General features: G+C 43.6%; 1 protein-coding gene and 1 long non-coding RNA gene across 2 annotated transcripts; one reads left to right on the top strand and one right to left on the bottom strand.

Annotated features, from left to right (window-relative positions):
* Positions 1 to 18,099: 18,099 nt before the first annotated feature.
* Positions 18,100 to 19,798, top strand: LOC147627862 (large ribosomal subunit protein eL21x/eL21w-like). The gene is made up of 2 exons (XM_086814838.1): positions 18,100 to 18,413; positions 19,332 to 19,798. Exons 1-2 carry the CDS (start codon positions 18,177 to 18,179, stop codon positions 19,587 to 19,589), a joined length of 495 nt encoding a protein of 164 aa, XP_086670964.1. The 5' UTR covers positions 18,100 to 18,176; the 3' UTR covers positions 19,590 to 19,798.
* Positions 19,799 to 34,861: 15,063 nt separating this feature from the next.
* On the bottom strand, positions 34,862 to 69,362 carry LOC147627861 (uncharacterized). The gene is made up of 2 exons (XR_015268342.1): positions 69,044 to 69,362; positions 34,862 to 35,281 (listed from the first exon to the last, which is right to left on the bottom strand). It is a non-coding gene; the product is annotated as an uncharacterized LOC147627861 (long non-coding RNA).
* Positions 69,363 to 72,089: the final 2,727 nt, after the last annotated feature.

Here is a 72,089-nt window from a genome sequence, read left to right as displayed (position 1 = left end):
TCCCACACATTTGCAGAGAAGCCTTGCTTCGAGGCTCCACAATTTTATCTTGGGAAACTATAAGATTCCTCCTCGGGCTGAATATTGATTAAGCCTCTACTTCAATCCCTTGTAATCATTCTATGTTTCTGAATACAAGAAAATATTATTTTTCCTTGTTTTGCCTAGTGAGATAAAAAATTCTAGAGAGTGGTAAATTAATATTGAGATATTTTTAGATAAATAAATTCTACAAATATCAAAAAAATGTTTCCCTGAAATAGAAAATCAAAATAGATTTTCCAAGATGCAATTGGAATTAATAAAAATTGATTTAGAAGATAGCCTAAGGATCAAGATTTTTGAGTTTTTTTTATTATGGTCCAATTAAGGTTCCTATGGACCAATAAGATTAATCCAAGTGTTGGGAAAAGATAAATCCAAAGAATAAAAGAAAATACCCAAAAATGAGTAAATGCCCACATAAGATGAAGAGTTGACTAAGTACTAGGTTTATTAGTTAAAAATTATGAAGTATTAATTAAAAAAAGAGATCTTTTAAAGTAATCATTCATTTTTGACACATGGGTAAGGAAAAGGGGGCCCTTCAAGGAGGTGCCTATTTCACATGTGTGAATGAGTTTTTAACTAAAAAATAATAGGATATTTTTATCTCTCCTCTCTCCTGGATCAAACCAAATCAAAAAGGGAGCCAAATTGGTCCAAATCTTGTCCAAATTCAGCCAAACTGAAGTTGGAAAATTCTAGAAGTCAGTTGGACTCAGCTAGTGGCCTCCCTCACCTATAAATAGACCCTCATTCCTTTGTATTCTCATCGGTAAACTAAACTATGCCGGTATTACTCTAAGTTAAGCTTATTTTCTATTATCCTCTAAAACCCTCTACAAATTCAAGAGATTGGAGCTTCTCTCTCTCTCTTCAATCTTCCTTGGAGACTCCAACAACATACCAAACCAATTGATTGGTTTTGGGCCTCTATTGTGATCAAAGAATCAAGTAATTTAGGAGGTAAAGTGTGGATTATTGTCTTCTTTTTCTTAAATCTCTAAATGTTTCGCTTCTCAACCCCTCTCAAGCTTGAGAAGCATTAATTTGAATGGCTTTTGAATCCTATTGAAGTTCTTTAATGTATTGTAATGAAGAAACACATAAATTTCTATTTATGCTTAATTTATAATGGTTTTTAAGCATTAAGAATGGTCATTCCTATGACCTATTCTCAATTCAAATGAAGCTTCTCATGAAGCATTTCTGTAATCTAAAAGTAATTTCTATGCTTGTCTAATTGGAGGCCAAAATAATGGCCTTTTAATACTTTTATGCTATTTAATTTATGGTAAAATTAAGAATCAATCTATAATTGGATAATGATCCAATTAGTGGTTATTCTAATCACATAAATAATACTAAACTTTATTCTTTCAAACTTATTGAGAATTATCAGTAATAGCAGCAGAGCTATGGTAAAATTTTTGAAAAATAAACACATAAATCATTTTCATTTATATTATGAAAAGAGAACTTCCTACCATATTCTAGGATTAATCATCCTAGATAAATTGAATGATTCTCATTATAATCATGGAAAATTGATTTTTATGTTTATGCATGAATAGTTAATTACAAAAAAGAGAAATTTCTACTAATCCATTTTTATGTTAAAAGAGTAATCTCCATGACAATGGAAATCCATGTACTCCAATGAAGTAAGAGAAAAGTTGTGATGCTAAAATAATACATATTTTATTTAAAAATTAAAGAAGGATTTTCGTTAAATTTATCTTTTTGCATAGATAAATTTTAAATGATGAAAGAGGAATTCCCACTATATTGGAATCCAAATATTTAAATGAGGAAAGTGTAATTCCTATTGTAAAGGAATTAATGAAGATTTTTATTTAAAGTTTTAAGAGAAAATTTAGTTAAATTTATCTTTTTGCATAGATAAATTTTAAATGATGAAAGAGGAATTCCCACTATATTGGAATCCAAATATTTAAATGAGGAAAGTGTAATTCCTAGTGTAAAATAATTAATTAAGATTTTTATTTAAATTTTAAGAGAAAATTTAGTTCGAGTTACTAAATCCAAAGAATAGACTACCGAAATTAATCTAGTTTTTCCTTGACCAAACTCACCAAGAATTTAGTTGGACAAATGGACAAAATGATGGGTAGATTACCCTCATGAGAGATCAAGGATCCTCATTATGAAACTGAGAATTTTGGAAAAAGGGTTGTCGGAACCGATCTCAAACTGGAATTTTACTTGCATTGGAACCTCTGTTTCACGCTAGAATGCTGGAGGAAGCATTTGGCTTATGTTTTTCTAAGAGGAGGTTCCTTGGAACAGTCGGCGGGGAGTCGTCAAGGGACGTTGCTCACGGCAAAGCCTGCCGAGGTCTTGACCAGTCTCGGTACGGTTAAAATGGTGCGCTTCCAGTACAATGGGCGAGGACCGACGAAGCGGTCCCTAAGTGAAGTGCTAGGACACCTAAGGAGGATCCTAGAGGGTTCTGACCAGGCGATGCTAGCTGGTCTTCAACGGAGAGTTCAGAGGATACATTTTTGTAATACAATGGACTCAAAATTTTGGAAAAATGATGATAAGAAAGATTATGATTTCTATTGAAGGATTGTTTTTAAAGCCAGTCGAATATGTTATAAATGGCAGTTTCATATTGGGTGTGTACGTGGTATTATGCCTACTTTGATTTTTGCATGAATCGTCGGCTAGGGGGCCTGGGAACTCTTTTCCTTGGTACCTGGGCAAAAACCCAACCAAATCTTATAAAGGAATCCCACCACGGGTGGTTGGCTAACCCATGGGCCGGATGGGTGGATCAGAGGATTCCTGAGAAACAACTAGATACGATTAGTTATGTTATTTAGTTTTAAATCCTGAGAAGACCTTGTTCTGTGGGAGGGGATCATCGGCTGTGCCTCCTAAATGAGGAAAAAAGCGATGATTCCATGGACCAAGTGCAAGTCTCTGACCATGTGACTTCAGGTTTGGTCAGATTAGTTTATCTAGTTAAGACTTGACTCATTAGAGTAATTTCCCCGTTAGAAGATTTTTCCCAATTGGCGGAATCGCCCGTGCCTTCCGGGCGAGGGGAGTCTTCCGGAGTCGGTCGACCGCCCGGGCTAGCCTCTCGTCCCGGACATCCACGAGCGAGGCCCCGAGTGTGTGGACCCTGCCCTGCGCAGGAGGCCAACGCTGCTTCCGCCATCGACAGAAGCCCCGAAGCGAGCGAGGGACCTCACAGAAACACACAGTTGGAAGAACCACACAGTTGGAAGAACCATTTGGAAGAACCATAACCAAGGGTGAGAGGCATGGAACAACCCCAAGAAAGCGAGCCCACTCCATCTCTAGATCCTAGAGCGGAAGAAGGGCAAAGTGAAAGCCGACAAACCTAGACATAACCACCAGTCCGTAGAGTCGTGCCTGTTTTAGGTATAGCTGATTAGTATAGGGCTCAAAGATCGGTACAAAACCCAGGGCCAGGTCCACCATCTCAAGGACCAAAAACGTTGCATAAAAGGGAAAGGGTCTACCCATGCCCTTCACATCAACCCAATCCACCTGTATATCAGTAGTACCCACCACAAGGAGTTATCATGGGTACCACATGGGACCACAAGGGGTACATGCTAACCCACCTATCAGACAAGGGCCTCCAATGGTATATTACTCTCCTAGCCCCGCTCCTCCACCAACCCTTCCTCAAACTGCTCCTACTTCAGCCATGGCATGCCTGACACCAGAAATGTTGAGATTGGCCATGGAAATAGGGAGGGAGTGGCTGCAGGTATCACACCTCCAACACCAGTACAACTTGCACCTGCACCAAGATTAGAGTGGAATAAACCCGTTAACATCTCAAAGCTTATCACATTTGGAAATGTTTAATCAAATTTGTGAAGCCTTCGGCCATGTAGAGGATCAAGTCAAGATGAGTGCCTTCGGCCTCAACCTTGATGGAAAAGCTAGCCAATGGTTTAGGTCCTTGAAACAGACAAAAAAGCCACCTTTGAAGCTTTGAAAGAACCCTTCAAGGTATGTTATTCTCGCCAAGGTACCAGATGCAGCCCAGTTGAGGAGCTACATAATGTAAGACAAAAGGAAGGAGAAACCATCAGCAACTAAATCAATAAAGTTTGGTATCTCCACTCGTGCTGCAATGCCAAAGACAAGTTCTCTAAACGAAAGGTTAATAGGGAGATTTCTAGAGGGTCTTGATGACGTGACCTTACACAACTTATTGTATGCCTTGGGCCATAACTCCTTTGAGCAATGCTGCAAGAGTGCTATGGATTTTGAGGATAACTTCAAGGGAACACGTTCCTGAGAACTTCATGAGGGCACATAAGAAGCCTCTTTTAAGACCACCAGCACAAAGCCTGATGGGAAAAGCAAGGAGTCCATGTCAAGACAAATGTAGAGCAATTGGCCGCTTACATTAATGTAGTAAATGACCCAACAATGGAGAGCCCCGGCCAAGGTGAGGATTGGGGAGGTCAAACCCATCTTTATCCAGAGAGGGATCTTGTATGGTGCCATGTCTGTCGAGCTAACCATACTGGCATGGAGTGTCCACACCTGAGACCCTGCCCAAGCCTCTATTGTACATATTGTGTAAAATGGGACAATCATAAGGTTTTCAACTACTAGCTTCAGAAAGATGCTCTAGCTCGAGCTCTACCTTAAGCCTTGCCAGTCAACCCTAGGCAACCCTAGGCAACCACTGGCTTTGCCAACACTAGCGCTTCATAACCCACCTCAACCTGGCCTAGAATTGGCCCAAAAAGGAATCCTTAAGGTGCTAGAAATTCCCTTACCACCCCCAATTCTTCCACCTCAACCCCCGTCTCACTAAGAGTTGCATTAGCTCATCAACTAACCTTGGCAGAAATCTTTGAAGATGGGAATGAGGGAAAATTTCCAAAAGTTCCTATTTATGAGATCCAAGAGCCTACAAGCCCACCCTCTCAAACCTTAAGTCACTATGTTATGGAGGGAGACCAAATGGACCCGGTGTACTTTTAGCAGCTCCCATGCTGTGGGCTAGAGATATGAATAGGATGGTTAAAAGACCACCCATATAGTGCTATGACTGTGCGGGACCTCACCGACTGGCTGAGTATCCCAACACGAAAGGGATGGCAAGTACCTTTGCAGTTGCTCTCGCCCTGACTCCCATGTGTGTTGGGTGTGGTATTGATCACATTTATAAGGATTGTCCACTAAGACCTGGAGCAACACGAAGGGCTCATGAAGAAAATCCGAGCACCAACCTTAACTTGAGCATTAGAGATAGTTTCATCAGAGCAATCCTACTTAACACTATAACTAGGCTACAGAATAGGCAAAGGGCCGCAACTCACGCTACAGTGGAGGCATCAACCTCACGAGACCAAGGCCAAGCTAATGCCCTTGAACAAGCACGAGCAACTAGGCACTCAAGAAAGAAAACCATAAAGATCGACAAGGGTGAGAGTTGAGTGGTTATCAAAAGTGGTTAAGAAGATGGCACGACAACTCATATAAAAACTTCTTCATTTTGAAGAAGAAGACTTGCTACACTCTACCAGCCGAGCCAAAGAACCTATTGACATGCACCAACTACCGAAAAAGGTCACTAAATATCCTAACCCTATAGAGGAAAAAGAGAGACTCTTGGTAGCCTAAGAGTTGGTCAGGGAATGCCAAGCACAAATAGAAGATGAGCCTCCTACATCCTATCTTGAACCATGCCCGTTGGTCTCAAATCTAAGACCTATGGGAAAGACGCTCAAGTATATCCTGGAGAGCTTCCAAACTAGCCACCCCCACAAAGGCTAACAGATGCAGCTGCTTCCACTAGAGTAGCTACCCCTAGCAAGGAAACATGGTGGCCAAATATCTAAGAAACCTAGGGGATGACCATCTTAGGAGGGAACGAGCACAGAAGAACCTCCCCTTCTGTTCTTATAATTATTTCCCTCTCTGAAATAGAAGAAAGATCTTGTTCTACCCTGTTTTGTCCTAGAGAGAGAAAATGTCTAGAGAGAGAATCCAAAATTGAGATATCTTTGGATATAAAAATCCTTCTAGTGTCTAAAATGGATTCCTTGAAAGAGAAGTTCAAAATGAACTTTCCAATGTGCATTAGGAATTAATTAAAAATGGTATAAGGTTAATGCTTTTATGCTACTTAATTTATGAAAAACTTAGGAATCAAGTCCATAATTGGATATTGATCCTAATGATAGTTATTCTATCATATTGTATTATTAAAACTTTATGCTTTCAAAATTATTAAAAATTATCATTAATAGCACGGAGCTATGGTAAAAATTTTAAAAAATTAACACAAATCATTTTCGTACATAATATGAAAAGAGGACTTCCTACCATATTCTAGGATTAATAATCCTAGATTAATTGAATAATCCGTTGAGGACCAGCAAGGTCAATCAACCAGATCCATGCCCGGTTTCAGAAAACAACTCTAACTCCTTGTTCCATTATCTTCCTCGACGCACGTGTGGGTATCTTCAGTGACCTAGCGCGCGAGCACCGTAAGGTCAACACCCTCTAGGATCCTTTGTAGGTCACCTAGCGCTTCACTCATAGGCCGCTTCCTTGGTTCCTCATCCACGGTACTGGAAGCTCACCATTTAAATCGAACCGAGGCTAGTCATCAAGACCTCGGCTGTCCTTGTTGCTACGCGAGACGTCCTCCGTTGGCTCTCCGCCAGTTGTTGCAACTTTATCAGTTAGGTCCCCCCACGAGCTCATTCACAAGACGGTCAAAATACTTCCCCAGCATTCTTGACATAAAGCAGTCATTTAAAAATAGGTCATAAATACAGTTTCTATAACGAACTCTCGTCTTTCCACATTGTTCCACATCAATCCACATTACTTAATCCATATTCATTTCATATGTATTCCCATTCTCATCACATCATTTTCCATCTCTGGTCAAGACCTCGGCTGTCCTTGCTATGCGAGACATCCTCCGTTGACTCTTCGTCGTCAGTTGTTTCAACTTTATCAGTTAGGTCTCCACGACCTCATTCACAAGACGGTCAAAATGCTTCCCCAGCATTCTTGACATAAAACAGTCATTTAAAAATAGGTAATAAATACAGTTTCTATAACGAACTCTCGTCTTTCCACATTGTTCCACATCAATCCACATTACTTAATCCACATTCATTTCATATGTATTCCCATTCTCATCACATCATTTTTCATCTCATCACATCTTTCTTCATTTATCCTCATCAGATCTCATCCACTCGCATCTACCCATATCCACATCTCATGACATCATATTCATTCACATCACATATCATCCATTCACATCTATCCCAATTTACATCACATCTCATTCATTCACATCTTGATTCACATGACATCACATCTCATTCATTCACATCCTGATTCACATGACATCACATCTTATTTATTCACATCACGATTCACATCACATCACATCTATTCACGTCTATCACATTCATTCTCATCACCATCCCATCCCATACATTCTATCCACATTACATCACATCACATCTATCCACATCATGTCTCATTCATACACATCTCATCTCATTCATCCACATCCATCCAATCGTTCACATGTACGACTACCCACATCTATCCATACACGTCCACATCCACATCCATTCTTTCACATACACATCCATATCCATTCTTTCACATACACATCCACATCCATTCTTTCACATACACATCCATATCCATTCTTTCACATACACATCCACATCCCTTCTTTCGCATACACATCCACATCCATTCTTTTACATACACATCCACATTCATTCTTTCATATACACATCCACATCCCTTTATATCACATCACATTCTTTCATATACACATCACATCACATTCTTTCGCATACACATCCACATCCATTCTTTCACATACACATCCACATCCACATCCACATACACATACACATGCACATCTATTCTTTCACATACACATCCACATCCACATCCATGTACTTCTCATCAAACCCTTTCACATATCCTCTCATCTCATTCTCATCTCATCATTCACATCCATTTACTTCACATCTCATCCTCATTCATTTTTATCACACCACATCCTGTCACATCCCATCCACATCTTATCGCATCCTATTTACATCTTATCACATTCATTCAAATCCTATCGCATCCCATTTACATCTTATCACATCCATTTACATCTTATCGCATCTTATTTTCATCTTATCACATCCTATTCCCATTTAGTAGTTTTTACTACTTTGATACCGATAATGGGACTTTTTCTAAATTTCTGCCAATTGCTTGGCCTAGATAAAGGTTCTTTTTCTTGACGACTATTTCCATATTCTTTCTCAATTTATCAAATGAATTATATTCAATATTCCTCTTTTGGAATAGAAGAATTCATGGGATTTACAAAAATCAATCCTACCTATATTTCCACTTTTGATAAATAATCATAAATTGAATTATATTAAAAATTTCTCTTTTTCTCATTTAATTTCTTGGACCTCAAATATCATGGGAATTTCTCTTTTTGCATTTGATTATTTGCATTCCAATATCATGGGAATTCTTCTTTTATCATCAAATATTCCTCTTTTATCATCAAATATTTTTCATAAAATAAATTCATCAAAAATAAAATATCCATTAATTCAATATGCTAGGAATTTCTCTTTTCCCATCTAAATGATTGAATTCCAAATGTCATAGGAATTCCTCTTTTACCATTTAAATATAATTACTATAATTTTCTCATTTCTTAATTATTTAACACATAAACTTAAAAATTAGTTTTCCATTGAATGTGACAAAAACCATTCTTTTAATCTAGGATATTCAATCCTAGAATATGATAGGAAGTTCTCTTTTCACGTTATGCATAAGAATGAATTATGCATCAATTTCTTAAAAATTTTGCCATAGCTCCGCTCTGCTATTACTGGCAATTTTTAATTTTTATGAAAAGAATAAGACATAGTAAAATAATTATAATAGTATAACTATCTTTTAGCATTAAATCCAATTTATGGATTTATCCCATATTATTATCATATTTTTCAAGCATATAAGTATAAAAACCATTTTCTTAAACCTCTAGCTTCACAAGCCTAGAGTTTGATTTGTTGTGAATAAAGAATTTCTCCATGACAAGCATTAATTGAATATAGAATAGGTCATAGGAATGACCATTCTTTGGGGGAGAGAGAGATATACTTAAAAAAAAACATTTTAATTTAAGCATAAATAAAAACTTTATGTGTTCACTAAAATCCATTAGAGAGCTTCAATTGCATTAAAGAGCCATTCAATTGAATACTTCTCAAGCTTGAGAGGGGTTGAGAAGTGAGAAACATTTAGAGATTAAGAAAAAGACCATAAATCACACTTTACCTCTTATTTTGCTTGATTCTTTAGTCATCCAAGGAGAGGCCCCTAACCAATCAATTGGTTTAGTATGTTGATGAAGACTCCAAAGAAGGTTGAAGAGAGAGAGAAACTCCATTCTCTCCAAATTGTAGAGGATTTTTAGAGGATAATAGAAAATATCATTATTTCAGTATAATACTGGCATGGTATAGTTCACATATATTTTTACAAAGGGCTAAGGATCTATTTATAGGTGAGGGAGGTCTCTAACCAAGTCCAACTAGTTTCTAGAATTTTCCAGGTTTAGTTTGGCTGAATTTGGATAAGATTTGGACTAGTTTGGCTCCCTTTTTGATTTGGTTTGATCCAGGAGAGAGGAGAAATAAAAATATCTTATTATTTTTTAGTTTAAAACTCCTCCACACATGTGAAATAGGTGCCTCCTTGAAGAGCCCTCTTCTCCTTACCAAGGTGTCAAAAATGTATCATTATACCCAAAATATCTCATTATTTTAGTAATATTCATAGTTTTTTACTAATAAACCTTGTTCTTAGTCAACTCTTCATCTTATGTGGGTATTTACTCATTTTTGGGTATTTTTCTTTTATAAACTAGATTTATCTCCTCCCCACACTTGGATTGATCCTATTGGCTAGGAACCTTAATTGGACCATAATCCAAAAATTTCTGAAAATCTAGACCCTTAGGCTAAGGTCCTTTATACCTATTTTCAATTAATTCCAATTGCACATTGGAAAGTTCTTTTTGAATTTTTGTTTCAAGGGAAACCATTTTAGACACCAGGAGGATTTTTATATCCAAAAATATCTCAATTTTGGATTACCTCCCTCTAGACATTTTCTCTCTCCAAGCTAAAATAGGGTAAAACAGGATCTTTCTTTTATTTCAGAGAGGGGAATAATTATAAGATCAGAAGGGGAGGTTCTTACACCTATACACCTCAAAAGCTGGAGGGAGGAATCTTATAATAAAAAACAAAACAAACCCAAATTAAACAACCAACCGATGGATTTACACTCCAACCGGGCTAATCAAGAACACTAGAAAATGAATAGAGTGGAGGACCCTAAGCCAAATGCATTCCTTGGTAGTGGTGCCAAAGATTTTAAGGATAACATGCTACCTTGCACACAAGAGATAAAGAGAAGAGAAGAGAGAAGCATGAAAGGGTCGAGTCTGGAGAGTTGAACTTAGCCAACCTGAAGAGGGTTAACTCCTCGATGTGAAGGTGCTAGGGGCTCACTCCGCCTCTTGTTGTGTCACCCAAGAAGATATCCAATGGTGGCTAGGTAGAGAGAAAGAAGGAAGGGAGCTATGGAGAGCTCAACCTTCACCTCATGCAACAAGCATGCAAAAGGGACTTGCTAGATGGCAAAGAGAGAGTAGAGAAGATGAGAAAGGAGAACATTACCATCCCTAATTACATGCACTGACAATCAAACATGCAAGCAAGCAAGAACACAACCTAACATGCATCCACAAGCTTAAATGAGAGAGAGAGAGAGAGAAGAGGCAAGCTCAAATGAGACAAATGGGATTGTCCCTTTTCATATTCCATAAAATGACATATACAAGAGCTCATAGTTACAATGTTCGGTCGCCCATTTATAATTGGGGGCCCAAAACTAGTCTTCCTAGTTTCTCTAGCTCTATGTACAACTATTTCTCATGATCGGTTTTACACAAGCTTTAAGCTCGATCATCTCATGTCTCTTATACAATAAGCGTATTGCGCGGTTACAAATGATAAATTACAAAGAGTGTAGCCATGCAAAAGGTAATGTTAATTGAAGTGGTTAACAACCTTGTATATCCCCCTTCCTTTGCTTGCAGCACGGCATGGGCTTCCTTTACCAGCTATGTATATTGCTCTTATTTCTTCTTGGTGTATGCCACTTCCTCTATTGTAGTTGTACCTGGCTTGTTCTAATCTTTCCTTGAGCTCCTCGTTCTCTTTGGTGGTACAGACTATGGTCTTATTGATGAATCTATTATTGCTCTCCAATATCTACAGCCTTGCCGCTTGTTCCTCGATTGCCTTTAAGCTTTTGAGGATCACTTCTCTGTGTGTGGCATCCGCTATGGCCATTTTCTCCTTAAGCACTTTCACCTGGTCAGTAGACTCCTGGACTTGTTTCCATAGTGTAGCATTTCTATCATGCTGTGCATGGTAAGCAAGTGACTTCTCCATGCCCTTTGCCCTTGGGTCCAAAGAGCTACACTTGTGGAAGTCCCATGCTTGATGGGAAGACTAGCCAAATGATGTGGTTTTGCAATAATGCCATCATGCATACATGGGCTGTGGATAAGAACATTAACTATCCCCCACACAATGTGTCTACTATATGGCCAGTGGGCTAAAGAAGGGACAAATCTGACAGTTGAGGAGGTCAACGCATTGGTGCGTTTTCAGGCTATAACTTACAGAGTAAGCTATTAGGAAGGGAGCAACAAACTCCTATGAGCTCAAGTCAACCATAAATGCCTAGAGAAGAGACAAACATATTCACAAATGATATCTCACGAGATGGCCATCGCACAAGATACAGAACATGCATTTCAGAAGAAGCTACAAAAAGGATCAAGAAAGCACTAGATATTAATGCACAAGTTACACAAGTGCAGGTGTTTCAATGATCTAAACATGAGGCTTTCACCGAGCTTTCACTATTGAGACATTTGGAGAAGGTTCTCATGTGGGAAGTTATGATGTGCACATAAAAATACATCCATCATGCTTGGGAAGGGTCAAGAATCACAAACCCTACTTAGCATGCAAGCATTTGTACTTTGTATACATGGGGTAATGGGATTGAGCCAAAATGAAAATATGTTTATCCAGCAACCAATTTTGATAGAAAGGGAGGTAACCGAATGTCTACATAGAGAACGAACTTACCCTAAATTTGTTTAGTGGATAACTCATGTTCCTAATTTAACTTCAGAGACGTATGGAAAGTGCAAAAATGTTTTGGGGTATCATTTTATTGGAGTAATTTTATTTTGCTATTGAGAGAGAGAGAGAGAGAGAGAGAGAGAGAGAGAGAGAGAGAGAGAGAGAGAGAGAGCCCCATTATTTAAAAACTGCACACCATATTTGGGAAACTGCTTGCTTGAATTTGCTCGCTAAAAGAAATCCCTCAAGAAATGGCATCTTCCCGCCTGCAAGACCCCACCCACCACCATTCAGTGCTAATAGAAAGCTTAACCGCACCAATTATCCTCTCTGGAAGTTCAAGATTAGGGTTATTATATCCTCTTATGAGCTTTGGGACACCATTGGTGTTGATGTTCACCTGTCATCACCACCAATACTGGATGCAGACGGCAACCTTGTACCACCTATTGACCTTGCCTAGGCTTGGAGATCAAGGGATTCAGATGCTCTATGTGTTATCCATGAGCATGGAAGACATGATGACCATGGTTCATCATGCCTCCACCACAGCTATAAAGCATGGATTTTGTAGAGCCAATACAAGACCACAAATCCCTCAAGGATTCATAATCTTAAAAATCAACTTTAACAAGAGAAGCAGAATAATGAAGGTGAAATATTTCTCACTAGAATCAAAGATCTCCATGACCAGATGGTTGTAAATTAGCATGAGTGTGCTCTCCCTAGATTCTCTCGTGTTACTATCCAAAGGTATTACCACCTAAGTATGATAATTTTGTTACATCTTTGAATGTCAGTGTCAGGCCTACTCCTCTCACATTCGAGGAGTTTAACTCATTACTTCAAGATGAGGAGATGAGGATGCAGAGTCTGCTAATATGAAGAAGAAGGGTAAGGATTCTAACTCTTTAAATCATAAGAAAAAGGTTTAATGCTTTTACTGTAGCAAGAAATGGCATATAGCCAAAGAATGCATGAAAAAGCAAGAAGATGCCAAGAATGGCACTTTAAAGACCAAGGGAGAATCTAATCATGCTGTAAAAATAGAGCTATTTGTTGCCTTCGAAGAAGTGTCCAGTTAGACAACTAATATTGTAGCACATGACGATTCTTGGATCATCAACAATGGGCTTCTAGGCACATGATGACCAGTCGTAAAGGATTGGTATTCCTCCCTAAAGCCTATGGGAGATGACATCATGGTGGCAATAGGCAATGATACAAAGTGCCAAATAAAAGGTTGAGATACTATTTCACTTATGTCTAAAGATGGTGTAAAAAAATTCTTTCAATTGTTCTTTCGGCTCCATATATACATATAGAGAAACCTCCTTTTTGTCTTGGCCATCATGGACCGTGACTTGTGGGTTCACTTCAATAACTGGTGCAATCATTCTTGATGGAGGTGAGATAAGGTCATTGCAAGGAGAATTTGAAAGAACAACTTATATGAGCTTTCGGTGTTTGCAGTCTAGGTCGACTTGAGTAGCAATAAACTTTGGCTTGAGAGATATGGACATCTCAATATGCATACATGCACAAAAAGGTAAGCTAGTTGAGCATTTGTCACTAATTTTTGACAATGTGAAGCTTGCATGATGGGTAAGCAGCACCACCAAAAACCCTTGCACAAGAGGCTAGTTTTAGGGCCAAAGCTCCTCTTCAGCTTGTACATGTTAATCTCCATGGAAAGATGAGTACAATTGCACTTAGAGGTTCTTTCTATATTTTTGCATTGATAGATGATTATAGTAGGAAGGTTTGGGTGTATTATCTTAAGGAAAAGTCTTAGGCATTTAAAAAGTTCAAGGAATGGCTTACATTGGTTGAAACTGAGATGATAACAAAATTGGTGTAATTTAGAAATATTGAGGAGGAGAATTCATGTTTAATGAATTCTTGGGTTTATGCAAAGAAAGAGGCATAAAGCAGCAGGTTCACTACTGCTCACACTCCGCAGCAAATGGTGTTGTAGAGCACAAGAATCGTGCTATTTTGTTGAGATGGCAAAGGAGTATGCTTATTGGCAGGAATCTACCTAAATCCTTAAGCGCGCTGACTGTGTACATTCTTAATAGGAGCGCAACAAAGTGTTGAAAGCATGGATCGAGCTCTCCTAAACAACTTCCTAATAAACAGGACATTTACCTAATCATAAACTTCTTACAACTAATGACAACACTGATCTAAGGTGGATAAAAATGAACAAGACTCATTGTGATGAGTGTGTGCTAATTAAGTTTAGACTCAAGTTCAGCTAGGTTACATGATAGAAACATGTACTCACAAAAAGACTTGGGATGTTGTGCTTGTATTCCAATGCTTCAAATGTCCTCCTTTTATATGAGGAAAGTACAACAAAGCTATGATAGCTCATGTGGGATAAATTGGCTAGGTGACTTGGCACTCTAGCATCACTCATTTCAACACCCCCCCCTTGATGCTAGATTGGGTACAATTTTTAGGCTTTCACTCTTCCTCTCTCTCCCCTTGTGCTAGGCTGCTTTGGCCTTTATGCCACTTTGGCTATAAATTTCAACTTGAGTACATCATATGGACTCAGAGGCTGCTTTGGCCTTTATGCTACTTTGAGTACATCATATGGGCTCAGAGGCTCATTACATTACACTTTTTGTAGAGACAAGAGGGGTGAAAAAAATACAATGGTTCTAACTATTACAACTAGTGAGATGAAAGAAGAGGACAAGACTTCCTAAGTCTGATTTTGGGAGTGCATAAATAATGTCATGGTGACACATGGATTCGAAAAGGTAGACTTCTTTGGTTTCATGATAGATGAAGCCTAAGAAATTTGGAATGCCATTAGAGAAGTCTACAATAAAGGACAAGAAATGAAAGGTTGGGAACGCTCATGTTTGTTCTTTCTCTAGAAGAGTGCGTCTTCATTTGGGGCAGCTTTGACCTCGATATAGTTTGCCTGCTTAATCTTCTTCTTTGAATTTACTGATGTGTTGTGCCATGGTCTCTGTCTCCTTCTTGTCGAGCTTGTAGAACTGCATGAGAAGGTTGATCTTTGAGCTCTTTGAGTCGGTGCCGAAAATCTTGTGAGTTCCTGCCATGCCAAGTTGGCATCCTTGATGCCAGCAATGTGACTAATCATATCATCACCAAGATTTTGAGCGATGAGGCCCAATGCTTTGTTTATGCACACTGACGCTTGCATACTCATTTGGTTTTTTTAACCTTAGATTTTTTTAATTTTTTTTTTCACCTTATCTTTTGGTCAAAGACCGCGTGGCGGTATGATGACCATCCCTCAACTTGCCGCTTCGAAGTTTTTACCTAGACGGCGCTTGCAAGAGCGGCCTTGCTGCAAGTTTGAACAAAGGCCACATCGTTACCAAGCGCGAGCTTCCTGCATGCCCATCTTCGACAAAGGGGAAGCTTAGGGCCAAGAAGAAGCGCGAGGAGATGTTCTCTGCGCTGCGCACAGTGAGGTCTGGTTCTTCTTCTTGGTAGCAATGCTGCTGAAGCCTATCCACCTCTTTTAGCTCTTTCCTATAGGGGTTAGACCCACCTCCTCTCGGTGGTGGTGGCCTAGGCACATGGTGCGTCTTTCCTCTCTTCTTGCTGCTTCGGCCACCTAAGGCATGGCCCTTCTTCTCTTTCTCCTTGCTTTGCACTGTGGCCAAGGACAAGGCCCACCTTTCCCCTATTTCTCCTCTCCACGCTCTACAAGAGGCTGGCTCTCCTTCCTTTTTCCTTGCTTACAGGCACTAGGGACATAAGGCCTTTTCTTCCTTTGCTCTCCCTACTCAAGCGCAAGGCAGAGGCTTCGCCTCTCGACTTGAGGTGGGTTGTGAGCTGCGGATAGCCGGCATGAGTTACATGGGATGCAGATTAGATAGGGAATAGTGAGCAATTAGGGAAGAAATTAAGGGTAATTAAACTAATGCATTTGGAGATGAGGCACATAATAAGCTATGTGTGTGAGGGGAATAAATAAGTCATCAGAGAGCTGATGAAATGTGCTAAAATTTAACTCAATGAATTAAGAAAATGATGTAGAAATGTAACGATATTGAAAGCATGGATCGAGCTCTCCTAAACAACTTCCTAATAACAAGACATTTACCTAATCATAAATTAATTTTACAATTAATGGCAACACTAATCTAAGGTGGATAAAAATGAATAAGACTCATTGTGATGGGTGGGTGTTAATTAAGGTTTGACTCAAGTTTAGTTAGGTTACATGATGGAAACATGTACTCATAAAAAGACTTGATTGATGCGCTTGTATTCCAACGCTTCAAATGTTCTCCTTTTATATGAGGAAAGTACAACAAAGCTATGATAGCTCGTGTGGGATAAATTGGCTAGGTGACTTGGCACTCTAGCATCACTCATTTTAACACAAAGGCCGTCAAAGGGATGATTCCATTATAGGCCTACTTGCATATGAAACATTCATCTACACACTTGAAAGTCTTTGGGCGTGAATGCTATATACATGTTCCAAATGCTCAAGGGACCAAATTGGATGCCAAAAGCTAGAAATGCATATTCTTGGGTTACATCATAGAGCAGAAGAGACATCGGCTCTATGACTCTTAGGCAAAAAAGATCATAATGAGCCATGATGTGGTATTCTAGGAACAACCACTTCCGATGGAGGAGGAGCTTCCTTCTTCAACAAGGAGTGTTGAAACACAAGGGGATCCAAAGTGATGGCAGCCACGTAAGCAGAATATGACTCCATCAAACCGCACTTGAGACCTTGTGCATCGTCCCCTCCAAGGCGTAAGCGAATTGCACTAAGTGCGTTTACAAAGTAAAATATAGATCTGATGATACTTTGGAAAAGTACAAGGCATGGTGGTTGCCAAAGATTTTACACACGTAGAAGGTTTTGACTATCAAGAATTTAAATCTCATTCAAAGCCTTTGCATACTTGCCACCCACCATGAGCCATAACTTGCTAACTTGCTAACTTGGTATTTACCGTTTTCACTGGCCATAATAATCCTCATGTCGAAAGGTAAACGTTGTGTTGAGTGGGGCTAAGCTTAACACTTTCAAGGATTGCATGAGAAGAAAAACATAGATTGACACGTGCATATGCACCTTACTTTGAATCTATTGCTTTAGCATTTAGGGAGGCAAATTGTCCTAAAGCATGTCTAAATCCCTGTCACCAAAGTTCAAATCTTTAAAGAAAGAATTATGAAACATGGTCAATTGTCTCCATCCCTAATGGGGACAAGGGACTAAATGGCAAATTTATAGTAGGTTGAGCCTCTTATGGTAGATGACACAACTTTTCATTTGCATTCACTTGACTTTTTGCACAATTTTAAACTTGAATTGCGGGTAAGGGTTGTTAAATTTTTAATTGAGCCAGATTTCCAACTGAGTGCGTGGACATGCTCTATAATTATTGTTACAAAGTTTGATTGCCCATGCTGCAATTGTCTGAGCTTTATGCCATGATGAGAGCGGAGACCTTACAATCAAAACATTGAAAACCTCGTGAAAGTAGCTAAGGATCGGTTCAGACGTTTCCTTCAGAAGGATCCCTAATCTCGGTGTTGGTGTATGTGTTATTGGTCATATGAACAACGGAAGGACTATGAAAACCAAGCTAATGTGAGATTTTTGCAAAGACTATAGGTCCTACAACATGACCCTTCGATGATCCGAAACGTGTGAACCGACGCTTAACTCGACCGAAACGTGTGAACCGACTCTTAACTCGGGTGGATCATGGGCGGGCGGAGGAGTTGACATAAGGACAGCACCATGTGAAAGGTGATTAGGGTAAGCTGCGGCGTTTGTGCTTCATTCTTTCTGTTTGGTTGCAAGAAGCACACAGCGCAACAGAGGCAAAGATGCCTGCAGGCCACGGTCAGCGATCCCGCACCCGAGATCTGTTCTCTCGTCCTTTCAGACGCAAGGGTTACATCCCGCTCTCCACTTACCTGCGTACCTTCAGGATCGGCGACTATGTGGACATCAAGGTGAACGGCGCTGTTCACAAGGGCATGCCACACAAGTTCTACCATGGGCGCACCGGCGTTGTCTGGAACGTCACCAAGCGAGCCATCGGCGTGGAGATGAACAAGCAGGTGGATCTCTCCTTCTCTCTCTCTGTTTCTCTCTCTGATCTGTGTTTCTGTATGGATTTTTCTCTTCCTTGGTGCTACCAGTGCATTACCCATGGATGCATACCCTGAGCTGTCTACTTTTCGCTGGTTTTTTTTCTTTGTGCTTTTTATTTCGCTTCTACGGTGAAGTAATAATAGTCTGTGATGTCTTTTTAGTGTTTGTAGTGTTTTGTTTTTGCTCTATCTCAGGTGAGGGTTTGCTTTGCCTGGGGTCTCTTGCCCTTGTTTTACTGTAGTATTCCCATCTTTCAGTGCTACTGTCTAGTCACGGTGTTATGCTCTCTTTAGGTATACTATTCCTCATCGGTGTGGCCATTGTAAGGTCAGAGGATGCTTTGCTCTTGGTACTAATTTGATGTTTTGGTTCTAGTCTAGCAGGAATTTTTCTTCCAAAATATACTTGGCTACATTGACTGGAAGTGAACCATTAGTTGTATGACTGAGCGCAGCATACCCTAAGGATTTGGTTTGCCTGGTCTGGGGCTCTTGTTTTACTGTAGTATTTCCCTCTTTCAGTGCCTTACGATGTCTAGTTAGGGTTTCATGCTCTCCCGTTATTGTGACTGGTTATATCTGATGTTTCTAGCAGCACTTTTTTTTCCAAGATATACTGAAAACGAACCAATATTACCTCCTATGGATGTGTAAATTATACGACGCCTTTATATCACTCCTTCTTAATCTTGCTATGGTTATAGTTAGCAAGGTTTTCCTTATGTGTGTTACAGTTGGCAATACTCTCAGCAACTCTTAGCAGTAATAGACTATTAGTTGGGGTGCATTGTCTCCCTTGTATGTGGAATTTACCACTGAATGTGAATGGCATACTACTTTTGTGTAGGCCTTTGTTTCAGTTAACGTCAACCTTGGTATTTGCAGGTCAATACCAGGATTGTAAAGAAGAGGATTCATGTGCGCATTGAGCACGTGCAGCTATCACGGTGCAGGGAGGACTTTATTGAAAGGATCAAGAAGAATGATCTGCTCAAAGCTGAAGCCAAAGCTAAGGGTCATCAGATTTCTACAAAGAGGCAGCCTGAAGGACCCAAGCCTGGTTTCATAGTAGAAGGAGCCACCTTGGAGACTGTGACACCTATTCCTTATGATGTTGTCAATGATCTGAAAGGAGGGTATTAGCTTTTTGTTGCAGTTCTGGGTCTTTTGACAATTTTCTTCTTGATAAAGACATCCTGAGCTGGTAGTTGTTTAGAGCCAGTTGCTCTTTCAAAGAGCATTTTGAATTACCAAGTTGCTGTTTTTTGATGCTTTATGCAGTCTCTCTCATGAGAGCAAGGATTTTTGTCTGGATCTCTTCATAGAAAATATTGTTTTTCCACGTGTCCTCACTTGTGATATCTGACACAGAAGCAATTGAGATTGAATTCTCAGGGTATATATATATATATATATATATATAGAGAGAGAGAGAGAGAGAGGAGATTAAGTACTGAAGATTTAACATCTACGTACCATGGGGGGACTGCACATTTCATGTGTTCTGTTACAAACATTGATTTTTTTTATTTGGGGGGGGGTGGATTGGAGAGAGCGATAGCCTAAGTATGCCTTGGGTGTTGATGAGGATTGAAGTAGAGTATTGTTGAAAGTATGCTTGGGTGTTGGTGAGGATTGAAGTACCATATTGTTGAATGTATGCTTGGGTGTCGATGAAATTGAAGTACAATATTCTTTGATTGGAGACTCTTTTTGTTTATTCTCCTTGCGGCGTTGAAAGTATGCGTGGGTGTTGGTGAGGATTGACGTACAATATTGTTGAAAGTATTGCTTGGGTGTCCATGAGAATGAAGTACAATATGCTTTGATTGGAGACTCTTTTTGTTTATTCTCCTTGTGCTTTGGTTTGCTAGTTTTGCTAGCTTTGTTAAGGGAAAATACTCTATTACTAAAACACATAAGGTCTATAGTGTGAACTTGATTATATGAGGTGGTGCTATAATTATGCCATAACTCTAGGAAAGAAAAGTAGCTATATATAGTTGTAAACCACTGGAAGTACACTTAACCATTCTTGTGGCATAAGTGCGGCTCAACACTCCCCCTCAAGATCAACTCCATACCCTGTATTACAAAGCTATTTTGTACCCAATGCCTTCGTGAAGATGTCAGCCACTTGATCCTCTATGTTGACATAAACCAAATCCACATCACCTCTACTAGAACCTTCTCTCTCACAAAAAATGATAATGTACCTCAATATGCTTTGTACCAGCATAATACATTAGGTTACTGGCTCATGTTGTCACAATAAATGACAACTTTCCTATCTAGGGGCTCACCCGTATCAACAACTAGCTTCTACTATAATGAAGCTACCTCACATGTTCTATAGCAACACCCCTGTACTCATCATTTGTACTTAATAAAGCAACCAATAAAGCAACACCCGTGTACTCATCATTTGTACTCAATAAAGCAATCATCGATTGCTTCTTGCTTCTCCAACTAATAGTAGCACTCCCAAAAGAGAACATCAAGCTGCTAATAGATCTCCTGTCTGAAGATACTATCTGCTCAGGATGTATCTGTGTGCCCATCTGCTTGTATCTATATCCTTGCCTCATAGATAAGTCTATAATGTACTGAGGACTTTATGTACCTGATTATCCTTCTAGTTGCATCTAAATATGGCTTCCTCTTTGGGACCTAAATAAATTGACTCACCAATTTGATCAAATAGCTCAAGTATGGTGTGGTGATAGTCATGTAAATCAAACTACCTATCATGTGTATGCACATAGTAGGATCCTCCAAGAGATCACCTATACTTACAAACAACCATGTGCACCTATATCTGGAGATTATCTCTATTTGCAGGCAGATAACCTTGTGTTCTTCTCCAAAGGCATTGAGATTGGCTTACAACATGTCATCTCCCATACTTAGACATCATGTCCAAAGCATACTACCCTTTTCAAAAGACAAATCCCATACGTGATCTACTTATCTCTACACCCGCGAAGTATCACAACTCAACCAAATCTTTCATTTTAACCTGAAATCAACATTGGATATCAGAAATCTAATAGGGACAAGATACTCCCCTATCTTGCCTAACCATGCTTGCTTCAAACTATACAAAGTTTTGCTCAACAACCTGCAATCAAAATCTATGTGTTTGTGTCTGGGCATGCATCATCCTCAAATCCTACTAGCTGCACCATGTAAACTTTCTCTTGTAAATCACTATGTAAAAATGTATTTTTTAGGATGTTATCTCGTTAGAGAAGTCATTTGATGGTGTAAAGACTATCCCTTAGTTGTAGCCACAGTAGTGACTACTCTAACGATAACATCCTAGCAACTCCTCATAGTCAATGCCATATGTCTATGCATATTGCTTGGCACCCAATCTTGCTTTGTACTTGCTATAACAGAACATCCCATGTCTCATTAGCATTCAATAGCATTTAGCACAACCATCTCTTCATCCATGGCACTAATGCTTATGTCCAAGTGCCTCCTCAAAACATGTGGGATATATACATAAATTTGACCATACATATGCAATGATGGACTTTATACCCATCATATCTCAATCTCTCCACTAGATATCTGACTCTAGTAGACCTGTGTACACATAAATCACTGCTAGGTGTTTGGTTCTTTATACACTAGTTGTAATAATAGCCAAGATCCCAAACTCCTCCATCAAGGTTGTGTTTTGAGCCACTATCTTCATCAATAAAGAAGTGACCTATTGAAACATCTAGCATTATAAAAGGTTGATCCACCTTTTGCTTTCCCTTGCATGATACATGTGAACTTGCTAAATTTTGAGCACCTGTAATACCACTACATGATATATCAAAATGCCTAACATTATACCTCAAGCTGTCTGACCAAGGTCTCACAATAGACTCGCTAGAGGACTCTCTTGTTCACTAAGAGTCTAAGATTACTACTATTATGCATTTGAGGCACCCACTTGATTCTTTGTATCAACTTCTATAGAATCCTTCACTGGCATATGCTAGCATATACCAGCTACTTATCTCATCATCAAATATAATATCCACGCTCACTGGCATATACCAACTATTCATCTCATCATCAAACACAACATCCATACTCACTCGCATGTCATGTGTAGTAGGATTAGATTATCTATAAGCTTTCTTTCTGAGAAATAACCAATGAATATACAGTTTTCTACCTTGGGATCCACCTCGTCTAGCACATGTACATAAGTGATGTACCCAACACTTTAAGTGTGCCAAATCTCATCGTAAAAAATAAATAAATCCACGCTCATCTCGCATCAAACACAACATCCATGCTCATTCGCACCGCTCACTTGCATCTCATGTGTAGTGGGATTAGATTATCTATAACTTTTCTTCTCAAGGAATAACCAATGAATATACAGTTTTTTGCCCTGGGATCCAACTTACTTCTAACCTCGTCCAATATATTTTAAGTGTACCAAATCTAGTTTTCCACTAGTAAACTTTTGTTCAGGGGGTCTACAATGAACATCTATAGTGGGAAACTTTTATAAACTATACTTGCCACTACTTCAGCGCAAAAATAACAAGGCATCCCTTTTTCATTCAGCAATGCATGGGCAACTTCTACAAAATGTGCTTGTTTTTCTTTTTTTTTTCTTTTTTTTTCTTTTTTTTTTTGCAACCCCATTTTTGGTGCGGGGTGTTCTTGCATATAAATTGTCTCTTTATCCTATACTAAATTCATTGGAGAAATTCCCCCCCTCCCACCATTTGATCTTAGGCATTTTATGTGCATGCCTTCATTTTTCTTTATCATAGCTTTGAAGCTCTGAAAGTGAGTAAACACTTCACTTTTCTCTTTCATGAAATATATCCACACTTTCCTAGTGTGGTCATCAATGAAAGATACATAATAATGGCATCCCCAGATTGATGTCATCTTTGTTAGTCCCTAGATATCAGAATGCACCACATACAAGGTCTTTGACTTACATGCTTATTATCATATTGAATTCATTGGAGAAGTATTCTCCCCCCACCATTTGACCTTAGGCATTTTATGTGCATGCCTTTATCTTTCTCTACCCCATAGCTTTGAAGGTGTGAAAGTTAGTAAACACTTCACTTTTCTCTTTCATGAACTTTGATTAATGCCATCTTTGTTGATTCCCAAACATTAGAATGCACCACATCCAAAGGGTAAGTATTCTCCCCCCACACCACTTAACCTTAGGCATTTTATATGTATGCCTTTTTCTTTCTCTACCCCATAGATTTGAAGGTGTGAAAGTGAGTAAACACTTCACTTTTCTCTTTTATGAACTCTGATTAATAAAGTCTTTTTTGGTTCCCAAACATTAGATTGCACCATATCCAAAGGTCTTTGACTTACATATTTATCATGAAAAAATGCATGCTTGATATTCTTCAACCCGTTGAATATTGCTACATCTAACGAGTTTATGCAAAATATCAATGTTTATAATCACACTTGTACCATGTGCAAATGTTGTAGCCTTCACTTCGAGCATGCTTATATCTAATAAAAACATTTTACCAACTTTATTTCCAATTGCAACCAATTGGCATTAGTTGTTGAAATCTTTCACATAAAATCTATGAGGGTTAAGCCTTACTTGCAGACATTGCTCAATCATTTGCCCATGTTCTTTATTATATTCGGCACCATGAAGCACATCAACATGATACTTTATTTTACCATCTTGCATACATAAAGGGACTTTCACATCATGCGCAATAGGGTGTACTATATCATTACATGTTTTTACATAACCTAGTTTTTACATCATGCACAATATAGTGTACTATATCATTACTATATGACCTAGTTTGCCATGGCAATAGCACTCTATGCTATTTCCACTTTGATTTCTTTTCCATTCACCTTGGCCTCTTTGGCTTCCCCTATATCTAGAGTGGCTTCTTCCACTTGTTTTTCCACATGTTTTGATATTTGGAATCCTATTTTGTTGTCCATGATTCCTATTTCTATATTGGCTTGCACCTCGGAATCTAGATGAAGATCTACCTCTACCTGTGCTCCTACATAATACCAAAGGATGATTTACTCTCGACATTCATCTTCTCACTAATCAAAGAGCTATGAGGTCCTAAAAGTTAGGGAATTTTATTCAATTTGGATAGATGTCTGAAACTTATCATAGTCTTTTCCAAGCCCATTCAGTGTCTTTTTTCAATCCCACTATTTAGTGTAACTAATCATAGTATTTTTCAAGCCCATTCAGTGTAATTGATATTGAGTCATCATCAAGCGGTGCTCCAATAATAGAGGCAAGAGCATCTATAATATCACTCACCTTTAATGATACATAGAGTAATCATTGATACATAATTTTTCCCTTGACACATTATGTAGCCCGTGCTTTAACTACATCTTTCTAGCCTTGGTACTTGTGCTGTACTAGCAATCTAGGTGGAAAATTATATAGTTAGTTGGCTACTGACAACAATGAACAAGCTAATTGGGCTAGAGAATAGACCATCTAGCTAATTAGCTACATAGAACTAACTATATGGCTAGTTTTGCCCCGAGTGGTGTCAATGAAGATAGGCAGAGAGGGATGCCATCCTGATGATGTGAATGGTGAGCAGAGAGGGTTGTTGTCCTGAGGAGAACTGAAGAAGAAAAATGAAGATGTGCTGTAGCAGAGAGTGGGCTATTGTCCCAAGATATGAATTGATAATAAAACGTTGATGTGTTGTATTATAGCGCAGAGAGGGCTGCTGCCCCAAGGTGTGAGCTAAAATGATGATAAAATGTTGATGTGTTGTACTATAGCAGAGAGTGGGCTGCTATCCTAAGGTGTGAGCTAATGTAAAACGCTGAAGTGCTCTACTATAGCAAAGAGGGCTGCTGTCCCATGATATGAGCTGATGTAAAACGCTGAAGTGCTCTACTATAGCAAAGAGGGCTGCTGTCCCATGATATGAGCTGATGTAAAATGCTGAAGTGCTCTACTATAGTAGAGAGGCCTGTTGTCCCATGATATGAGTTGATGTAAAATGCTGAAGTGCTCTATTGTAGTAGAGAGGGCTGCTGTTCCATGATATGACCTGATGTAAAACACTAAAGTGCAGAGAGTGGGTTGTTTCCCCAAGGGTATGCTGCAAAATGAAACGTTGGAGCTGTCAACGATGATGATATGCTGATGCAGAGTAGACACGTCGACAACAGGAGCACCAGCAGATGTGGTCAATGATGTGGTTCCATGCTGAATGATGACGCTATGCTATATATAGTAGGTTGGGCTGCTGGTGGTTGGCCTAGTAAAGGGACTGTTGGCCACCCCACAACAACAAGATCCAAAAATAAAAAATAAAACCAAATAAACCCAGTAAAATCCCCTTTTTAGGGTTGGGAAAAAAACCATTTTCACACACCCCCTCTCAGGCCAAAAAGGGGACCATGAAAGAAGATGAAGGATACCAGGGTCCCATACTGACACTCTGGTAGAAGGAATATATCCCCCTTTGGAAACAAAGTCTGATAAGGTCAGAGAGGGAGATCGTGATGGCAAAGATCTAGAGGGTGAGTAAATGTAGATGGGTTGATCATCTCTCCCAAGGTAAGATCTTGAACCGAGCTCTCCATTGAGTAAGAAGTCCCATTCCCAGTGTGGTCCAGATCAGAGTAAGGAGAATCAACTCCTCGTGAGAAAAGTTAGCCCTCTGGGAATAGGAGGTAGACGATCCATGTTGTGTGCTCTCGAGGTCTTCAATCCCTTTACTCACGATAGCTTTGATACCATGTGAGGGAAAAAGGACAAAAGGACGAGATCTGTGAGAGGTTAGAGAAAAACAACACAACATGAAATGGGTGAGTGAGTGTATATATGATGGTGATGAAAATATGTACAAGAGACCCTTTAATGTGAGGAGAATCTGAGTAGAGGACTGGTGCAGAAGCAAAGATGATGTTGGATTTGAAGCATGGTCGATGATGAGGCTCGTGTCAATGTGAGGCAAAGGCACTCCATGAGGTGGTCGGTGTCGAAGGCTCTCATCACAGTGGATGCAGAGGCACTCCGAGAGGTGGTAGTGGGTAGCGGAAGGTGAAGTGATGTATACTCTAGTGACAAGGGTGTTGCGGTACCTGAGGGGTTATGAAGAGCAGAGAGGGCTACGATCCCGAGTGGTGCAGGCTTTGGTGATGAGGGTTGAGTGTGGTGAGGAGTAGAGATGGTTTCTGTCCTGAGTGGTGCAAGTGTGGTGCAAGCTTTGGTGACAAGGGTGGTGCGGCAATACCTGGGTGGTGGAAAGGGGCAGAGAGGGTTGTTGTCCCGAGTGGTGTCGATGAAGATAAGTAGAGAGGGCTACCATCCTTATGATGTGAGATGGTGAGCAGAGAGGGCTACTGTCTCGAGGAGAAATGTAGAAGAAAAATGTAGCTGTGTTGTAGAGCAGAGAGTGGCTGCTTTCCATTCTCATATGGACAACCCAAACTCATTCACACCCGCCTTATGGGCTAGCCTCACTATAAATCAATACTCAATTTTATATCTCAAACCGTGTGTAAGTGTCTAAGAAAGCAGACAAATAAGTGTCGAAGAAAGTAATGTGTTAGAGATTTCACTAGAAGAAGCTTCTACATGGGCCTACCTTTTTCCCAATGCCCATGCATGATACCTCTGCAATATACACACAGGCTCTACATCTAGTAAACACATCAATAAGCACTGATATCTCAAGAACCTGCATTAAGCCTCATCGTTGATATTCGTCTAGGTACATTTTTGGATGGGGGACCATGGCAGGTGCAAGCCTAGCCCATGGTACGACCCATCACCTGGACCTTCCTTAAATCAACAAGAATCTTCGGTGGTCTCTTCTTTCGCCCCCCACCACCCACATTGATCCACATTGCCTCTATCCCTACTGCTTGCCAATGCCAAATCCTCGAGCCACATAGGCCGCCCAGTTTGTAGCTATGGGAAAAGGCAGCTACTACCATGCAGCCATGCATCCACAATCTAATGATCTTCACTCCTTAAGAAAAGGTTATGTCAAAGAAAGCAATAAAGAGAGTTAAAGAAAGCAATTGAGTTGAGAAATCTTCAAGTTGGAAGGGTACACACATAGATGTCCATTGCCCATGCATGTCACCTGCATATTTCACTATGGGCATCACATTTTTTTTCATATCTCGCATCTCATGGCACACACAAACACATGCACCTTCAACTAATCTTGTTAATGCCACTAAACACATCTCTAGATGGGGGGAACATGGCTAGCGTAAGCCTTGCCCATGATACGACCCACCACCATGCCTAGAGAACACTCGACCGTGCAGGTATCTCTAAAGAGCTTTAATGCACTCCAATTCCACACCAACAAAACCTCACCTTGGTCAATGTATCGCCATGAAGTCCAATTTCTACGCATCACGTTATGAGCTCAGGGTATAATATCATGTCGCACCAAGAAGATCTAGACCAGCATCCACCCATGCAAATCATTCCATGGGTTTCTCAATGCTCATTCTACCATAGGGTATTGAGAGTGTGGACCGCTTCTACCAACTACCTAATTTTAAAGGACCCAATCATTTCCACAATAGATGGAGGCCTTGCATATGAAGAAGTCTATATTGCCTATAGCTTTCATGTAACCTCGAGAAGCTACGTACCACTAGGGCTACCTAAAGCTTCCCATCAATATGCCTTGAATCTAGTTGTGGATCGGTTTCAAGCCATACCACTTTTCCCCGCATGCCAACATCATGGCATATCTTGGACCATCCACATCTTTCCACCCTGGCAATAACTTTGCCATGAATTGGGTGATATGAGGATGCTATCAACATTAGAAAGGGGGGCATGTTAACCACTCCATAGGTTAACATAGTTTCACTCGCCCAACCTACTCTGTAAGGTACTTTACCATCTTACTTGCTTGAATAGGCACTTATCTTTTGTAAAATGGCCCTGGAACATATAAAGTGGCCTCACCTTGTGCTTAATGTCAAATAGGGTAAGTCTAAGGACTCCATGTACATACTTGCTTAAGACTCATTATAGAGGCCATAATATTTTTAAGTTTGGTAGATCTTAGATTCATGTATGCTAGATGGTTATTTGCTTGAATAGGTTTGTTTGTAGATTTGCCTCTTCCATTAGCTTCTTCTTCCCCCACCTTTTATGAGAGAGAACCACCATGAAGATGAATCATGATTCGCCTAAGTCTAGGTGAAGGGAGCCCTTCCTTCACCCCAACAAAGTGAATAAGCTAGCACATTCACATAGGAGATTTGCAATTGCGGCCTAAAGACACATGTTTCGGCAAGGTTAAGGTAAGCTCTTGACTTAAACAAGCGGGCATAGCTTTTTGAAAATGGTAGGATTACTTGCTCTTTTCACCACATTTCTTGTCTTCAACCTTGATGTGTAAAGGCCCTTAGACAAAACCCAAAGCATCAAGCCATTCAACTTCTCTATTCATGAAGATTTAGAAGTGTAGGATAGTGGTGGGGATTACCATTTAAATCAGCATGCACAAATTGAATGTTCTAAGTGTTGGAAGGTCATGACTGGCCGTCTACATACCACATGCGTAGTGCCAGTGATAATGAGATCATACATAAATAATAGAAGACTAGGACCATTATCATCCCTTCTCCACCAATTTTCGTGGCTTGGAAGGGATTACATGTGTAGTCTCATTGGAAGGAGGTCATTTATGTATGTCTGCAAAGGGAGGAAGCCCCAAATTAAGTTCCCCCATTAAGAAGAGCTTTCAATGCTGCAAAGAGTTGACGTGCAGTGATTGTAATCTTAGTTTCTGAAGCCATGAAGTCCATCAATATAGGGATATTCAATGGAGCACCCATCACCTCTCTACCATATGAGAGTGGGTTCAAGGTTCTCAACTCAAATAGTCTCCTAAAGAGTTTAGTATCCATGCTTGGGACAGGTGAGTTCTCACTGACCTTAAGGATGACACTAGATATATCCAATGGTTTATAACACTATATTCGTGAGTTTGGGAATTTCCCAACTCCCATTTTTTGAATACTAAAAAGGTGGGACCTGGATAACATGCCTATAAGTTTTTCAAAACCATATCATGTGACCTATTGTTGGAAAGCGCTTGGAAAATGGAATCTAGTGAGCTATAGAGCGCTCAATTTGGAGTAACGGTGTTCAAGTTATGATTAATCCAAAGATTTGACCACATGTCCCAAACTTATGGGAAATTCCCATATTCCCCAATATGGTGTTTTATGGGTTACGATAGGCTTTAGGTCGTTTGGATGAACGGTGTCAATGATGTTTACTTATGGTGGAGGTTAAGCGTGTAGTGGCGTGAACACTACTAGGATGGGTCCCCAATTTCCAACATGGTATAAGAGCCAAGGAGGGCATGTTGGGATGTTGTTAGCGGAGCTGGTCAACTTGTCGATTTCTCTCGGTGGAGCTGAACGAAGGCGGAATGCGTGTACAACTAAGAAGGCTATGTCATGCTAGTATGCCAGGAGTAATCACTAGGACACGAGCATATGTTGGAATAGCCGGGTGACATCTCTGTGAGAGCAGGCAGACCTCCGAGGAGCTAAGCGTCGTTAGAGACTCTAGGTACCCTACACCATCGAGAGGGGTGTTGGAAGGTCATGGCCTAGCTGTCTACATACCACATGTATAGTGCCAGGGATAATGAGATCATACATAAATAATATAAGACTAGGTCCATTATCATCCCTTCTCCTTCAATCTTCGTGGCTTGGAAGGGATTAGAGTGGTGGAGGTGAAGCGTGCAGTGGCATGAGCACTACTGGGATGGGTGACCTCCCGAGAAGTGGCCCCCAATTTCTAACACTAAGTACCGTCAAGTTATTGTGAAGCCTTCTATCTCTATCTTGTGGGAGTCTACCCTTAAGAAAGAGACGTTGATTATGGTCAGAAGACTAGTTCGGTACCCTTTGAATCTTGGATAAGTCCCCATGTGAGGAGCCTTCTAACTTGTGGAATATAACTTTAAGAAGGACATAGTTAATTGTTGTGGGTCAACACACCCTTTAAATCTTGAATTGGTCCCATGTGTGAAGCACTAGTCCAACAACGCATCCCGTCTATCTTGAGTGAGTTGGGACATGTGTACAATAAAATATGAGGGTGGAGCATTGATTTCTAACAAAAATGATGGTGTTGAGCTTTATGAAAGACTGAAATGTAAATTATTCTTAGATGGAATGAACTAAGGGTATGTAGTGGTAAGTGATGTTAATTACCAAGATTGCTAGTAATCAAGTTTCATTTTTACCTTCATGAGCACATAAGCCAAATTCTTAAATTTGTTTAATTATGTTAGATTATGTAGGTAGTTATGCCCTAGTTAAAATAATTCATAAGGAGAAGATAGTTAGGAAAATGGAAGTTGGATTGTGCCCAAAATTAAGCAATTATGATGTCAATTGCATCATGTTAAATTATCAATAAAAAGAGGGTGATTGATCCTTAAAGAAAAGAGTATTAGATCTTACAAAATAATATGATTTTGTAACAATATTGCAATTAGTTAATGCAAACATTGGAAGGCATAGGTGTAATAAAACTGGTAATTAGTGCTTAAAGATGTGTAGATGGAAAATGCAAGCATTAATATCACTTTATAACTCTCCATTAAGAGGATACATTAATGATTAGAAAAAGGAGAATTTAAAAAATGTGTTTAGTTGGATTAAGTACCCTCTTCATCAAGGTAGACTAGCCTCATAAGACCTCTAGCAAGTTGGAGGGTTGAGATCTTGCCACACGTCAAAACCCCTTTCCTACATGTTATAACTCATCTCATGATACTTGTCACACCTCTTGCTTTGCAACTTGGCATTGCCCTTTGCCACTTGGCAATGGTCTTGGCTCACCACTTGTGAAGCTTGATTTTTTAATTGGGATGTGGAGCTCACATGGAGATTTTATAGAAAACATCTTGAAAACCCCAACAGGCATTACAAGATAGTGATGGGACATACTAACAAGATGATGTCATCCCACTTTTAACTAGTAAGAAGCAAATTGAGCTATGGCAATGAACATGGATGTCACAACATCAAAGTGCCCAAGGGTATGCTAAAAATAAGCAAAACATGCTATCATGGATCAATGGTTCAAATGCAAGAGAGGTAGATAGTTGAAGACAGTCATGAAATATCATGTTATAAGATTAGAAGGCATTCTCAAATGCTAAAGATGGGACTAATGAGTCCCCCAAATGCTCCTAGTTAGCCATCTTATGCTGCCAATATCATGCCAGAATAATGACAAAATGCTACTAAATTTTGAGAGCATACTTTCAAGAGTATGCATGCATGAGGTAGAGGCAATGTCATGAATGTATGCTATAATGCAAATCAGTTGGCATAATGCATTAGGGGATGAACTAGATGGTACCAAGAGACATAGAGCACTGAGATGCACAAAGGAAAATTGTCATTTCCCCTTAGTCATGCTTTGCCATCCAACAAGGGATTCAAACCCTTGATTACTGAACCAAGAATTGGAAGAGGCTTTGTGAAGGACATCCTCCTTGCAACTCTTAATAGTTCCTATAATCGAAACAATTCCACACAAAAGCATTTTGTGTACATGCGCTTGTGTGATTCATGCATGTTCGTAAACATGGAAAACCTATGAAGAAAAAGGTCTTGAGCCCATTATTCAAATCCTTGCACTCAAATTTTCTCATAACCCTCCAGTTGTGGGGGTGCAAATATGGTGGTGGCAGCTGGGTGGCATACCTCCGTGGCTGAGTGAATCATTTATGTGGAATTGCTGTGAGGGCGGTAAGTACAAGATGGCAAGTGAGGGAGACACTGATGGGTTTTGGCTCTTATGTTTATTGGTCACTTACACCAAGGACAATACGGGAAGGACAGGAGTATCCAAGCAACTTCCCTAAGGATGATCTCCCAGTTGCTAGTTAAGGAAAGATACTCCCGCTGATTCAAGCATGGGTTTCTCTAAGCTCTTTCAGGCTTGTAGTTTGACAACACAAGAAATCACCTCTGTATGGCACTGACAGAAGTTAAAAAAGCAACCCCATTATATCACTTGGCACTATGCTGACTATACCTTGGTCTTGCATGGTGCCCCTTAGTCAAATACTATGTTGACACTCAAACAATGCTGGCAATGTTTACATCCACTGAGGCACAAGTAGGCATCAGCCAAAAAGAAGAGAAGGCCAAGCTTGAGGACCTCTACCATCATAGAGACAAAACAAAAGGCATGCTCATCTAGGATGCTTAAGGCTCCATGGTGATAGCTCTTATGCTACAATTCATAATTGTCACCATTTGGTTGCCATACAGGATTAATCCACAAGGGACTTCAACAAGAACTGCATCTGGGCATCTCCACAAGAATTTTAAAATCTAGATGGTGGCACTTCAACTCGGATGACAAATTGCTTGTCGGTATGAAGCCACATGATATTTAAGATACAACATGATGAAGGGAGGAAAGCCTTCCAAAGGCACTTATGTCCAATGCAGCTTAGCATTTCTTCCGTGAAGAATGTTGCAACTCTCCCAACAAGGGAACTAACAATGAAAACCCACCAGAGTGTAGCTTCAACTGACACAGGTATTACACTTTGGCAATAGTGAGTGGCAACATGTTAAGGCTATAGTGAGAGAACATTTTAAGGCTTACTTCTGTAAGTATTCTTCTCTACATCTCATGTATCTATGATGCTCAACAGTTTAAAGTGAGAGAGAACATTTTAAGGCTTACTTCTGTAAGTATTCTTCTCTACATTTCATGTATCTATGATGCTTTTTCATCTACACTTCTCAATACCTCTGTTCTTTCTTTCTTCTTTTTTTCATGCATTCCACACTCACTAGCCACATTCATGCAATACGTACAAGCTGTATTATAGGAATCACAAGGCTACCACAGGCAACTTTGGAATATGTTTGTTTTCCCTCGTTTCTTTTGCTCTTTTTCCATCAATCTTTGATGCTTATCCTCTATGGAATACCTATGGCCTCAATTCCTTTGACGCCTGTTTTCCCTCGTTTATTTGCTTTGTTTGTCAATACACCAAAATCTGATGCTCTTCATCTTATCTCTGATTCTTCTCTACCCTCTTTCTGAAAGGGTTTGACATACCTCTAGAGCCCATATTGAAAGATGCATATTGATTGTATATTGTTGAATGTACATGTCATTTGATTTTGATTATTGAGAATACAAGGTAATCTGTGGACTCACCTTGAGATCAACCATCAACAAATTGTGCTTGTTTTCATGACTATTCACATCAAGTACCAGGGAGAGAACCCCATTTTGGATTTGAGAAAGAAATCACTACCTTAGCAACTTGCAAAGAACGTAGTATGGATGAATTTAACGTGGAAACATCCCCCGACATAAAATGCATTTTGTTCGCACAGCAACTATAAAGATCTGCATTATGGGTTCCTCTGTAATGTGGTTAATATTAGATATTCTGATGTGGTTCTTTTATAACATTATATGGTATGACGTTTTGGGAAAAGCTAATACTAAGACATGGTTGCTGACCTCAACTTGATGGTAGCCATTAACATATATGTTGGCCTTTACAGACTCGCTTTACTCTTTTATATGGCCATGCAGTTTGGCATGTATGGGCACAACCTGCCATCACATTCCATATTAAACCACGTGTCAAACTCATGACTATCCATTTCAAATATTTTCAAAGATAAAGATTCAAAGAAAGGAATAGTCTTGTAGCTCACTGGGAATAAGAAAGCTAACAACTAGGACAGCAGATTATGAAGCCCAAGCTTCAAAATCTGACAGGTCTAAAGGATCTAAAGACCCACCACTGAAGCTCTACCAGCACATCAATTGTTATGCTACACAAATTACAAGGCAGCTAGGGTGAGCTAGTGCAGGAAGTACAGTCATGCTATAAGGCTAAGTATTTCCTAGTACACACATGTTTGAACCCTTTACACAGGTTAAATAAATTGCTCTACAAGCATCACTCGTGTTTTGAAACCAAAAAGGGAGGAAATGATCACTACAAGAAACAAGAATATATAAGAAAGAGAACATAAATTCTCTTTCATTAAAGATTTGTTTTCTTTATTAACTTGGGACTGTGTAGTAAGGGAAGTCTCATGTCTTCAGAGTGCTTGTGCAAAGCAATATTAACTTGTTGCTAGACAGCTGAAATCCATTCATCCCAACCAGATGGCAGTCCTCTACACAAAAAAGTCATGTGCAGTCTTCACAGTACCTAATAGTTTTAATACCCTAGATGAGGTAAACGGCTCTGTTAGATGCAAGAATCTCTCTGAAGCCCACATTAGAACAACCCTCCTAGTAAAGTGTTTGAAGAAGCACATCCAGTTCCTTGCTTTAATCCAGCACAAATATATTTGATTACCAAGGCACCCCATTCTCATAACTCCAATTTAAAATACCCTCTTGCATGGCAATAATTTTGAAGGGTTCAGAGAAACCACACAAACCACACAGAAACAAAGAGTAGTGGTTCACCAACTTCCAAGCAAAAACCAAAGCTCAACCCCTAACAAATCTGCAGCACATGAGAGAGAAGTCTGCTGTATTGTGTAGCTAAACAAGCCGTAACTGACACAATATCCCCGATGATAGTCCAAAACTCACTTTTCAGGTCACAACCATCACCTATAGGTATCATCTAAAATGAAAGTATCAAGAGACTCAAAAGGGGCATAACATAAACAGGAAGTTTTCATTTTATTGAAGGTCCAAAAGAACTCTTAAACATAAGTTCTACCAGGAAGACTCTTCTAGCAGAAACCCTTCGAATTTGCACCTAACTCTCTGAGATACTGAGCACCTGCAATGTATAATAACGATCAATGTCAATACTCTGATCCAAAACTCAAAATAGAAATTCTACAAATCTGTTTGATGCACAGATCAATCTCTCATGAGCGCTTCAACATGCAAGTGAAAAACAGTATAATCTTTCTTTTTTGCAATTAACTTGTACAAACCCCTAACTTTTTGCGGGACATGCGAGCATGTTAGACCTATGCATGCGTATAGATCATATGGGTGGTGCCCATGTAGAGTCCAAGGGCATGGCATGACATTTTACCTTTTAGGCGGAGCCCGTATGGATATTGGGTCTTGTGAAGGCTAGGCGATATCCATGGTGCCTTGCCTGTGTGGATTCCGGCCATGTACACATCGTATGCTGTGATGACTGGTGGAATCTTGGAAGTACAAGGAAGCATATGGGTGATTCTCCAAGTTCACACGTGCATGTGCATAATTCATGCATGCCTGGACATTATTTTTATGTGTAACATTTGTTTTTGCTATGTGGACAATGCCTGGTATTTTTGCATGTAATCCATTGGGACCGAGGACGCTTAGGCACCCTGCGGACGCTTGTGTGCACTACCTATTTAGGCCTAAAGCAGTCTTATGGGTTTTGCAAGTGGTAAGTGTCCACACGACTCTTTTACAGCTTAGTTTTATTTAATTACTAAGGTCTATGATTACACGTCCACACTTCATTAAAAACAGGCTGGGCAGTTAAAAATTGTTCACAAAGACTAGTGTAACATGAGTATTTGCAGAAGCGTGTTTATGAATTGATTGATTGCAATTTGCCATTAGCGCCTAATCAGAGACTTAACCCCATGCACAAATTGCTTCTTCTTCATGCTCAATACGTAATAGAGAGAGGACCTAATCTACGATGTGAAGTCTATACAATGCTGAAAAGAGATAGACTTAACCCCATACACAAATTGCTTCTTCTTCATGCTCAATACGTAATAGAGAGATGACCTAATCTACAATGTATACAATGCTGAATAGAGATACAAAATGGTAGCACTGCTCCTAAACTCTCAATGACTCAATGATGACTAACTGATCAATGAGTGAATTTGGCTAAGGCCTAGACTCCTATTTATAGTGTCTAATGTTGGTGAGTTGTTACTAACTCTACCAACCCTAATAATAATGTCCAACTAAGTGTGTTCACACAATAACCCAATAACTATGTCCACACTTGTTGCTCATTGGGTGCCTCGACAATGTTACAATGATTTGGCACAATAGCCCTTACAAACACATGAATCCGACCACGCACTCAACCTTTGAGCTGGCCAATGCGTAGAAGCACATCCACGTCACACTCAAAAGGGTGTGCATGTAACATCCTCTCCTACTTGACTTGGAGCATAGGTGCAAATGATTCTCCACCGCCCCAACCTGGTACGGATCTTCTAGCGAACTTGCTCTCTACTCCACACACTGGTCCAAACTCCAATAGCATGCCTACTAGACCTGTTTGTTGGGGTAAAGGCATAATGCCCACCCTTATAGTGTGTACAAGCCCATAAGTTATAGTACATAGTACACTTAGTACTTTTAATGTACTAAGTGCACTATGTGTACTAGTGCAATATACATGTGTGATAGGGGAGTCACACACTCATGCCTCATGAGTTGACTTATCCCCACAACTCTCTCTCTCTCTCTCTCTCTCTCTCCCTTGTTTCTCTGTGTATGTCTCCCACATGACCTAACCTTAATTCTCCCATCAACTGGTATCAGAGCTTTGGTCCCTCCCTCTTCTCCCTGATGCAGTCGTACTGGTCGTGCTGAATTCTGATCTGGGGTCGCCTTGTTCTTTTTTTTTGGTCGCCTTTCTCTGCCCAGCCAACCAGCGTGGGCTGCCCAGCCAGCCCCAGCCAGTAGCGTGGGCTGCCCAACAGCCACGAGGTCTGGCCAGGCACTGCTCCTTCCACGCAAGCTTCAGCAGATTAGGCCCCGGCGGGTTTCACACCTCCGCAGCTGAAGCCAGACATGCCGTCACCAATCGACGGGGGCAGCACGGGCGGCCTGCTGCGCAAGGCGCAGGTGGAGGAGTTCTACGTGAACACGTGAAGGAGTCGGCTGGCCACCTAGGCGAGTGGCGAAGGCAGCAGCCGTAAGCGTGGAAGGTCGCAGGCTGGGCGTGAAGCGCAAGCGCAAGAAGCGAAGCGAAGAGGAGAGAAAAAACGCAAAGCCACCATATACGGTCGCGTTGGTGCTTCCCTGCCACAGAATCTCGCCCGTGCTGGCGTCCATAGCGGTGCCGGCCACAAGACGTTCACCAGCGGAGATTCACTCTACGCCTTCTGTGTGAAGAAGTTATTTTTTCTCTGCCATTTCTTTTTCCTACAAGAGGTGCATGCGTGCGTTCAGGCGGAAAAGAAGATCACCTACACAATGCACGCTTCTGCAGCACGCCTGAAGAGCCCTCCAACACGAAATTCAAAGAAATCAAGGTATTTGCCTCAATTTTTTGTGGGATTTGCAATTGAGCAAGTACAATCAACAATTGAGCAGGTACAGGTGCCCAATTGCTCAATTTTTGAGCAAAATTGGGTGACATTGGTCACAATCAGGTTAAATTTGCAGGAAATTGGTCAAATCAGGATCAATTTGCAGGAAATTGGATGTCGAAATTTGGGGCTTTTGATGTAATTGTGCAATTAAGCACTCATACATGCTGTATGATGTGAAAAATCGCACATTTGGGCAAAATTGCAGCAAATTGCAGTGCAAATCAAGGGGCTTTTGTGCCGATTGAGTTGATTTGCATGCAGGCGATCGCATTTGATGCTGTGGATAATGTGCTGATGCCTTACAAGCACTCAATGTGCCTGTAAATCAAGGGGCTTTCATGTATTGGATGTATATGTGGCCAGGGGGAAGCATCGTGAACACTCTGGATGCCTTCATGTGCGCCAATGTACCATGTATGATCAGCGATTGATCTTAATTCAAGGGGCTTTTCAAGTTTGTATGCTTGTTGAGCTTGGCAAAGCAGCAGGCAAGACATTTATGCCTTGAATCCTCAAAAATCAGCTTGCAGTCAAGGGGCTTTTGCCCAATTTCTGTTCGGGACTGTTGTATGCAGTGTACGGGACTGTAAAAGTCTGATTTTCACTCATTTGGACAGCCAGGAGAGCATTTATTGCTATTGTACCTGCTGGTACAGATTTGGCACAGCTTTGTGCATGTTTTGGCATGGCTGTACACTGTTTTGAGTGACCAAAAGGTTCAATTTTAGCTGCTGTACTTGCCGGTACAGGTTTGGTACATTATAGGTGAGCACTTAGTATTGTTGTACAGTACTTTTGAAGGGCAAAAGAGCACATTTAAGGTGCTGTCCAAAATCTGCAGCAACCAGATTTTGGTGATTTCATCACATAAAGTGGGAGAAAAGTTGCATTTGTGCTTCCGCAGTGGGAGATAAACTTTGGGAGAAAAACTGTGAGCACTTTGTGTGCTTTTGGTGCAGTGTTTGCACATTTTTTGCAGGGAGTCAGGCATTTACAGGTTGCATTTTGCTATGGCAACCACAGGTGAGAGCTCTTCATTGCTTCACATCAAGAAGCTTGAAGGCTCGCATAACTATGATATTTGGCAAACCCAGTGCTACAATGTGTTGCTCCAGAAAAAGCAGCACAAGCCTATCAAAGAAAGGGGTGTAATGCCCGCTTCTCTTACTGCTGAAGAGTGGGAAGATATGGATGAGCTGGCAAGATCTACTATCATGTTGTCTGTGTCAGACTCATTACTTTTCAGCATTCGTGAAGAGAAGACAGCTTGGGGAATGTGGCAGAGATTGCAGGACTTGTATGCCCAACAAAGTGCCTCAAGCAAAGTGTATTGGTTGAAGAAACTCTTAGGTCTTCAGATGAAGGAAGGGGCGTCTATGACAGCCCATCTAAATGAGTTTAATGGTATTGTCAGCCAGGTCATTAATCAAAAGTTGGCAATGGACGATGAGTTCAAAGCCACTTTTTTGTTATGCACTTTGCTAGAGAGTTGGGACACATTTAGGACAGCCACTAGCAATTCGAATGCTATGTTGTCATATGCAGATGTTGAGGGTGCTCTTCTTCAAGAAGAGATGAACAGGAAGAACAACTCTGTTGGAAAGTCCAATGCAATGAATGCACGTGGGAGATCCCAGCAAAGGGGGAAAAGCCAAGAACGGGGAAGGAGCAAGTCTCGCTCCAAAAAGGATTTGGAATGCCATTAGTGGCAAAAAGGGACACATTAAAAAGCAATGCTACAAATGGAAAAATGATCAAAAAGAAAAGGGAAAAGGCAAAGACAAAGACAAGGATGAAGCCAAAGGGCAAAAGTGGAGTCAAGATTGAAGAAATCAATGTGTCACATGCAGGTGGCAGTGAGGATGAGGTCCTCTTTACGTCTTCACTTGATGCCCATTCACTTCTTACAGGTGGTCATGGTATGCACTCATGGATCATTGATTCAGGTGCCTCCTTTCATGTCACAGGTTGCAGAGACTTGTTTGTCAGGTATACTGTTGGCAATGAAGGAGTGGTTTATTTGGGTGATAACCATGCATGCAAGATACTTGGCAGAGGTGATGTGAGGCTTGTGTTTTCAGATGGCTCACAGCTTATGCTCCATGATGTCAGGCATGTGCCTGAGATCAAGAAGAATCTGCTTTCTACTGGACAGCTTGATGATGCTGATTATGTTACCACATTTGGTCGTGGAAAGTGGAAGATTAGTAAGGGCTCACTGGTTGTTGCCAGAGGCTCTAAGGTGGACACTCTTTATTTCATGCATGCAGGTGTTTGTCACCATGCTAATGTAAATGCAACCAAGCTGCCGGAAATTTCTATGTGGCATAGCCGGTTGGGACACATGAGTGTCAAGGGAATGGAGCAATTGTCTCGTTTGGGTTACTTGCCTTCTCTAAAGTTTTCAAGTTTTCAGTTTTGTGAGCATTGTATATATGGTAGGCAACTACGGTGCCCCCACAAGAAAGCTCTTGGACAGAAAGATGCTCAGTTAGAGCTTGTGCATACAGATGTATGTGAGATGCCTCAGCTTTCTTTGGGAGGGGCAAAATATTTTGTCTTTTATTGATGATGCCACACGCAAGGTGTGGGTTTATCCTCTTCGTTTGAAGAGTGATACATTCTCAGTGTTTGAGAAGTTTGTTGCTCTTGTTGAGAATCAAACTGGCAAAACACTGAAATACCCCATTTCACCTCTGTCACCATATCCTAGGAATATGCATTTGTGAGACTTAGGATCAAGTTTGGTGCGCATTTCCCTGCGTATGTGCACGTACGCAACGCAACCAAACACTCTCAAGTGCTTGTATGACGGAGGCTTCCCTGTCCATACTTCTTCTGGCACTTTCCCACCAAGCCTCGTGTTAGGTGACCTGTTTATAAGGTGAACGGCTGTCATAACAGCTTCAGCCCAAAAACCATGAGGTAATGCAGCATGTGACAACATAGAACGGACCTTCTCCTGAATGGTCCTGTTCATCCTCTCTGCTGTCCCGTTTTGTGGAGGATCATAAGGAGTAGAGAGCTCCCTCTTGATGCCTTTAGCATCACAAAAGTCCTGAAACTGTTTGGACATATACTCTCCACCATGGGATCCCATGAATAGAAAGATCATACGCAGCAATGATGTCATTTTTTATGAAACATGCATGTATAAGGAGCCTGCAAGGCAACAGGAGCCTGGCAGAGTCATCTTTGATGATGATGGACATCATGGACAACAACAAAGGGCTGTAAATCAGCCATTACAGCAGGAAAACCAGCCCTTAAATGGTGCTGAAAATGGTCCAAATGGACAGCGAGAGATGGCAGAAGATATCCCTATGGATATACCACAGTTAGAAGAAATACCGGGCATGATATTTCAGCCTTATGGCATGGAACAGGAGCCCCCAATGGGTGATATGCAGGCTGGACAGCAACCTGCAAATGATGGTCATTGGGTACGGAGGTCCACTAGACCCTCCAGAGCCCCTGACAGGTTTGTTCCAGGGGTTGACTACTTGATGCTCACTGACTGTGGGGAGCCCTCATGTTATAAGGAGGCTTTACAGAGGGCAGACAAGGCTCTTTGGGAGCGTGCCATGAAGTCAGAGATGGATTCTCTGCATAAAAATGGAACATGGAAGTTGGTGCCTTTGCCTGCAGGCAAGAAAGTTTTGCCATGCAAGTGGGTATACAGGCTTAAAGTTGCACCAGATGCAAAGCCTAGATACAAAGCCAGGTTAGTGGCTAAGGGCTTTAAGCAGGAATATGGTGTGGACTTTGATGAGATCTTCTCTCCAGTGGTCAAAATGACCACACTTAGAGCTGTGTTGGCTTTGGTTGCGCATGATGATCTGGACTTGATTCAGATGGATGTGAAGATTGCTTTTCTTCACGGTGATCTCCATGAGGAGATATATATGCAGCAGCCAGAGGGTTATGCAGTGAGTGGAAAGGAGAAGCTTGTATGCAAGCTGAAAAAGAGTCTTTATGGGCTCAAACAGGCACCAAGAGAATGGTATCATAAATTTGATACATTCGTGAAATCTCAGAAATTCAGGAGAAGTGACATAGATCACTGCTTGTACACCAAGAAAGCTTTGGATGGCAGTCTCTTGATTCTCATTTTGTATGTTGATGATATGTTGATTGCCGGGAAATCTCGTAAAGAGATGGATGCTTTGAAGAAGAGGCTGCATGAAACCTTTGATATGAAGGATTTGGGTGATGCAAATCACATTTTGGGTATGCGGATACTTCGGGACAGAAATCAGCATGTGTTGTATTTGTCTCAGAAGGAATACATTGGCAAAGTCTTGCAGAGGTTCAATATGAATGGGGGGAAGAAGACTAGTACTCCTTTGCCTCCATATGTGAAACTCAGTGCTATGGACAGCCCACAGTCGGATAGTGACAGGGCTGATATGGCCAAGATTCCGTATGCTTCAGCTTGTGGCAGTCTCATGTATGCCATGGTTGCTACTAGGCCGGACATTGCATTTGCAGTGGGAGTGGTTTCTAGATACATGGCCAACCCTGGCAAGAAGCATTGGGAAGCAGTGAAAGGTGTCATGAGATACCTGAAGGGCACACAGGATACGTGCATTTGCTTTGGCAAACAGGATGCATTAGTGCATGGTTACACGGATTCGGATTATGCCGGTCATCCAGATAACCGGAAGTCTACTACCGGTTATGTGTTTACATTCACAGGAGGTGCTGTGTCATGGATATCCAGGATGCAGAAGTGCACTGCCTTATCTACTACAGAAGCCGAGTATATTGCAGCCACAGAGGCTTGCAAGGAGGCATTATGGCTATCTCGGTTAGTGGTTGATTTGGGTTATACAGGGGATATTCCATTGTTGCATTGTGACAGTCAGAGTGCCATCCAGTTGGCAAAGAACCCTGTCTTTCATGCAAAGACGAAGCATGTGGATGTGAAGTATCATTTCATCAGAGAGGTGATAGAGAACAAGCAAATTCAGCTTGTTAAGATTCACACGGATGACAACCCGGCTGATCTGTTGACAAAGAGTTTGCCTCCGGAGCAGTTTGCTCATTGCAGACACTTGATGGGCATTGGATGAGGCCAGTTTCAGCCTTGATATGGCCTTGTATATTATCATGTACATGCTGATTTTTCTTTTCCTTTACTTAAGGGCACTTTGCCTTTAAGTGGGAGGTTGTTGGGGTAAAGGCATAATGCCCACCCTTATAGTGTGTACAAGCCCATAAGTTATAGTACATAGTACACTTAGTACTTTTAATGTACTAAGTGCACTATGTGTACTAGTGCAATATACATGTGTGATAGGGGAGTCACACACTCATGCCTCATGAGTTGACTTATCCCCACAACTCTCTCTCTCTCTCTCCCTTGTTTCTCTGTGTATGTCTCCCACATGACCTAACCTTAATTCTCCCATCACTGTTGTCTCCAATGATGTCTCCACTACTGCCTCCTCAGGGGCTGCAAGCACTGGACTAGCCCCTCTCTAGATGCACAGCTAGCACGGGTACAAACGATGCTCCATCGCTCCAACCTAATACGGATCTTCTAGCGAACTCGCTCCCTACTCCACATCGGTCCAAACTCCAATAGCATGGCTATTGGACCTGCTATCTCCAACGATGTCTCCAATACTACCTCCTTGAGATCTATGGGCGCTACACTAGCCCCTCAAGATGCTTAGCTAGCATGGTAGACACTGAAGGAAATAGCACATGCGGAAGCATAAACAATAAACTTATGAGAGAGTGCAAAGGATATTGACAGAGTTGAAAAGATCACCTTTTATAACAACAGTAAAGCTTTACAATGGCAATAGCCAGCAACAACTGAGTGTCGAACAATGTGCAAGGGAAGTGGATGATGGAGAGAATAATGGGGAACTCCTTATATAGTGCAATAGGGACCTGGCCGACTGCCTCTAGGGATGGCCGACAGGACCTAGACAAAATAAATAGGAGAAAATGTATAAAATACCCAATAATAGGTATAGCCCCAAAACACAGAGATGCCCAAATACTAACACCCTCTCTGCAGCTCATAGTGTGCAAGAGTCGGAAGAAGATAAGTCGATGAAGATGCAACCATGGACCCTCCAGCACCGCGAATACTGGAATCACCATGGAGAGAGCACCCGCCAACCTGTTTCCTCGAAACAAGATGCCACCACGAACAGCAAGGAACTTTGCTTGGCCACGAATTCCTACACAAGTGTGTAGTGAGCTCCAAGAATAGATGATGAGCTGCTGGACACACCACGCCCATAATCCCCAACAATAGACGGAACACATCACATCCCAAAAGCCTCAAACAATGAACTTGGAACAGATCCAGTTCATAATCTGTGCTGTACCAAAGATAACCATGTCTTGCCATATGTCTAATGCTTGGAACTCCGAATCATGGTCCCCATGCACCAGTAAGTGGAGCTGCAATCAGCCCCCTCTTCCGCCCACAAGCCTCTTCTGGCTGGAAGGACATGGGGGGAAATTGCATGTGTACTAGAGAAGTACACCATCTGGGTTCTCCTGAGGCGGAAGCGTCTTGGGAGCACTAGAATCTGTATCACTATCATGTGTCGTGTCTTTGTCTTTTCTCTGAGATGAAGCCTTGCCCTTGGTCTTGTCCTTCTTCTTGGACAAACAATCTTTGGACAGATGGCCTCTTTTTCCACAAGTAAAGCAGCGACTCCAACCTTTCTTTTGAACTGAGAAAAGTGCATGGTCAGAATTGTTGGCTAACACCTTCAACTTACCCTATGAGATGAGAACGGACTCCTCCTTCAAAAGTAGGAAGCTAAGATCATCAAAATCCAATTGACTGGATGTGACCTAGCACCACAAAGATCAAGAAATCACATCATAGTCCAGAAGAAGCTTGGTGAGGATAAGAGCAGCCAGCTGAGAAGAGGAAAATGCACCCATAGCCAGTAATTGGTCATGGATAACCTTGGCCTTCATGAGAAAAGACAGCATGGAATTGTTTTCAGGACCGTAGAGCTGCCCTTGCAAGGTACATCCCGAGGGTTATTCACCAGTCAAACTCGTGTTCAAATGCATAGAAAGATCCGAAGAGAATCTTGTGCAAGGGAAGTGGATGATGGAGAGAATAATGGGGAACTCCTTATCTAGTGCAATAGGGACCTGGCCGACAAGCCCTGGACAAAATAAATAGGAGAAAATGTATAAAATACCCAATAATAGGTATAGCCCCAAAACACAGAGATGCACAAATTCTAACAAACACCACTGTGGAATCCTCCTCCTCAATGGATTTAGAGAGAAAAGTTTGAAACTCACTTGAGGATTCCTCTTTGTCCTCGGAAACAGAAATGGACTCTAGGATGGATTGCCCTACATAAGCCTGGTAGTGTCTACTCATTGGACTCATCCTCCAAAATTTGCTCCTTACTTGGGAACCCTGTCACCGATACAACTACCTCTTGTAAAAGCTTTCCAACATCCTCGGGCACTCCCTCCTGTTGAGCTTTATCTATGGATGGACTTACCACTATATGTGTTGCATTTCTTGCTTGGATCTCTTGTCAAAAAGTTGCCAAGTCACTCTCCAACTGCTAGACAATCTCCTCACCCCTCTCTATCCTATATGGTTCCTCTATGTTCTTGTAGAGATTGATGTTGTTGGACCATTTTTTCTCCCATCAAAACCTATGCTCAGATACCAATGTAAACATGGGTGCTTGCGGAAGTGTGTTTATGAATTGAATAATTGCAATTAGTGTCTAATCAGAAACTTAAACCCATGCACAAACTACTTCTTCATGCACAATACATAGTAGAGACAGATGAACTAATCTACCACGTATAACTAACATAAAGTCTATACAATGCAAAATAGAGATACTTAATAGTAGCATTGCTCCTAAGCTCTCAATGACTCAATGATGACTGACTAATCAATGAATGAAAATGGCTAAGGCCTAGACTCCTATTTTTAGTGTCTAATGTTGGTGATTGTTGCCATATATATAGGCAGTGATGTGTGTGAACACACTTAGGACCGCCGGGGCACTTTTTCTCTCTTTAGGAGGTTTTTTCTCCCGACTTGTATATACGCCCATTCTTCTAGGGCTAACTTATCCAGGGCTACGCCGCTAGCACCCTCCGACTCACGTTCTCCGATTGAGGTGAGCTTTCACGAGCGCTTGCAGGTCCCTATACTCTACAAATAAGCCCGTAGGGCTTGGCGTTCTCAGAAATTGCATCTGAGGTCGTTTCGGACTCCGTTTTTGCACTACAAGTTCTGTACAAGTGTTTTCGTCACTTTGTGCAGAAATTTCGACAGTGCAGTTTTCTGCAAAACATGCATACGTATTCTATTGTGGACCGTGCTACATAGCACGAGTTGTTTTCTGTTCAGTCTTTGCTCCATTACAGGTAGCTTTTGCATCAGTTTCAGTCAGTGGCCATAGCAAGTGGTGCTACAAAGCACATTACCTCGCATCGTGATATGTTCACTTGTCTTGAGGCTGTCCCTAATGGGAATACTGTCACATGTGCCAATAATGCTTCTTATCTAGTGAAGGGCGTTGGTAAAATTATGCTTACTGCTGCAAATGGTAGCGCTTTCACACTTTCATATGCTTTGTATGTGCCAGGGATAAAGAAGAATCTATTGTCTGTCTCTGCGCTTGCTAGACTTGGACTTGTAATCAAATTTATGGATGACAGATGTACTGTTCATGATTTGACTTCTGGTGATACGATTATTGCATCTGGCACCTTGTTTCGTGGGCTGTATAGGCTCAACTCTTATGACAAGTGTGTGGAAGATTCAGCAAATGCAGTTTCTCATGAAAAGGCAGTTTCAAATGCAAAACTATGGCATGCTCGTTTTGGTCATCTGAACTTTGCTAGTTTGCTGCGTTTGCAGAAATTTGATATGGTTACTTCATTGCCCCCTCTTGAGGCACCATTGAAACATGTTTGTGAAAGCTGTATTTTGGGCAAAATGCAGCGTTTTGCGTTTCCAAAGGATGGTTCTGTGCGGGCCACTCGCAAATTGCAACTTGTACATAGTGATGAAGGCAAAGTCCGAAGTGTTTTTGTGCTTCAAACAGTTTTTGCTTATGGTTGAAAATGTATCCAATTGTACTGTGGGCACCCTCCGTTCTGATCGAGAGGGAGAGTACATGTCTAAAGAGTTTGATGCATTTCTGGCTAGTCGTGGGATAAAACGCCAATGTACAGTACCGTATACCCCTCAGCAAAATGGTGTTGTTGAGAGGAAAAACAGGTCACTTATGGAGATGGCACAATGTATGGTCAAGAGCCAAGCTTTGCCACATGCGTTTTGGCTTGAGACTGTCATGTGTGTATACTCAACAGGTGTCCCACTAAGGCCTTGCAGTCTGTTACTCCATACGAAGCTTGGCATGGCAGGAAGCCTTCTATTGGTCACTTGCGTGTCTTTGGTTGCTTGGCCTATGCTTTAGTGCCTGTGCAACAACGTAGAAAATTGGATGATAAGGCTGTCAAATGCATTTTTGTTGGTTACAGTGCTGAGAGCAAGGGTTACAGATTGTATCATCCGCAGTCAAAGCGTATCTTGATTAGTCGAGATGTTGTTTTTGTGGAAGATGTTGTGCAACCTTTGTTATCATGTACCAAAGAGACAGGTGTGAGCTCACGGGATGTATTTGATACGTTGTTGCCTCTGTTTACAGGTGGGAATTCAAATGTAAGTCCTAATGAGACAAATATTCAGCCTATGCAGATTTCAAACGACATCATAGATCAGCCTATTTCTGATGCAGATTTACAGGATGTAATTTATGAGGATAGGGCTAAAAATGAGCAAGCTAGAGGTATGCCTAAATGGCTGGTGCAAACCTTGCGTGATAGTAAAATTGATGCACCTATTTCTAGTCGTACTCGTTCAGGTTTTTAGCATGCCTCTTATGCATCAGATTGTTATGCTTTAGCTGTGTCTAGTATGTGTGAAGAGGAAGAACCTCTTTCATTTGATGAGACACAAAAATCAGAAAATTGGTTGGCAGTGAATATGATGCTATAATGAAGAATGGTACATGATCTTTGTGTGATTTGCCTATTGGTAAAAAGGTCATTGGATGTAAGTGGGCTTTTAAGTTGAAACGAAAGCCAGATGGCAGTGTTGATCGCTATAAGGCTAGACTTGTTGCAAAGGGTTATGCTCAAGAAAAGGACATTGATTTTGATGAGACCTTTGCTCCCACTTGTCGTATGACTACCATTCGTAGCATTTGTGCATTGGCAGCTCATAATGGTTGAAATGTACATCAGTTGGACATAAAGACTGCGTTCTTGAATGGAGATTTGCATGAGGAGGTGTATGTATCGCAGCCTCGTGGTTTTGTTTAAAGAGGGCAGGAAAACAAAGTGTGCAGGTTTGAAAAAGGCTTTATATGGTTTAAAGCAAGCTCCACGAGCTTGGTATGAAAAGATACATGCATATTTGACTGCACTTTGTATATTAAACGTGTGGATGATGTACATCCAATCATTGCTCTCTATGTCGATGACATGCTGCTCACAGGACCAAATGAGAGTCATATTGCTGATTTTAAGGCTGATTTGAATGCCTCTTTTGAGATGTCAGATTTGGGACATTTGCATCATTATTTGGGAATACAATTTAAATAGTGTGATGGAGATATTGCTTTGTGTCAGACAAAGTATATTGAGACATTGCTGCGGAGATTTGGCCTTGAAGATTGCAAGCCTATTGCTACTCCAATGGAGACAGATTTGAAGTTGAGTCTTCATGATGCTGGAGATCACTTTGATGTCACACTCTATCAGACAGCTGTTGGTTGCCTCATTTATGTATGCATTACGAGGCCGGACATTCAGTTTGCAGTATCACAGGTGAGCAGGTTTATGCATAGTCCAGGGTCTCAGCATTGGAAGGCAGTTAAACGCATCTTTCGCTACTTGAGTGGCACCATACATCTTGGGTTGTTTTATCCCAAGGGGGGATTGTTGTCGCCAGATTTACATGCTTTTTCAGACTCAGATTGGGCTGGTTGCTATGACACAAGAGTGTCCACAAGTGGTTTTTGTATCATGCTCGATAGCTCATGCATATCTTGGTTGAGCAAGAAGCAACCTACTGTGGCCACTTCTAGTTGTGAAGCTGAGTACAAGGCAGCTTTCACAGCTACGGTTGAGTGTGTGTGGCTCAGACGGCTTATGGCTGACTTGGGTGTTGGACAGGAGTCTGCCACCTCTATCTACACTGACAGTCAGAGCGCATTGGCAGTTGCGAGAAACCCAGTTTTTCATGCTCGCACAAAGCACATTGAGGTAAATTATCACTATGTCAGGGAGAGACTCTCAGCAGGAGAGATCAGCTTGGCATATGTGCCAACATAGGACAACCTCGCCGATCTTTTCACAAAGGCGCTTCCTCGTGAGAAGTTTGAAGCTTTCCGCAAAGCTTTGGACTTGCTCCCCTTTGTGGACTGATCTACTTCGGGCATGGCACTTCCCTATACATGAGTGCAGCTCTCGTTCACACCATCACTCCCAGGGGGGATTTGTTGCCATATATATAGGCAGTGATGTGTGTGAACACACTTAGGACCGCCGGGGCACTTTTTCCCTCTTTAGGAGGTTTTTTCCTCCGACTTGTATATACGCCCATTCTTCTAGGGCTAACTTATCTTTTGTACATTGACACAATCTAAGACATTGTGTTGTGTGCATTCTTGCTTCTTCTTCTCCAAGCTTTGTGTACTTTCCTACAACCCTAATTCCAACAGTGATTTGGCTACCAATTCTGCCAATCCTAATAATAATGTCCAACTAAGTGTGTTCACACAGTAACCCAATAACTAGGCCCACACTTGGCTGCTCATTGGGCGCCTAGACAATATTACAATGTTTTGGCACACTAGCCCTTGTAAACTACATGAATCCGTCCACGTACACGACTGCCAATGGGTAGAAGCATGTCCAACGTCACACTCCAGAGAGTGCATGTGACAATCACATTTTAAAGCACACAGAGAGTTAATGGCTAGGCGCATGGAAATTGACATGAATAATATTTGGACACTCCCAATATGGCACAAGTTGCTAAAAGAGGAGACTCAGGGCTGAATTTAGCACCTTCTCGCCTAGGCACTCATAAGAAAGCAAAGGAAAAGCTGATTTCTAGCATAAGAACTTGGGAGCAAGGCTGGTCGCCATCACTTAGCTTGTCCCAATGCATGTCAACCATTCATCCGGAGCTGTTCCTCAATAGGGCGATTGCAAAAAGGGCTAGTCGTCATTATCTGGAAGCTTTCTCTACTTGCCGAATTCCTTATAGGACTGGGAATTTTGATTTACAGTGATTATCTAGCATCCACACATGTCACGTGCACGCCCATGCCATGGCTAATCCTCTGCATGAACAATCTTAATACCTGGTTAATAAGTAGTTAGGTCACCATCAATAGCCTCACATCATCAGTAGCATCAACTTCAGATCATCATCTTCATTAGCATCATCATCATCAACATTAGCATCATCATCATGGGAGAGCATAAGAGCTTGTCGGCTGGTAGCAGGCAGCCAGGTTCTATGGCATGGCAACAGGTGTCATGTGCATCCGTTAATCCCGATGCTCATAGACATGGATATTCTCATTAGCAAATATATGGGCAGATTTAGGGTGGATTTTGCAGCCCTACAAGCTCCAGGAAGTGCCCAAGACAAAGCCCAATGGTTGGGACACCTTTTGGACATAGTTTGGACACAAAATATGACTTTTTGGACAATGTTTTGTGGGTAAAATAGACAAAACCGACTTGATTATTATGAGGCTAACTGACGACCTCGCCTGCGAGCTCCGTGTCTCCCCCCCCCCCGCTGCTTCTCGCCATCGCGCCCCACTCTCCCCCCCGCCAGTCCTCCCCTGTCTCCTCCGTCCTCTCCCCCGCCTCCTTCATTGCGCTCTTCACCATCTCTCCCCCGCCTTCTGCCTCGCGTCCTCCCCCGCCTTCAGTCCCCCGCCTCCCTCCTCGTTTCCGCCCTCCTTCTTTCCCCCCGCCTTCTCTTCCTTCGCCACCTTCCTCGCTGCCTTCCCCGCCATTCCCCCCGCCGCTTGCTTCCTTCCCCCGTCATTTTTTCCTCCGCCTCTCTATCCCCTTCGCCTCCCTCTCCCCCGCCTCTCTTCTCTCCCCCGCCACCTCTCCCCCCTCCGCCTTCTCTCTCCTCCCTTCCGTCTCGCCCCTCCGCCCACCGCTATCTCCTCCCCGCCTCAGCTCCCCCCCCGGGCCCGCCCCCGCTATCCTGTAGCCCTCCGCCTCTCTTTTTTCCTCGCAGGGCTGTGTCCCTCCCGTTGGTGACCCCGGTTTCTGGCCTTTTCCCTCTGGAGGACTCCATGGAAGCCGCTCCGACTAACCCTGCCGATTCCGGTCTCCGTCTGGAGTTCACAGCTGAAGATCTTCAGTTGTTTGTTTCCACAGTTTCCGCTCTTGAGGCCTCCTCCTTGGTCTGCAAGATAGTGGGTAGCCGTCCGATGCGGAGAGAGCTTCGCGACCTTCTGCAAGGCAACCTTGTTGGCGTGCCCGCCAAGATCGTCAGCGTAGATTTTTTGGGACGTGGCTACTACCAGGTGGATTTCGAGTCCCCACAGGCAGCTCAGATGGTGCTGGGTCGGAGCCCCATTGCCCTCCGCTCATCCCGGGCGTTCCTGGCGCGATGGACTCATGGTTTCGACCCCGCTTCTGACCCGCTAGCAGGCGCGACAAGTTTCCCCGTCACTATCTGCTTTCCTGGACTCCGTAGGGAGTACTTGCCCCTCTTGTCATCCATTGGCAAGGCGTTCGGGCAGGTGGTGGAGACGCCTCAGACAGCGGCTTCAGTGATTGCTCGGGCAGCAGGACTCCCGGCCATTCGGGTTGTGGTTCCGTCACCGGAGTCCCTCCCGAAGACGATCCTTCTCCCTTGTCTTTCTGGAGGACATATGATACAGCGCGTGGAGTATTCGGGCCTCCCCGGCCAGTGTTACATATGTCGGGAGATGGGCCATCTCGCACGCGCCTGTCCCCGCAAGGGGGCTCATCCTTCACGCTATGCCGCCTCCGGACCCCCTGCAGGAGACCCAAGGGGTGGCCATCCACTTCAGAGACCGGACATCCCTGGCTCGTCACAGCAGGCGCCATCATCTGACAAGCAGGCCCCGGCGGAGGATGCCGCGCAGTCCCAGGAGGCTGGCGGATGGCAGGAGGTTCGCCGGCGGAAACGCCCGGCCCGCAGGGACCGCCATCGCAGACGCCAGCAGGCAGCACAGGCTGGCGGACAGGCGACTCCGGTTGGCGTACAGGCACCTATCCGCACTTATGCTCCTGTCAGGGATAGGCGGCCAGCAGGTCCCACCCCGATGGACGAGGATTCAGACTCAGTGCCCGTTGAGGCCGCTGGTGGAGCCTCCCACGTGGAGACCCCGCTCCCGCCTCCCCCCGCGGGGGGCCCCGCCCCCTCCTTGGAGCAGATTCCTGAGGATCCTGGGCCGCACTCTTCGACCCCCGGCTCCCCTTCCCCTCACCCGGAGAGCACTCCTTCCACCCTCCCCTCTCCCCCCCCAGCCCCCCCCCTCCCGCCTCCCCCGGCGGCCCCCCCTGACACCTATCCTCTGGCAGATGCCTCTCCATCCTCTCCTCGCTCTCCCCCCTCCTCGCCGCGAGTCCCCATCCCTCCCTCGGCCTCTCCAGGATACTTCGCCAGACCACCCACTGCCCCGGGGCAGCGCAACTGGGTAGGCCAGAGCTCAGTCCAGCGGCTGTTCCACCGCCACTCTGGGCCGGTGGAGATGGCGATCCTTGCTTCGCCCGCCACAGAGTTCTCTCCAGCCTCCCATGGGGGGCCCCCGCGAGTGATGGGGCTACCAGTGGATTACGGTTTTTTCAGGTGCCTCCAGCTGGACGCTGGCCCGTTCGAGACACTGGTCGCGCCCTTGCGAGTTTGCGTGGTGTGCCATCCCTCTCGTTCTCCCTCTGTGGTGAGCAGCATGGTGGCTTTCTCCTTTCCTCTCAGTGTTGCCCCAGACACGGCATGGGATTGCAACTCTGTAGAGGAAGTTTTGCGTGATCAGATACTGGAGTTTTCTCACCACTTCAGTGACCTGGGGCTCACGGACCTATTGCAGACCCGGTTACACTCAGCCCGCATGAGCTTGTTTGGTATAGGAGACTGGCGGGCGGATCCGGTCCACACCTCAGTTGAGGCGGTGCTTCTGATTCTCCTCCATGCCGCCCCGAGGGTGCAGCCTACCTTTAGAAACATATATGCAGAGGATTGGTCGCACGCCTATGCCCTGGACAGGGCGAAGGCGGAGTGGGGCTGGACACAGAGACAGGTCACCCTCTTTTTGGAGAGACTCCGCACCCGGACAGACAGTGATTATTCTCCCTCCAAGCCGGCGCCCAAGACTCACAGAGTGGAGGGCAGATCATCCGGGCCAGTTGAGAGGGGTGAGCCAGTGGAGGCTGCTTCACTTGCCATAGCTCATACATGAGGATCCTCTCATGGAACATCCAGGGTCTCGGTGGACATCGCTGCTACATTGGTCGGGGCAGACTTCGCCAGGAGATCCAGAGGGCTCTCGTTGGAGGACCCATAGATATCCTTTTCATCCAGGAGCACCACCTTTCTGCCGGACGTACCCGCACCTGCGGGAAGATCTTGCCAGGCAGGAGTCACACTTTTTGGTCACCGGCATATGGCTCCCAGGGGAACCAGGGTGGAATATGCATCTCAGTCAGCGAGCAGCTTCTATCCGAGGTTGTGGACTCTGGCATTCTGGTCCAGGGTCGTGCGCAGTGGATCATCCTTCGGGTTGGGGAAGACCGCATTGGCTTCCTCAACTTCTACGCCCCTAATGGGGCGACCGGGAGAGCCGAGTTCTGGAGCACCATTAGGCAGTCCCTCCCCTTGGCAGACCACTGGTGCCTCGGAGGGGATTGCAACATGCTGGAGGATGCAGAGGACAGGATGGGGGGCAGCCAGGAGACCATTCATGGGCCGGAGCTCGCTGCCTGGGAGGAACTAGTGCTACAGGTGAGAGGCCAGGATCCGTGGACTCTCCCGGAGTTTGGCAGGTTGCAGGGGAGTCTATCTTTCTCGCGCTCGGATAGACGGGCCACAGGAGTTAACCTTTCCCGCATCGACAGGTTTTACATTGATGAGTGGGCCTGTGATAGAGGTGGCACAGTGGGCATACTTGCAGGCTCCTCGTTTTCAGACCACTTTCCAGTGCTTCTCCAGATCGAGGACCCCACGAGAGGAGAGCAGGGCCAGAGCGTCCGGATTCCAGATTGTCTCATAGAGGAGCCCGAGATTGCGATCAGAGTTGAGCAGGTCTGGCAGGAGCTGCAGTTCAGGAGAGGATCGGCAGCCAGCGATCTTGCCAGTGGCTTGCAGGAGATCAGCCAGATGCTCAGACAGGCTGCCTTGGACCGGCTGGAGGCCTTCAGAGAGCAGGAGAGGAGCCTACGGAGGAGTCTAGCGTCCCTCCAGAGACTCCAGGAGAGGGATCCTACGAGCCCTTGGATCTCAGAGCAGATGGAGTCAGCTCGCACTGAGATCAGATCCATCGAGGAGAGGAGGGTGGAGTTCCGATTCCATGCTCGGGCTTCTTTTTGGACACAGGCTGGAGACAGAGTGACTCGAGACTTCTTCAAGGCGACAGGGCCTCGCTTCAGACGAGAGGGTCTCAGGTGTCTTCGGCAGGCTGATGGCCAGGTTGTGGTGGATCCCCCCAGGGTTCGGGCTATAGCCACAGATTTTTACAGGGACCTTCTCTCTGCTGAGCCAGCAGATGACAGGGTGAGAGAGGCTCGGGAGGCAGTTTGGAGCTTCACGAGACCGGTTGTGCCGGCCCATTTGCAGCACTCCCTTCTCTCCCCCTTCTCGGATACGGAACTGGAGGAGGCTCTTCAGGCATTACCTCGGGGCAAATGCCCAGGAGAGGACGGTCTTTCGGTGGCTTTCTTCCAGAGGTACTGGGGCCTCTTACATAGGGGCTTCAGATTGGCATTCCAGGAGATTATGGAGTCAGGAGTCATGCCGGACAGCATGGCAGAGGGGTTGATCCACTTGATCCCCAAAGAGGGAGGAGACAGACTGGAGATTAGACAGTGGAGACCGATCACCTTGCTAGGCACGGCCTACAAGGTCCTAGCTAAGGCGATCAGCAGGCGGCTTCAGCCTCACCTTCCGGACATCATCCACTCCACGCAGACAGGCTTCATCCAGGATAGGAGCATTCTGGATAACATTTTCTCTTTCTGGGAGGCTACGGCTCTGGCTAGATTTCGACAGGAGGATTTGGCAGTGCTCCTTCTCGACTTCGAGAAGGCATATGATCGGGTGGACTGGGCCTTCTTGGAAGGCACTATGGAGAGGATGGGCTTCCCCCCTCAGTGGATCCGTGGGGTCTCTGCACTCTACACATCGGCTCATAGCCAGGTGCTGATACAGGGCGTGCGCGGAGAGAGGTTCCAGCTCTCGCGCTCGGTGCGGCAGGGCTGCCCCTTGGCGCCCTTTCTTTTTCTTTTTGTGGCGGAGGCCATGAGCACTTTTTTGACCGCACAGGATACAGGGTTGCGGGGCCTCCAGCTTCCCATCCGCACCTCGGAGGAGCTCCTAGACTCGGAGTTTGCGGATGACACTGCTGTCTATCTTCAGGGAGGTGAGGAGAACCTCCGCCGCTTCGCCTTAGCCATGGACAGGTTTTGCAGAGCTTCGGGCGCTTTGATCAACTGGCACAAGTCGTGTGGGTTGTGGGTCAGCTCTATGCCCCCCCCGACTTGGAGGCCAGTTGACGGTTTTCAGTGGCTGCCCCCCGGCACTACAGTGCGTTATTTGGGATGCTATGTGGGCATTGACATATCTTCGGAGCAGCAGATAGCCCCCCTTCTTCTGAGCATTCGGAAGAAGCTTCTGTATTGGAGTACCGCTCGTTTATCTCTGGCTGGCCGAGTAGTTGTGGCCAACCAGGTTCTGCTTGCAGAGCAGCGATCTAGAGGAGTGGGCCTTGGCTTCGAGGAGCGTTTTGCAGCTAGCCTTCTGAGGGCCTGGTCGCATCTGAGGCCGTCACTCTTCCAGACTCCCCCGGGCACCGATGACGAGCGCCTGAGGCAGCCTTTGATCTGGAACCCCTTGATTCGTCTCCCCAGTGGCCATATGGTTGGATCGCGGTCTCACGTGTCGTGGGGCCCGCTGAGCTCAGGCCCAGCCCAGTCCCTAGACGACTGGATAGGTTTTCAGCAGCTGCCTCTAGAGGCTCAGGAGAGGAGACTCAGTGGGATGAGGGGCAGAGAGTTGATGAGACAGGACATTGAGGCGGCCATCCCCCGGGAGTGGCGGACCCCAGTACAGGACCCTCCACCTCCACAGTGGATGGGTGTCTTTACTCGGCATGAGATCCTTCTAGCGGTCTGCAGCACTGCGGAGAGAGTCGCCCCACTCACTTTCGAGGTCGGAGAGGGTGGCCAGCTTCAGAGGACACGACTAGATTTGGATGGGCTCCAGGGATGTATTCTTCAGAGGGTGCGGGTGGTCGGCTTTCATCAGAGACAGTGGCATGTAGACCCCTCACCGGCCTCGATAGGGGAGGACTGTTCTTGGAGATTATGGGCTTGGGACAGCAGGCCTCTTATTCGCCTTCAGTGGGATCCAGGTGAGTGGTTTTGGCGAGATCCCTACTTGGCCCCTACCAGCCCAGGCATCCCCTTTTTTCAGTACACAGCGAGGCTGGGGCGGCGGATTCAGAGACACAGGATAGTGAGCACCCTGGCGGCGGCCGAGCATTGGCGGCGACAGGGGCTCTCCCCTGCCTTTCTTCGGGACTTCTGGCAGCACCTTTGGGCCAGCTTCCGGCCCCGGAAGGTGACGCTGTTTCTCTGGCTCACAGCGCATAGAGGACTGGCTGTGGGGGCTTGGCTAGCTTTCGGCAGTCACCCAGCGTCCTGCCCTCGGTGCGGCCATGCACAGGAGTCGCAGCGGCACTGCTTATGGGATTGCCCACAGGCACAGCAGGTCTGGCAGCGCGCTCTCAGGATGGTTTTTGCAGGCTCACCAGGTGAGATGCTGGTGACGTGGGGTGCGGTGGCTTGGGCCACGGACAGCGGCCCGGCCCTTGGATATGAGGACGTCCCTGGCAGTGCGACCATCCAGGTCTCTGACAGGGTGATGGCGGTGGTTCCGACGCCAGACTTCTCTTCGGCAGCCCCTCAGGAGGGGGTCGGGCACAGATGGGAGTTGATCAGCAGCATGACGGCTTGGCACATTTGGAGAGCCCAATGCAGTGAGGCCATTGACCGCCAGGCGACTCCACCGACGGAGGTCATACAGGCCCTCTGGGTGGACATCATTCACACCTTGAGAGGACACTGGGGGAAACTCCAGGGCGACTCGGATCACATGAGAGGGCGCCGCAAGGCTTTCCTACGCACTTGGCAGCCTGGCCCTTTCCTCACCGCGAGGGGCGAGGATGTCACTTGGCACTACAGGCCTCCAGTTTGGCTTTTCTCACCTCCCACATGTAATACTAGGTAGCCCCCCCCCCAGAGAGCGGCCAGCCACGGGGGTGGAGCTCAGGAGTTCACTGTGTTTTTATCCCTCCTTGCGAGGTGAGCTTTGTAGCCTTATGGCGTTTTCTCATTAACTAATAGAAGGATCTTTTTTCCGGAAAAAAAAAAAAACCGACTTGATTACAAATTCATACCTTTTTCCTATAAATAGGATCATTAGGCATTCATTAGAATCATTATTAAAAGATCAAGAGGATCCATTTGTCAGAGTCTGCAAGGTAGCAAGGACACAATGGTGGATCAGCAAGAGCTTCTCTTGTCCGATAAGAAGGAGAGCAGTAGAGAGCAGATTTGTGCAACAGCCTGAACCTAAGCGTATGATATCATGATAGAGTGTGCACAAGCGGAAGAAAATAAACATGAGAGAGAGAAAGATTGCAAGCAAGAACAAGACCTTTATTAGCTTGAGGTTACAGAGTACAAGAGCCAACAAATAGGGCACTATTGGATGATTAAATGAATAAAAAAGAGCAACTCTTATATACTTGTGTATGAACTAGGTTGGCTTGTAGAAACAGGCCGACGGGACCTCCACGACAGCATATTAAAAGATGCATTATTTTAACACGAATGACCGAGGAGGTACCTGTCCTTCCTGAGAAAAAGTCCCATACCAAAGTCCACGCTGTCGGCTAGAATGAGAAGCATGGCTCTCCAAATGAGGTTGAATAACTGGGTCCAATACTGGCCCACTGGCTGTAGACATGTATCCTCCTCTGGAAGTAACGCCTGATGAGCTCGGAGAAGAAAGACGAGTAGAGGGTGAGTAGGTAAAAATAGGCTGGTCGTCTCCCAATGAAAGGCCTCGAATGGGGCTCTCCAGTGAATAAGGAGTCCCATCCTCCGTGTGATCTATATTTGAATAAGGAGAATCAACATCTGGTAAAAAAGGCTGATCCTCTGGAATTGTGGGTAGACAATCCATGCTGTGTGCTCTCAAGGTCTTCAATCCTTTTGCTCACGATAGCTCTGATACCATGTGAGGGCAAAAAAGACCAAAGGACCGTATATGCGATAGATCAGAGCAAATCACATAGCATGCAATGGGTGTATATATATATGATAAAACCCAATACAGGAGCTCTGTGTGAGACTCCGAAGGAGAAGAGAGGGCTGTTGTCCCATGATAATGCAGAGGGTGGTGAAGGCCACGATCCGAGGTAGATAGTGGGCTGCCGTCCTGAAGAAGTGAGCAGAGAGGGCTGCTGTCCCGATGTCGAGGTCAAAGGAGCCGAGAGGGCTGCTGTCCCATAAAATGCAGATAACAGTGCAGAAGTGAGCCTGATGAAAGCGCCGATATAAGCCTGATGTGAGCGTGAAGTAAGGATGCTGAAAAACGCTGATGTCAGCCTGAGGTAAACGCTGAAGATAGCCTTAAGTAGGGCTGCTGAAAAACGCTGAAGACACTCCTGGTGTAGGCGATGAAGCTGGCCCTGATGTAGGTGATGTAAACCGCTGAAGTCAGCCCTGGTGTAGGCGGCTAGTCCAGCAGCAGAAAAACGCTGAAGCTGCACCAGATGTAGGCAGCCAGTCCAACAACAAAAAACGCTGAAGTTGCACCTGATGTAGGCGGCCTGCACCAACAACAGCAAGACTTGATATATATGTGATTGAAGAAAACGTTGGAGTCTTTTATATGAGTGACTGGAATGGGCTCACATGGGACCAATTTTCCACCCCAGGTCCTGCACCTTGTTCAGATATGTCTACGTGGCATCCAAGTGCGGGATGCACGTGACAGATTGAGTCGATGGATATGAAGTGCAATCTTCAATTGGACCGGAACGGAATTGGAGCAAAGGTGTATGGATTACCCTAGTGCTCCAAGCTTAGCAAGAGGGGATGTCATGTGCATCCGTTAATCCCAATGCTCATAGACATGGATATTCTCATTAGCAAATATATGGGTAGATTTAGAGTGGATTTTGTAGCCCTACAGGCTCCGAGAAGTGCCCAAGACATAGCCCAATGGTTGGGACACCTTTTGGGCATAGTTTGGACACAAAATATGACTTTTTGGACAATGTTTTGTGGGTAAAATAGACAAAACCGACTTGATAATGAATTCATACCTTTTTCCTATAAATAGGATCATTAGGCATTCATTAGAATCATCATTAAAAGATCAAGAGGATCCATTTGTCAGAGTCTGCAAGGCAGCAAGGACAGTGGTGGATCAGTAGCAGCTTCTCTTGTCCAATTGCAAGTAGAGGGTTGCAAGGATCTTTGGTATGCATCATGAAGCTGTGAATCACCAAGATCATTGTATATATAGCATGTTTTGGCAATATACAGTAGATTAGGTCTCTCTCTCCTTCTCTTTTGTGTCTTTGCTAAACATAGGATTAGCGTTAATCTTCTTTGCCTGGCGTTAATCATGAACACGCTTCCGCAACGCATGTTACAACAAGTGTGACAGGACAAGCACGCAGGAAAAAGCGCAGTATTTATTCACCATTTACTCAGGGTTCATGTCACAACCTTTGGTAGCTGGCCGATTGCTTCCCAAGAAAATATATAAGCATACAGTCCATAATTCATCCATTCATTCAGTCTTTCATTTATTCATTAGTCTCACGCATTAGTAGAAGTTATGTACGGCCAGAGGTCAACCCCTTTGGGGCTGACCAAGGGCCCAAACCATGTACAAGCATTTATCAACCTTTTGTAACATATATAAATAGAGAAAACCCTAACACCAATCTCTCTCTCTTCTTCTCTCTCCTATGTCTTAATCATGTTTAATCAGCATCTTGTTCTCAATCAGGCTTAGGGCTGTGCCTATTGTTCTACCAAGGACAATGTGGCTAATCTCTTCACCAAACCACTTCCGAGAGCTACTTTGGAGGTGTTACTTCAGCGCGCTGGTATTGGACCGCCCCTCTGGCGCTGAAGAGGAGGTGTTGGATTATATATCTCCACAAGGTCTATTGCATCATTTTCATGCTTGTACTGGCCATTTATGAGGCCTTGCATGTGCATATTTATTTAGGCATTTTTTTCCCATTTTTTAATGCCTTTATAGCATTTTTATGCTGTGATGATGTTGGCCAACCAGCTATCATGGGGAGAATTTAAGGGCTGTCCCCATTTCATCTCATTTTTCAGCATTCCCTTGAGGTCATTAGCAGCTGCTTCTACTTCTTATCATTGTTCAACACCTACGGGCTTCCCTCGTGCTCAGTTTTCAGCAATAAACATCAGTTTCTATTATTTACAGGTCTTGTACCTGGGCCTACATCTATGTTTTCTATTTGCTTCACTTTCTTTCACATCTCAGTGTATTTATGGGGTTTGCCTATTTCATGGGCTTTTATCATTTTCTCCTTGGCCTATTTCTAGAGGCAGTCGGCCAGTTCACATATGCACTGTAAAAAGGGGCTTCTCATATTCACTTGATGTAGTTCATTCCAAGCACAAGGTCAACACTACTTGCTGGCTATTGCCATTGTAAAGCTTATTGCTATTATAAAAGGTGATCTTGTCCACAAGCTCTCTCTCCTTTGCTCCCTCTTCCCTCTTGTTTTGTCTATGCTTCCGCCTATGCATACTCCAACACCTAATGGTTGTTTATAGCAAATTAGCTATTTATGGCGTAGGTATCACTATAGAAGTCAGAGCTTAGATTACTATGAGACATGGTTGTTCAGATCCACAATTGAAGGTCTGTCTTGGACCAGGAGAGCAGACATGCTCATGCCACACATGGTGAGTACTTAGGTTGGCGTGTCGAAGGCCTACGTGCAAGCTTTGGTGGTATGGGACACCAGAGTTAGACATGGGCCTATGGGATTGTGTAGGAAGCCCTAGCCTTGGCTCGGGGGAGATTGGTGCATGTCAGTGCGGTTGGGAGGTGGGCTATACTTCTACTTCCTAAGCTTGGTTTTCAGCTGTGTTAGGGCAGATTTTGGGAAGGACTTCACATCTCATCATCCTTGCCTGAAGCAAGCCTCAACCATTAACCCGAGCTACAGAGAGTTCTATGTGCAATCAATAGCGGCTATGAAGCAATACACAGGTCTAATCAGCCTGTAGCAGTAACAAAGCCAGCATTCTGCAAGTCATAGTCATTCTTTTCAAGGTTTAGACCCACAAGCCCTAGGGCAAGCGACTGGAGCAAAACGCAGACAACATTGAAGCTTGTGGACTTGCAAAAATCTGAATTATGGAGAAAATCATCAAATTGATTTTCCTCCACCCGGGCCCTCTTCTGAGGCTCCTTCCTCCACCAACGAGGAGCAACATCAATAGCCCAAGATCTGGAACCATTTCTTCCACTTACCGATCAAAAACCAAATGGGGGCTTGTACTCACATCTCGTGGGGCTATATCTGTTCAGGATCGGTTCAATCCTTTGATGACTCGTCCTCCTTCAAACAACTTCCTCTTCCCATAGAGTCCAAGCGTCTCTCGCGCCTCCAAGGAGGATGACAACTTATCCTCACATCAGCTCAGCCAATCCGCCGGATTGGCACACCCCCTTGACAAAACAGAGCCACACCACCCCCCATGGCATTCCTCTTATGGTATCTACTACCAGAGGGGGTTTACTGCCTAGCCATGGTAGCCTCCACTATATCCCCCCCCCCCCAAATTGCAACGTTCCGAAGTGACCGGTCCGGACTCTTGGCTCCACGACCCACCGATGGCATATTGACCTTTCTCTAGACTCAATTGTAGGAGACCCTTCGTGGCGCACATGGCTCTGGGAGAATCAGCCCTAGTGGAACCCCGATGAATGATTCTGAAGAGACCCTACTCTTCCACTTGAGCACCCATGATTTCCTTTTTTTGAGTACTCAATCAAATTGGGTACGTGGATCCAACTGGTTGGGATTGAGGGCACACCAACCGCCGCGGCACGGAGTGGGAGCTCCCATTTTATCCCCCCACCCGCTTCCTCTCCAACATCTAGAAGTGGCTGTGGGATAGTTTTTGACCTAGGGAGGTCGCGCTCTTCCTCTAGCTGCACGGAAGCCTTTGCTGTACTTATCTCGTGCCTTGCCCAGGCTGCTGTCTGACCTTTGATGCCTAGCCAACGGCTGTTTGGATGCTCCAGAGTCCAAATGGCTGCCAACTAGGCATCCATGTCCTCCATGACGTTGGTGTTGATGATGTTGATGCGGATGATGATGATGGTGATGAAGCTGATGATGATGCTAATGTTGCTGCTGATGATGACGGTACTGATGCTTAAGCTGATGTTGTGGATGACCTAAATACTATCCTAACCGATGGATTAATTAGGGATTAATGCTCTTCATACTAGAGATTAGCCATGGCACGGGCATGCACATGACATCCCCTCCTGCTAAACTTGAAGAAGAAGAAGAGAAGAACGGTAGGTAGAGAAGAAGAGGTCGAAGAACGGTATGTGTTAAAAAAGCTTCCTCTAAGAGCTCAGGAGTGAGCTCTTAGAGGAAGGGGAGTATGTCATGTGCACAGTGGGTATCTACCGTGTGCTATACGCATGCAAGACTAGTTTCGAGGCTTGGGGAAGCTTGGAACTAGGCAGGCTGATTGACGAGCTGAGTTAGGGATATACTAACGGGCGGGCACCCAAGTATGGACGGGCGGGCGGCCAAGCGTGGACGCCCGATGACCGGCCAAGAGCCTATAAAAGGGTGGCCAAGGTTAGTTATTGGATATAGAGAGTCTCGCGAGTTTGTGAGAGCTCTATGGTCTTGGAGCCTGGATCTAGTGGTGCAGACATGCACCTGCTTTATGCAGCCGAGACCGGCAGCAGTCTCGAGGCCCGCGAGGGCAGCTTCGTGGCGGTATGGGACGTCACGAGGAGGAGATTGGTCGGTACGTCATCCTAGTTAGCTCAGCTCGTGGCTCGATGGGGACAACCAAGACTGTGGGCTCGCCCACGGCTGTCATGGTTGGGAGGTGAGTCAGGCCTGCACCCCCTTGCTTGTTAGTTGTTCGTTTGTTTGCAGGATTCGAGTTTCGAACCAAGATCGATCACGAGGGGATCCGTGGGGATTTGACAGTGGTATTTCTGGAGGTAGACCTCATAAGTGAGGTGCTGCGAGGTCATGGTCAAAGCTGAAAACCGGGCTACAACATCATAATCATCCTCTTTCTTGAGGAATTCTTTCTTGAAAATGTCTTCAAATTGTGCCCAAGTCGTTGGCTTTGGGTTCAGTTCCTTTCACCAAAGCAAAGCTTTGCCGGACAGGAAACCTGCTGCTAACTGTATCTTCTTTCCATCATCATATGGATGAAACTGAAAGTGAACTTGCCACTTGTGTAGCCAAGTGTCCACGATCTCCTTGGTTCTCTGCTTTTGCTCGCCCCCGAACGGTTCCGGAGTAATATTGGGGCCTAAAGCAGAAGCCAAGGTATCCATTCCCGAGAAAGTAGAGAGGGTAGTGGTCAAGAGAGCGATGGAGTTCTGCAAAGCCTGCATCTGGGCTACGATTTGTGCCTGACGTTCCGACGAAGAAGCTTCGAGAGCTACTTTGAACTCTTGGAAATCTGATTTTAACACAAACTCCTCAAAAAGATCGGCATCAGTGCCTTCCGTAGCCGGCAAGCCTTCGCGTTCCACGAGGGGCTCCAACTTTGATTCTTGGGTCGACATCTTGAAGAGGGTACGTGGAGAGAAAATTTGGTCTTTGCACAACAAAAGTGCGAGCGAACTTGAGAGCTTGAGAGCTTGAAAACTTGAGAACTTGAGAACTCGAGAGATGTGTGGCAAGAAGTCCACGTGAGGGGGTTTATAAAGGTTTCCCAAAAGCCAAAAAATCTCGAAAAGCTATGCTTAGCTTTTACTTTAGCTTTTGTGTTTTTTGTTTTTTTTTCTTGAATAAATATATATATATATATATATATATATATATATATATATATATATATATATATATATATATGGATATATATATTCTTTTGTCTTAAAAAAAATAAAAACCTTGGAAACCTTAGAGAGGGGGGGTCTTTTAAAATTTAAAAATTTTAACCTCCCCTTTAAAAAAAACAAAAACGAAAGCATAAAAAACGTTGCTTTCCTTACGTGTGTTTTTTTTTTCTTCGCTTCCCTCCTGGCGGGCTGGATTAGCCGGCGCTTGCTGCTGACGTCGCATGAGCTTTCTTGCGCCAACCTGCGCCTGCGCCTGCGCCTGTATAGACCAGGTATCGTGGCCAGAGCGCCGGCCTGTGCTGGGCGCTGACCTGCCTGGCGTGAGCGCTGGCCTGCTTGGCCTGCCTGGCCTGGGCCGCCTACGGTAAGGCCTGGCTATGTAAGCCTAGGCGCTTGGCTACCCGCCTACACGGCCTTAGGCGCCTGCCAACAGGGCCTCTTGTGGCCAAACGCACACCCGCCAGCAAACAAATCAAGCAGTTCTCCGCTCGCCCTCTCTCTCATGCGCCAAAAAGCCACGAAAAGCATCATGTTTTTTTTCTTTTTTTTCTGTTTTCTCTTCCTGCAAGATATGCGACTGCACACAAGGCCTCTTCTTTGCAAAAGCAATCAACCCTATTCAACCTACCATCTCCCATCAACATGGAGTTCTTTGATGAAAACACATACAAAATCTGAAAACTACATTATGCACAGAAAAAACAGCAAGCTTTTTTAACACATACCGTTCTTCGACTTCTTCTTCTCTACCTACTGACTTGCTCGTTCACGAGGTATGCTCTGATACCACTGTCAAATCCCCACGGATCCCCTCGTGATCGATCTTGGTTCGAAACTCGAATCCTGCAAACAAACGAACAACAAACAAACATGGGGGTGCAGGCCTGACTCACCTCCCAACCATGACAGCCGTGGGCAAGCCCACAGTCTTGGCTGTCCCCACCGAGCCACGAGCTGAGCTAACTAGGTTGACGTACCGACCAATCTTCTCCTCGCGACGTCCCATACCGCCACGAAGCTGCCCTCATGGGCCTCGAGATTGCTGCCGGCCTCGGCTGCATAAAGCAGGTGCACGTCTGCACTAGATCCAGGCTCCAAGACCATAGAGCTCTCACAAACTCGCGAGACTCTCTATGCACAATAACTAACCTTGGCCACCCTTTTATAGGCTCTTGGCCGGTCATCGGGCGTCCACACTTGGCCGCCCGCCCGTCCATACTTGGGTGCCCGCCCGTTAGTATATCCCTAACTCAGCTCGTCAATCAGCCTGCCTAGTTCCAAGCTTCCCCAAGCCTCGAAACTAGTCTTGCATGCGTATAGCACACGGTAGATACCCACTGTGCACATGACAACTACCTCTGACTCTAACTTTGACTTTAATATTTTTGTTTGAAGACCTTCCACTTCTGATCTCCACTTCCAAGTCTTGCTAAAGAACACATCACTTGTTCCACTGCTGTCCCTATGCCTGCTATCCCCTTCCCTTAACACAAGGGCGTGTCTCCATGCCTGCTATCCCTTTCCCTCGACACAACGGCGGGTCACCTGCCGGAACTTATCATGCTTGTTGCTAGGCCTTTAGAATTGATTTAAGAGCCTTTCTAAGTGCAAACCCTCAAGGAATGCTTTCCTCTAGCTTCACCTGTTGCCGACCACTCCATCTACTACCCTGGTGCATTCTTCTGCTGGATCTGTGCACCTTCCTTGGGAGAAGTTGGGACTATGTTTGGTGGGTTGAGCTTGAATGCTCGAATACCAATGTTGCATGCGTGGAAGCCTTTGTTGTACTAATCTTATGCCTTGCCCAGGCTACTGTCCGTGATTGTCTTTACATGGTTTAGCCCCTTGGTCAACCCCATAGGGGTGACCTCTAGCCCTACATGACTTCTATTGACGACTTCTACTAAATTACGAGAATGATAAAATGATGGATGAACTGCTTGATTTATGAATAATGACTTCTTGGCTTATAAAATGATGGATGAACTGCTTGATTTATGAATGATGACTTCTTGGCTCATATATTTGTGGCAGGGAGCTGGTTGGCCAACAAGAGTGCTGTCAACCAGGTTTGGACATGGATTATTCACAATAATATGCTTTAAATCATAGTCACAGGGGACGGAAGGGACGGACAGTTGGAACGGGGACGACTGTGGGGGACGGCAGTAGGAACGGGGATGGCTACCGTTGCGCGCAGCCAGACTGGTTTTTTTTGGCCGTTTCTAGCCGTTTTCCTTGGCCGTTTCTAGCCGTTTGGCGAGGCCTTGAGCCTTTGAGGCTTGGGCCTTGGGCCTTGGCCCTTGGCCCTTGGCTCTCTCTTGCCTTGAGGCTTGGCCTTTAGGCTTGAGCCTTGGGGCCTTGAGGCTTGGCCCTTGCCTCTCTCTCTCTCGAGTCTTACCCTTGCCTCTCTCTCTTGCCTATCTAATATCTATATAAGAACAAGGCTACAAGGCTACAAGCACACACACACCCCTTCAAGTTTTCAAAGTTCAAGCAACTCTCTCTCTCAACTTTCAAGCCTCAAGCCTCAAGCTACACTCTATGAGTGTATCTACTATCTCTAGTCTCTCTCCCTCGAGCTTCTTCTAACTTAGTAACTTCCAACTTCCAAGCCTCTCACACAAGGCTCTACTCTCTACTATCTAGACTCTCTCTCTCTCTCTCTCTCTCTCTCTCTCTCTCTCTCATTGCTCAAGGCTCAAGCCATCTTCAACCATAGCATCCTCCTCAACCGTCAATGCCTTCACTCTTTGATTGGCGTATTTTGTTAATATGACTCAAAAGCTTACCATTTTAGTGTAAATTTGTGCTCATTTTGATGTACTTCCAAAGTAGAATAAGTGTGGAGTAGAAAAACTTTTTAAAAAAAGTATTTTTTGAGTGTCGTTCCCTCCCTCGTCCCCGTTCCCTACTTATGGCCGTCCCCCGTCCCGTCCCCGTTACCGTCCCCCGTCCCTTGTGACTATGCTTTAAATGCTGCGCTTCAACTTGATGCTACCCAAATGTCGTTGGCCTTCAACATAGTGTTGCCGCCTGCTGCTAGGTGGCTGTCGACTGCTACCCAAAGGCCTGTATGACTGCCGACTGCTACCCTAAACCCTCCAACGCTGCTGCTGATGATGATGATGATGGTGCTAAAGCTAATGATGATGTTGATGGTGCTGAATGCTTATGTTGATGCTATGGATGACCTAAATGATGTCAAATGGATTAATTAGGGATTAATGTTGTTCATGCTAGAGATTAGCCATGGCACGAGCATGCACATTGCAAAACCACATTATCTCTTCTTCTTGCGAGAGTCAGGCTGAATGTGACCTTTGTGACTACAATAATGGCAAGTAATATCCCTATGAGCAGGATTGTTAGCAGGTTTAGAGTCAACTTTGTTGCTGAGGGAACCCTTAGACTGCCATTTGCCTTTGCCCTTGATCTGTAGAAGGGTCTCCGAAGCACCTTGGCCTGTTTTCTTCCTCGTAGCTCTATCCTAATGCATGTCAATAACAATATGCAGATCAAGAGTAGAGGGAAGAAGTGAAATAGTATCAAAGAAAGATGAGAAAGTTTTCCGCAATTTGTCAAGGAGCCGATAAACAAAGTCTTCATCAGTAGCCTTGCTCCCCAACGAAACCAACTGCGTCTGGATGCTAACAAACTCCGAGATGGAATCCATGATGTTGGCAGTATCAAAGATCTTCAGGTTGGCAAGCTGATTCGCCAAGGCAATCTTCTAAGTAGAGTTCTCTCTATGATACCCCCTTTGAATGGCATCCCATAATTCTTCTACAGTCTCATCATCATTGTCATCACATTGGCGTTGGCCCCGGTAACAATACCCCATAGCTAATGATACCAGAGTAAAGGAGAAGTTGCAGTTCACTAGGCGTTGGCCCCGGTAACAATACCCCATAGCTAATGATACCAGAGTAAAGTCTTCATCTACAAAGACCAATCAAAGTAGTTGGTCCTACCTAAGATGGATTCCTTGGGAAGTTGGGGAATAGATGAAGAGATGACAATCGGTGTAGAAGCCATGGGTTCCTCCTCTTGAATTTATAGCAGAAAGGCTGCAAGTAGGTGCCTGCCCACTCCTCCCTAGATGCTAGGTGAGGTGAAAGAGAGATGTAGAACTGTACTCCTTCCGAAGATTAAGGTACATGGGTGAAGACGGAAGCCGACCCGATGCGCGATGAAGTAAGGAAGGGAGAGGCTAATGGAGCAAGTGTACGGTGCTCCCACTAGTCCGGGGTAGGGACAAAATACCGATGCTGCAAAAAAATTTACATTAAACTGCGGGGAGGAAGGGCTAGGACAAAAATAAAATGTTGGCTGATAGTCTTCCTATAGAGTGTAGAAGCAAGAGGCTGAGAACCTCAGCACTATGATACCATGAGAGAATGATTGAAGGCAGCAAGCAGAAGCAGAGGAGAGACTTGGGGCAGCCAGCAATGATCCAACACTTAGCAAAGATGATGAATGAATTAAATGGCAAAAGGCTTATTCTTATATACATTACGAAGGGGCTGGTCATCTAGCATTAAAACCCATGACTGAGGACAAAGTGCATGACTAGGAGAAACACCTAATAAAAGGTGGGAAAAAATACCCAAAAATATCAAATAAATATGCTGAATAAAAGGGGGCATAAAAAGGATAAAAGGGGCTGGAGATGATCATTACAACCGATCAATACACACTAAACTGACCCCAACACTTGTATTGGCCCGATTATATCATACTTTGAACTGATTAATGCTGACATTAAGAATGGGTTGGAGGCCTGCTGAGGGCTTACATGGAATAGATGATCAGGGCAATTTGTCATAAGGATCGTGGCGGCCTTGGACGTTGCTCATCTTGAGGTCCAGCAGGTACTTGAAGTTGTACTTGTCGGTGGTCCAGTATCCGTACGGCTTGACGGGGTGGGCCCAACCCTCCTTCACCTTCTCGCACTGGGCCTTCGTGGTCATCACGTGCTCCCTGATCTTGCGGTCGCGCTCCTCCGGGTCCTCCATGCTCTGTCGGATCACGTGCCCAAAAAACTCGGTGATGAACCCCATCTCTTTCTGTCTCACACAGACACACAATCTATATTATAGCCTATACCGTGACCAAAATGTTTTGTGCCTTTCCATTAAATATATTGTGTGAGATTTTCAAGAATAAGATTGTTTTTTAAGGTTTCATTTTAGTATGTAATGATTTAATGCTTGAAAAAGTCTATGAAATGATGACTCTCCATATCTTTTCTATTTTCATGCATTCACTTATATGATTTCTATTTGCATGTATTGACCCATGGTGGAAGTGTTCCACTGCTTCCATGAGGCCGTGGGATCGAATCTCCTCGGACGAAACCATGAGGCACCTAGTTGTAGGGTTGTGTGTTCAATTCAAGTTATCTCAAAAAAAAGGGGGAAACTCATGCACTAAGGTTGTATTAATTAAATGCCATGTTAGTGGCATTTAATTAATACATCTACAAAAAGTTTGTGAATAATATATATAGGGCAAATACCAATATAGGGTAATACCAATAAGGATAGAGGTGATATTTCATTAAAGAAACGTATTATCTATAAGTCTATTAGTTTAAATGTTTTCATTTAGGTAAATTTAATATACTATAAAATTTTATATTTTTTATCATAAATTTAGGTAAGCCACATTTACAAGGAGGATACAAAGACAATCTTCATAAAGTACATGAGAGTGCATACAATTCAAGACATGTACTTTTCTCTCAAGAGTACATATGTCAATCTATTATCATAAATTTAGGTAAACAAGGAGGATACAAAGACAATCTTCATAAAGTACATGAGAGTGCATACAATTCAAGACATGTACTTTTCTCTCAAGAGTACATATGTCAATCTCAAGAAGGAGAATAGCCTTATTGAAGTACACAACAATGCATACAGTTCAGAGGAGGATACAAAGACAATCTTATTGAAGTACATGAGAGTGTATAATTCAAGACATGTACTTTTTCCTAAAGAGTTGGCCTACTAATGCAATAATACAACTAATTATAGTCGTGCAAGCGTGGGTATCAAAGGAGTTTCATGTAAATATGGTTGAAAGAGGCATAAAACATCAATGCACAATGCCTTATACACCTCAGTAAAATGGTGTGGTTGAGAGGAAGAATAAATCTCTCATGGAGCTGGTATGTTGCATGGTTAAAGGTTAGGATTAGCCTCATGCTTTTGGTTAGAGGCAGTTATGTGTGCCACTTATGTGCTAAAGTCATGCCCCACCAAGGCCTTGTGAACAATTATCCCTTATGAAGCTTGGAATAGTAGGAAGCCCTTTGTGACTTAATTGCATATTTTTTGTTGTCTTGCTTATGCTCTTGTGCTTGAGCAGCAACAAAAATACAATAAGCTGGATAATAAGGTAGTAAATTGTATTTTTATGATATCTAGCTTTAGAAAAGCAAAGGGCATAGACTTTACCATCCAGCCACAAAGTGGATTCTGATGAGTAGAGATGTCTTTGTTGAGAAATCAGTTCACCCATGCTTTTATGTAAAAAATAGCAAAATGTATGCTCACAGGATATCTTTGATACACTCTTACCTTTGTACAATACCTCTACAATACCAGACAAGCCATATGTGGAGCAAATGAATGCTCAAAAAGGTACTTCAAATTAGCCCATACTTGCTAAAAATTAGCTCAATTTTGAGCCCATAGATTACCCTATTGATGAAGGAATTATGTATGATGTAGTGGATAAGGAAAGGACAACTATATAAGTATCCAAGAGTATGTTAAAATGGTTGGTACAGACATTGCAGGATAACATATTAGCTACTATTTTACCCATGCAAGTTCTCATCATGCATCTTATTCTTTGCATCGTGCTCTTATTTCTAGTATATGCCGTTTGCTTTGAGAAAGTATAGGAAAATGATAATTGGATACAGGCCATACAGGATGAGTATAACTCAATCCTAAAAAATGACACTTGGTATTTAGTAGATTTGCCTTATAGTAAAAAGGTCATTGGTATATGCACTGGGTTTATAAGCTAAAGCATAAAGCTGATGGTAGCATTGATTGCTACAGTTGTTTGAAAGGGTTATGCACAAGAGAAGGACATAAATTATGATGAGATCTTTGTACCCACATCTCATAATATGACTACGATCATGTATATTACTACATTGGCAGCACATCATGGTTAGAATTGGTTAGAATGTAAATCAGTTGGATATCAAAACTGCCTTCTTAAATGTTGACTTATATGAGGAGGTTTATGTATCTCAGGCGGTTTTGTTGAGAAGAGGCAGGAATCTAAAGAATGCAGGTTAAAAAAAGCTTTATATGGCCTTAAGTAGGCTCCTAGAGCATAGTATAAGAAGATAAACACATACTTGGTTATAAATGGTTTTTGTAATAGTCCAACTAAAAGAACTCTCTATGTAAAGAGGAGTAATGATTTTGTAATAGTCCAACTCTCTATAAATGGTTTTTGCAATAGTCCAACTCTGTATGTAAAGAGGAGTAATGATTGGTATAAGAAGATAAACGCATACTTGGTTACAAATGGTTTTTCTAATAGTCCAACTAAGAGTACCCTCTATGTAAAGAGGAGTAATAATTATTTTTTGGTCATCGTTTTATATAATGATGACATGCTACTTACAAGCTCTAATAAGGAGAAGATTTTGGTTTATAAGACTGAATTATATATGTCATTTGAGATGACAGATTTGGGCTCGTTGCATTATTATTTGGGCATATAGTTTATGCATTATTATTTGGGCTCGTTGCATTAATATTTGTGCATGCATTATTATTTGGGCATACAACTTTTACAGCATGATGATG

This window comes from Cibotium barometz, chromosome 20 (genome assembly GCF_041138505.1).
Source record: "Cibotium barometz isolate CiBa-2024 chromosome 20, ASM4113850v1, whole genome shotgun sequence".
Lineage (NCBI taxonomy): Eukaryota > Viridiplantae > Streptophyta > Polypodiopsida > Cyatheales > Cibotiaceae > Cibotium > Cibotium barometz.
This window is presented reverse-complemented; position numbering and strand designations above follow the sequence as displayed.

Bases quoted from the DNA above. Each gene is read 5' to 3' on its own strand.
- LOC147627862 (XM_086814838.1), top strand. From the start codon at position 18,177: ATGCCTGCAGGCCACGGTCAGCGATCCCGCACCCGAGATCTGTTCTCT. The intron at 18,414-19,331 runs GTGGATCTCTCC...TGGTATTTGCAG, and splicing joins GCGTGGAGATGAACAAGCAG to GTCAATACCAGGATTGTAAA.